At 48.9% G+C, this 72,089-nt stretch overlaps 1 protein-coding gene across 1 annotated transcript; it reads right to left on the bottom strand.

Annotated features, from left to right (window-relative positions):
• Window positions 1–45,164: 45,164 nt before the first annotated feature.
• Window positions 45,165–46,258, bottom strand: LOC136501038 (ethylene-responsive transcription factor 8-like). Its single transcript, XM_066496531.1, has one exon. It carries the CDS (start codon window positions 46,142–46,144, stop codon window positions 45,479–45,481), a length of 666 nt encoding a protein of 221 aa, XP_066352628.1. The 5' UTR covers window positions 46,145–46,258; the 3' UTR covers window positions 45,165–45,478.
• Window positions 46,259–72,089: the final 25,831 nt, after the last annotated feature.

The raw sequence follows: 72,089 nt of genomic DNA, 5'->3' as shown, positions 1-72,089 counted from the left end.
AGCCAGCTCAGGAGACTCAGGAGGGTCAGTAGGCTGAGGAGACCGAGTAGGCACCCCAGCTATGCCGCTCTAGTCGTACTAGTGCTATAGTTCTACCGAGGCCAGCTACACAGCGCAGGGGTTCATGCCCACTGCCCAGACCACAGGGTCCACCTCCAATGGTTCACCTTGACTTGAGGGCCGCCATAGCCAGACAGGTTCACCAGCTGAGGTTTGTTGAGTTCGATGTGTGGTTTCCTCCGAGGAGGGATGAGAGAGTAGCTAAGGGGTTCTACACGCCGCTCCAGGAGGATTTCTATAATGCCTATCTCAACAGTGGGGTAGTGTTCAGATCTTAGAGAGTCTACAGTTTAGAGTCTATTATGGCAGCAGCTAGAGAGCACATCCGCCCCTACTTGTCATATTTGCTAGGGCTCACAGATCTGATTGGCCAGACAGAAGTATATGTACCATCTTAGGTTCGGCAGTTTTATGCTTCACTCTATGTTGATCCGCATCACAACTTCATTCACTTTGCATTCAATGGTAGAGATTATAGGGTGATGAGTTTCAGGGCCTGGGAGATACTGAGGCTACAGGATCAGCCTATCAAATTGCATGAGGTATGTTATGGATAGCAGGAGCCTCCCAGGCGTCCTCATGGAGGGTTGGTGCCCCCTATAGATCTGGTGCAACATTGCTTCAAGGAGCCCTTTGGTGAGGGGTCGAGCAGGAACCCCAGTGACCTGACTCCTATAGCTCGTGTGCTAGAGGCCATCATCAGGAGGACACTACTTCCTAGGTTAGGATACAGAGAGGGTCTGACTCGCCTATAGCTCTGGCTCCTTAATGCACTAATGCAGCAGACCGTGTTCGACATTTGGGACCTCCTTCTATCAGAGATGGAGGATACTATTGCTGAGGGCTTCAAAGGTCATAGACAACTTCCTTATGCACATTGGGTCACTTTCTTGATGCTCAAGTGTGTGCAGGTCAGGACCCCTGAGATGGTTGGAGAGTACAAGGCTGCCACCACAGAGTTTCCTGCATATAACATGGCACAGAGGATCAGGCACAGCACTCCATAGGCACCCGCTCAGCCTAGTCGTCGACCAGATGTTCCAGAGTTAGCAGCTCAGCAGGACGAGATCATTAGAGGCATAGCTGCTACAGAGGAGGAGCAGCTTGAGGCACAGCAGGGGATGACCGAGTCCAGTGATAGTTCGGATGATGACTATTTGCCAATTCGTCAGATGCCTCCACATAGACATGATGTAGAGGCCGGCAATTCTAGCTCAGCTCCACCAGCACCATAGAAGGACCCCACAATGATTGCCATTCTTGAGTGGATGCAGTAGGATCAGGCACGACAGGCACAGGAGACTGCTGCTAACTTCGCACAGTTTCAGGCTCATCAGGACGAGTTCCAGCGGTAGCAGCAGCTCCTCTAGCAGCAGCAGTAGTAGGGATTTATACAGCATGTAGTGACAGCACTTGGGGCCCCACTGCCACAGCCTTCGCCCTAGCTTGCTCAGCCTGCCACCACTTCGACGACTCTAGCTATACAGCCCAGTGGGACTCAGAGTCAGGGATAGCCTCCAGCTCAGTTTGCTTCACCTACAGTTTAGGTGTCCCAGTGGTTGTCCTCACTGGTGGTTGCCCCACAGTTCACTCCCTATTACACGGGCTTCTCACCGGAGCAGTCACCCTCACTTTTTGTGCCTGACACGTCAGTCTCCAGGAGTCTTGGAGCATCTTTCAGTGAGTTGACCAGCATGCCTACACCGCCTCATATGCATATCGCTGGTCCTTCTACAGTAGCCCCAGTCGCTGTGACTACTCAGAGGCTCCCCTTGTCTGTCGCCTCTTTAGATCCTACGACAGACATACCAGCAGCTTCACAGGCAGCACCAGCCCCAGCTCAGACCCAGACCGCTTCAGCAACACTTCCTGCTACAGAGGGTCAGTCAGTATAGAGCTCAGGGTCAGATGATGATGGCGCCCAGTTCCAGCTTGCTCCTCATACCTCAGCGCCCGGCTCATCCGTTGCAGCCCCGCCAACCGACCCTTAGGTTTTGGTGTTTGACGCCAAAGGGGGAGATGTTTCAAGTATGTAGACTCAGGGGAGTGATATTTAGGGGGAGCTAGTTATCTAGTATTAGCTTATTATATACATTTGGAGTTTTATCTGTGTGGTACACTATTACTATTATGCATTCGTGTGTTACTTTCATGCATACTATTATATCTATGTGATAGTGCTATTTACGTGATTGTGATATATGACATGTGTGCTCGCAACTTTACATTATGTATATGTCATATCACTTGTGTTATGCTCATTTGCCTTTGCTTCTGCGTTTATACTCTGATGCAAATGAGCCTTGTTACTCGTACTCATGCCTAATTCATATCCTTTGAGTACATTGTGTTGGCTTGGGTCATATAAGCTTGACTAACACTTTTGTTCTTATCGACAAAAGCTTATCTGAACCAAGTCCGTCAAAAACCTCACTCTTTCACATACTCGAGGTGGTGTTGTCATCAATTACCAAAAAGGGGGAGATTGAAAGCATCTAGGCCCCTAGTTGGGTTTCGGTGATTAATGACAATACAAGGTTACTATGACTAATGTGTGTTTTACAGATGCAATTAAGTTAGGTCATGGTAATGGAGATCGATTGGGCAATCAAAGGTGTCGTGCCCCTACGATGGAAATCATTTCGGTTTTCAAAGGATGGACGACAAGGTTAAGGATGACTAGTTCTAAGTGTCAATTGGAGTTGGAGAGACACTTAGAGTAGTTTAAGACTTTGTTTTTCCTTTGGCCGTACTATTAAGGGGGGTATGGACGGGTAGCTTTACCTAGTTGAGTCTAGTGAGTTAGGTGTGGTGCACACTTGTTAAAACTAGCTCTAGGTAGCTCCTATGAATGCCTAAGATCCTTTGGAGCAAACTTCATTCACATATGATTGAGAGTTGGAAGTGAATGGAGGGTCAACTGCTGACTAGACGCTGGCCTTGGTGCGACCGGACGCTGGCCACGGGGTTCGATTAGTTCATTTGATCAGTAGTCTGCATTCGGTGCGACCGGACGCTGGAGAGGTCAAGTAACCGGGCACTGAAAGGCAGCATTCGGTCGACTCCAGTAAGGTTCCAGAGAAGGGAATCTGCGACCGGACGCGTCCAGTCAGTACTAACCGGACCCTGAGGGTTCAGCGTTCGATCGACTCCAGTAAGGTTCCAGAGAAGGGAATCTGCGACCGGACACGTCCGGTCAGTACTAACCGGACCCTGAGGGTTCAGCGTCCGGTCGAGTCCAGTAAGGTTCCAGTAAGGGTTTAATGCGGCCGGACGCGTCCGGTCAGTGGTGACCGGACCCTGCCAGCGTCCGGTCAACACATTTTCACTAGTTCATGGGTTGAACTGACCAGAGCGTCCGGTCAATACGACCGGAGCATCTGGTCACCCCGCAGAAGCTCATAACGGTTCATTTTTTAGGCTGCCTTATAAATAGAACCTCCACTCGTATGTGGAGTTACTTTAGCTCATTCCAACAGCTGAGAAACATGTTTGTGAGTGCCAAGAAGAGCAAGGTCCTAGTGAGGTGATTGAGATTTGAGAATCCAAGATAGTAGCCTCATTAGTGAATCAAGAGTAGTCAAGTGTGCATCCATCTTCTCATTAGGCTTCGTGTGGTCAAGTGAGAGTTCGTGCTTGTTACTCTTGGTGATCGCCATCACCTAGACGGCTTGGTGGTGATTGGGAGCTTGGTGATCACCCGGCGGAGCTTGTGGGTGACCCAACTCAAGTTGTGAGCAGCTTTGGGTGATTCGCCATGATGGAGTGTCGAAGAATCAACCCATAGAGAGCACTTGATCCTTGCGTGGATCGAGGGGGAGCTACACCCTTGCGTGGGTGCTCCAACGAGGACTAGTGGGGAGTGGTGACTCTCCGATACCTCAGCAAAACATCGCCGCATTCCTCTCTCTCTTTACTTTGAGCATTTACTTTGTGTATTTATTTTGAGCAATTCAATACTTGTCTTTACATTCATAGAATTGCCATGCTAGAGTAAGTTTGGAACATAGGTTACAATTCCTTTGTGCATTAGTTTGATAGAAACACTTTTCTAGGCACTAGGGGTTAATTGGGCTATCCGTAGGATTTGATTATTGCAAGAAAATTTAGAATTAGCCCAATTCACCCCCCTCTTGGGCATCTTGGTCCTTTTAGTCCGGTATACACGATTTCTGCAGAGCTGCCCCAAACTTGCTCCTTTCGATTTTTATCTTCAAGCCAAACTGCAGGCACCTACTAGAGATGACAATATACATAGAGAACCTGCATAAGAGCTGGAGCAACACAAATATCAAATGAAATGCGAATTGAGGCATGATATTTGTTTTACCGAAGTTTAGACTCGTTCGAGTCCTACTCTCCGTTGAGGGGGCTGCGGGTGACCCAGCGAAGGTTAGCCCTAGAGGGTACCACAAAGGTCACTCTAGCTAGAGTCTTTTCCAACTCCTTTTCCTCCTTCCACTAGTTGATTCCGAGGCGGCGGAATCGACCGTTACAAACTTTGTGAGGCACACCACAATCTCTCGGGTGCTCTCCGGTGACGCCTAGCCATCTAGGACCGAAGAGTCCAAGAGTAACAAATGCAAATCATGAGATTGACAATATGCACAAGTGCTCAAGTGTATGGATTGCTCTCTTTTTGAATTTCTCTCAACCCACTAATTGATTTGGCAATTTGGATCACACACTCACTAAGAGAGGGTTTGGGAGAGTTGACAAGGCTCAAAAACGTATATGTGTATCAACAGAATTAGCAGCCTCCAAAGGTGGAGGCTTGGGGGTATTTATAGCCCCCTTAGAAAAACTAGCCGTTTTATAGCCGTTGCCATACCGGACACGTTTGGTATGCATACCGGACACGTCCGATATGACTTACACTGCACCAACAGTAACTAAGTTATAATGGTGTTGTGAGGCGTCGGAACTCTTGATGAATGCCAGAACTCCCGACCGTCAGAACTCCTGACCCTCAGCATATTTGAAGACTAAGTAACTGAGTTGAAGTTTGTGAGGTGTCGGAACTCTCGACACATGCCGGAACTTCCAACCCTCAAGGCATTTGAAAACTAGCCGTTGGCCTCTGATCGTCCGTATGAATACCGAACACGTCCGGTATGACCAGGACAGTGAACCATCTAAGCCAGTTAAGCGCAAGACGTCAGAACTCCCAACCATTGCTGGAACTCCCGACCGTCAAAACTTCCAACTCACATCGGAACTCCTGTCGAACCAACCCGAGAACAACAAGAATTTTACCATGGCTGGGCACATACTGGACACGTCCGGTATCAATGCCAGACCAGCAAAACACAAGTTAGCTCTTTTGTCTCTCAAACACTCAAAACTCATATGGGTTGGCTTGAGCACTTATGAAACATTATCTATCAACATGATGCATCCCTCTTAATAGTACGACATTCCTATTAACTCAAATTTAAAAGTATAACGAATTTAAACCTTTTGAGTTGATCTCTTTCAACCGAAGTCATGTATTCCAATCTTCATTAAGTGAGGGTGCCAACATGTCAACTTTGATCTTTTTCACTTGAGCATAGCCATCTTGAGCACGTGACTAGATTCCATTCATCATATTTGAATAATCCCAAATGTATCAAGTCACTTCCATCAAATACTTTAATAGTGGATTGATCCTTCACATTAACATGACCATCATAGCTTGATTAATACCTCAACTAAATGCAAGTACTTCCTTCTTCACCCTAGCTAGGTTCTTCGGCCGCCAAGCCATCGCTTGCCCTTCACCTTTGCTTAGTACCTCGAAGCCTTTCCTTGCTATCTTCACCATCTCAAGCCATCAAGTCACATCTTGTGTTGAATCAACCATTCATTTGTATTGTTATCTTTTTCATTTAAATTTAGCAAGCTTCAAATATGAGACCATTCCATATGCAATCCCTCATGTCTCATTAATTAATTCTTACGAGCTTGCTTTCACATAGTACATGAAAATCCCACAACAAATAGGCCTTTGCATGAATTTCATTTGCATTGTTGTCTTATGCTTGAACTAGATTGTTTATACAACAACACATTATTTTGGCTTTCATTAAGTACCTGTGAGATAACCTATTACCTGTTCACACTTAGCAAATGGGTTAGACCTTTAATCACGTTGTCATTCAATCATCCAAAACCCACTAAAGGTCTAGATGCACTTTCAGACACTCTCGGGCATAGTGGCCATCTTTGCCGCACTTGAAGCAAGCACCAGGCTTGTTTCCAAATCCCTAGCGAGGTGGGACCTACTGTACCTGAGGCTGCTGGAGCTGCACCTGCTGAGTGGGTGCACGTCACTGTGTGGAAGAAGTCTGCTGGCGTTGCTGAAATGAAGGCCCACCTGATGATTGATAGGGCCCCGCCGAACAACCTGTACCTTTTGAGTATGAGGGTGGCTAGAAGACCCCGTAGCCACCCTCTTCCTCTTCCACTCTGCCTGGGAATCCCGCTATAAGCCCTCCATGGCGATGGCAGCGTTCATCAGTGCCCCAAAGGTTTGATAGTTCGCAGTGTACAGCTTCTCCTAAAGGATATAAGAGAGGCCGCAAAAGAAGCAATCCTTCTTCTTCTCGTCAGTGTCCACATGAATGCCAGCATACTAGGACAAGTGATTGAACTTATTAACATAATCCATCACTGTCATACTCCCCTGTCGCAGCTCCAGGAACTCAGTCAGCTTCCGGTTAATGACACCAGCAGGAATATAGAACTCTCTGAATGCAGTGGTGAACTCCTGCTAGGTTGCCGGACAATCTGGCTGCTGCATGGCATGGAAAGTATATCACCATGCACTCGCGGACCCCAATAGTTGCTGCGCTGCAAAGCGCACTTTCTACTCGTCGGCCACATTGAGCAACAGAAACTTCTGCTCCAGAATGTGAAGCTAGTGCTCCGCATCCAGGTGCTCATCTGTAGGTGTGAAAGTGGGTGGGTGGGTCTTGAGGAAATCCTAGTAAGAGGAGCATCCCTCAGGATGGCGGGCACCACCACCGTTCCCACCATTGCCCCCATGGCCCCCGCGGGCGAAGCCAGCGACAGCTTATGCCATTAGCTCCATGGCATGGGCTGTCTCTCGGCAAGCAGCCATCAGTTCCACCATCATCTCTGCGGGAGTCATCGGAGGCAGCGGTGGCGGTGGAGGAGGAGTTAGAAGTGGAGCCCCATGGCTCTCCCCATGCTCATTGGCCTGACCACTCTCGCCTTGGCCCTCGCCAAGACTGTGAGCCACCCCAGCACTGGTGCTCCCACGTCTAGACCTTAGATTCATCTATAAGAGATAGGAACCATCCATTTAGAACAACCTTTCCGATCAGAAACAAGGGATTAGAGAAATGATAGCATATTTAATTAAAGCATTCTTTTCATTAATCCTATCACTTTACTAATCCAATTATACGTGTAGGGGGGATTTTAGTTTAAGCAAAATGCTATTATCATGATGCATGTATCGTCCTATACGTTCACTCAAGCCAGAATATAGCGGCATTCACAAAAATTTTCAGCACATCGCACACTTACTTTCCGTATGCTAGACAATTTCTTACGCAACGTAAGTTAGTGTACCTGTAGAAAATCGATTAAATAAAACCAGTGCCGCTATCCTAGATATACCATATTGCTAGGGCTGATACTTATTTACATAATTTAATCGCATCCTATTTTTCGCAAAACTTTTGTTGGTCAAATTTTTAAGTTTTGAAAAAGAGTGATGAAACTCGTAACCATTATTGGCTCTGGTACCAACTGTGGCAGAACCGCCCGAAATAACGCACTTACGGAGGTGCTCGCCTTCCACGAGACACTAAGCACCCCGAAAGCAAGCTACAACGAGCGGTATCCGTCGGGCATACCCCAAGGGAGAACCCAAAAGATCCACATTTTCCCAATGATCCAATAATGAGAACGAGTTACAATCCTGGTCCATTTCATACATCAGAGTTTCTTAAAAAAGTACATTATTACATTACCAAATGTCAGAGTGCGGAATAATAAACAACAAAATTTAAAAATAACATCTAGCGATAAGGGACGAGGATCCGTCTGAGCCTACCAGAAGAATCCTCCACACAAAGGTACTTCTCATGCATTACCTGCAATAGGGGTAAATAAACCCTGAGTACACAATGTACTTGCAAGACTTATCCGTCTAGTGAGAATAATTTCCCAACTCAAAGAATATGATAAGCTTTATGGTTTGCTGGTTTCTTTTGGCAAAAAGCAATACTAATAGTGCGTCCTTATTGTTATTATTATCAGCCGTATTAAGTTATTACCTATCTAGTCTATATAAGCACATGTTCTACTTTCAAGCAAGAGTTGAGCAATCAGTTTCATTTCATCATCTTCCATCTTTCAGTTCTTACTACGATGGTAGAGTTAAGACGTGAGCGGCCCAGCGCGGCGACGCGGACGCAAGCTAACAGAGCAGTGGGCGTATTTCTAATACATTCACGGATTTATTTTCCTACAAGAAAGCGGCCCTATATTGGATGTGATGCAGGGATGATGCCAGGATGATGTCAACAAGCTAAGAGCAAAGGCATGCACCGCCGGCTGCTAGCTTGCTCTGCTTGCTTGCTCGAGTGCGGTGCGATGGTGGTTGCCGACGAATAGAGCACGCCGGAGTGCTGTTCATGGCGCTACTACTGGCTCGGCGTAGAAGGGCGCGAGGGTGCGGATGAGCCGGTTGACCTCATCGAGCCCGCGCTAGAGGTCGCTTGGAGCCGCAAGGAGAACGCCTTGCACAACCTCATTGCAGGACGACGCTCTTCGGGACGACTCTAAGAGGAAGCTAACTACCCGAGCTCGATGTGTGCATGGTTAATTGGAAAGATGTGGAGTGCGTAAGGCCAATTGCTTGGGCGACGCCGGTCGGAACTTATGGCGGCCGGTGATGGCGAAAACTTGAATCGACGCCCTGACATCGTACTACCGCAACAGTGGTGGGTTAGGCATGAAGCTTTACTCTCATCCGTCCTCCAAACATGCGTGGTAACCAGGATGGGCCAACTCAGTGGTTTGGCCTTGGCACGGCTCGGCCGGCCGGCAACCTTCCAGACGACGTGACGGAAAACTTGGCGTGGCCTCGCGTGCAAACGTGAAAACGAGGACAAGCCCACACGCGTGTGGCTGAAACATCAACGGAAGCAGTAGCCACGCGGCAGCGCCGGACGTAATCGCAACGCGACCGGGGTACAGCTCGATGCGACAGCGAGCAGCGGGCTTAGGCGAACACGATGGAGGCGGCAGAGCAGCTAGGCCCGCAGAACCACAGCGTGCACGCATGGGTGCGCGAGTCACACGCAAGGCGCGTCAACAACGGTGTGGTCTGGGCAGCGGTGCATGATGCTTGCGATGACGCCGATCTCAACCGCACGTATTTCATCGTCACCTACGAAGTTCATGCTACAAACTTTACTAAAGTTCCGCATATGCGTTCCATAATATTTCTGTTCAATAAAAATTCATTTAGAACCCTAAGTAATACAACGTGACATGCAATGTAACATCCATTTCGTGTTTCAAATGAACGTTTCAAGTTCCATATATTGATTTATACTCTATATTACACACATTTACACACAAGTATGATGCTCATGCAGTGTTTTAGCAAAAACTGTATAGTGTAGTACCGAGGGTGTTACAACTTCCATCCTCGGCGAGCTCCGCTCGCCTCCCTCCCCGCCTCGCCGTCGTCGTCGTCATCGTCGGGCCTGCCTCACCGGCGAGCTCCTCCCGCGGCAGCGAGGTGAGCGCTAGCGGGCACCCGGACTTCACCCTCCTCGTGGGCCGCTGGCACGCCGGGCTTCCCCGCGCGCGTCGCAGCAACGGGCACGCCTCCGCCTCCGCGTCGCGGTACTTGGCCCGGTGGACGGCCACCGCGTCAGCAGACCGAGCCCCAGCCCTGCACCACGGAGAGGAGTGCGTGGCGTCCGCGTCGTCGGCGCTGTCTTTCACGAAGGTGGTGCCCCCCGCGCTGACGCTCACCTCGCTGCCGCGGAAGAATTTGCGTCTTGGAGAAAGACGACGCAAATAAGCGTCCCGGTTGGCCTCGTACCAAAAATGCATGCTCTGTCTGCGTCGTCTATCGGAGCCGGCTAAAACAATGTGCATGATCGATTTTGGGTATGCGTCGCCATTTGTTTGAGTTGTTGGAGATAGTCTTATGGCCCTGTTCGCTTCGCTGAAAAAACAAGCCGAAACACTGTTTCGGCTGATTTATTGTGAGAAAAAAATACTGTTCCAACTGAAAAAAAACAAGGTGAAAAATACGGATTATAAGACAAACTAACGTGGGCATAGGCATATGACGTTGGACGGTCGCCGTGTCACCCCGCAGGTGCGTCACGCTCACACGGGCGCACGCGCGGCCGCGGGTCCAACAGCGCCGCCCTTAGAGGTGGAGCTGCCGCCCTGCCGCCTGCCGCCTGCCGCCTGCCGCTGCCACCAACTCTGCTCTGGCCTCTGGGAGTGGGGGTAGTTGCCCGAAAGCGACGCGCGCGTGCATCCCCAGACCCCAGCTGCAGCCGGGAGAGACGGGAGCGGGCAGCCGTATCGCCACGACGCGCCGCGCGTTGTCAGCTCTGGGCGGTGTCGTCTGCCGTGCGCGCACGCCTCCTCGCCAGTCGCCCACACCCACCATAATCATATTTTATTTATTCCTTCCTTGTATAGGCGCGCCTGCAGCGAAACCTCGAGGTACTTGCCCGGCGACGCATTCTGGGCGGTGCCGGCGCTCGCGATCTATCCATCCGTGCCGGCAACTCTATTCTCTTCCCGATTCCCGGAGCCGATGCCATACTGTGTGACACGTTACGGTTTCAGAAAGCGAAGGAAAATGAGAGCCGCTGTGGGCATAATTATCCTCGTTCTTTTTTCATTGTTGCGTGACTTGCAGCAAGATGGAACTCTGTCGGTACAAACAAAGAAAACAGAGTGCAACGCGCCTGCACGTACACAAATCTGCCTGCCCATCGATTAGCTATGAGTACTAAAAATTGACTAATTAATTAATTATAGGATTAAGTCCACTTTGGTCCCTCAACTATTGTGTTCGTTTGATTTTAACCCATAACTACGAAACCGTCTAGTGTTGGTACTCTAACTGGCAAAACCGTTCACTTTTAGCACCTGAGCAGGGAAGAGGCTGTTTTGTCTGGCGTGGAATGGGTTTGACCATGCCACGCTAGCGTTGACCGTGCCATGCTGGCCCATCTCTTTCCTCCTATCACCGGCGGCGAGCAGGCTATGGTGGCAACACGCAAGCAGCATGGCGGCACGCGAGCAGGCTGCGGCGGCGGCGCTCGAGCAGGCTACGGACACAGACGCCACCTCCCTGCGCCGTAGCCGAGCTCGCCACGGACACCGCCTCCATGTGCCACAACCGAGCTCGCCGGTTCACGAGGGCGGCGGCGCATGGCGTTTCCGTCGGGTAGCACCTCCTTAGTCCAAATTGCTCAAAGGGCATGTGCGTGGCAGAAGGACGGAGCCAAAATGTTGCAAGAAAAAAGGAAGGGAGTCAGCAGACAGGGTGCAGCCATCCGTGAGCTCGGTCACGGCAACAAATGGTGGCTGGGCACGGTCCTGGCGTTCATCTGTGGCTTTTGTAGCCGAACGGCGTTGAGGCGAGGTCGGGGCTAGCTAGGACTGGCGTGTAGGGCATGACGAGGACGTCCACCTGCGCGTGCAACGAGCTGTCGCGGACGCCCAGTCAAGTCACCTTGCCGGAGCCATTGACGCCGAAAACAGAGCTTCCTTCGTTCTTCAAATTCGTACAACCCAGATCATCTCAACCCATTTCCTTCCACCAATAAGCAGCCATGAGAGTTACCTAGTTGCCCTGCCCACATCGAGAGCCATCCGTGACCTAAAGATGACAAATTTGAAGTCCCACCATGCCAGTCTCAGAACGTCGTCCCGCCGGTTCGCATGTGGCCAGCCCTGCTCGGACTTCCTCTGCCTCAACCGATGCCTTGGCTATGTCCGTCTCAGAACGAAGCTACGCAGGGACAGGGGTTGCAGGCCACGAGCGCCTCCACGGGGGATAGCAGCACGGCGTCCTGCTCGCCCGCGCTCGTCGGCCATGGCGCGGTCGCCTACTCGTCTGGTGGCCCTATCGCGTGAGCCCGACGGCGGCTAAGCTAGCCCAACGTGGAGCCCGCGCACACGCTCGCTCGCTCAGCGGCGGCATGGCAGCCAGACGGCGACGAATGATTGCAAGGTCCAACATCCGGTCAATATGACCGGAGCGTCCGGTCACCCCGTGTTGTGCCCAGTGAAGGGGTACAACGGCTCTATTTTGTGGGGGCTTCTATTTAAGCCCTATGGCCGGCTCAAGCTCACTCTCTTGGCCATTTGCATTGACATAGCAACCTTGTAAGCTTAGCCAAAGCTCTCCCACTCATCTCCATCATTGATTCATCATCTTTGTGAGATTGGGAGAGAATCCAAGTGCATTGCTTGAGTGTTTACATCTAGAGACACTTGATGTTCGTGTTTCGCTGTGGGATTCGCTTGTTACTTTTGGTGGTTGCCGCCACCTAGATGGCTTGGAGTAGTGAGGATCATCGAGCGGAGGGTGGTGATTGTCTCCGGCTCCGATCATGGTGATTGTGAGGGATTCTTGATCTTTTCTTGGCGGAGAGCCAAAAGGTACTCTAGTGGATTGCTCGTGGCTTGTGTGATCCTCATCTTGTGTTGGTTGTGTGGCACCCTATTGAGGGTTTGGCGTGTGATGCCAATTAGCTCGTAAACCTCCAAGTGAGTGAATCATCACAACGAGGAGTAGCTTGCCGGCAAGCAAGTGAACCTCGGTAAAAATCATTGTGTTCATCATTTGATTCCGAGGTGATTGGTCTTCATTGGTATTCACTCTTGTGATTGATTGGCTCCTTTCTCGACACGGCGGTATAAACAAATTGCTCACTCTCTTTATATTACCGCAAACTAGTCAAGCTCTTTAGTGTAGCTAGTTGTGAGAGCTTGTTAGTTTGGTTAGTGTGGCTCTTTAGTTAGCCTTTGAGAGTACACTAACTTAGTGTAGTGACATAGCTATTGTGTGGATAGAAACTATATAAACTAGAATTGTGGTAGGATGGCTTGCTATTTTAGTAGGCTAGTGCAACACTTGCTTCGCCTCATAATTGTCTAACCGGTTTGTTAAGTGTTGTTGTAGAAATTTTATTAGGCTATTCACCCCCCTTTAGCCATTAGGACCTTTCAAGTGGTATCAAAGCCGAGGTCACCAGTGATTTAAGGCTTAACAACCTTCGGTGTAAACATGGCTCAAATCAACAACACCAAGAAGCCACCCCAATTTGATGGCTCAAATTATCCCTAATTGAAAAGCTAAGATGACAACTTATATCAAGTCAATCAATTGGAAGGTGGTAGAGACAAAGATTGAGATTGAAGATGAAGAGGCTCCCACCACCGTCGAAGAAATACTACTCCAAAATAATGACATTGCTCTTAGTGCCATCCATGATGCTTTGGATGAGAAAACATTTGAGCAAATCAAGAACATTGAGAGAGCTCATGAGGCATGGAAGAAATTGGAGGAATCATTTGAGGGCACTCAAGCTGTGAAGGGTGCAAAGGCATACATTCTCAAAGAGAAGTTTGCAAGCTTCAAGATGAAGGAGGATGAGAGTGTGCCAGAGATGTTCCATAGGCTTTAAGTGCTTGTCAATGATCTCAAAGCACTTGGAGAAGAGGTGAAGGACAAGGAGTTCTCCCACAAGTTCTTGAGATGCTTACCTTTAAGATTTGGCACATTGGTCACTATTCTAGTGAGGAGTGGTTTGGACACCATGACACCAAACCAAGTATTGGGAGATATAATGACCGATGATACATATAGAGATGATGATGAGAAGGAAGAAAAGAAGGAGAAGAAAGATGAGAAGAAGGATGAGAAGAAGAAGAGCGTGGCATTCAAAGCCACATCATCCAAGGGCAAGGCAAGGCAAGAAACATCAAGTGAAGATGATGGCTCATGGGATAATGATGATGATGATGAGAAGATGACTCTCTTTGTCAAGAAATCTGGCAAATTCATGATGAAGAAAGGGTACCATGCTAGAAGAAAGAAATCTTCATCCAAGAACAAGGAAGTGTCAAGAAGGTGCTTCAAATGTGGAAGCAAAGATCATCTTATTGCTCAATGTCGATACAATAGCGACAATGATGATGACAACAAGAAGAACAAGAAGAAGGACAAGAAGAAAAAGAAAGAGAAGAAGGACAAGATGACCTTCAAGAAGAAGAAGGGTGGTTCATATGTGGTCACTTGGGATAGTGATGCTTCCTCAAGTGATGACGATGATAGTGATGATGACAAGACCACGACGAAGAAGGCACTTGCAAGCATTGCTATCAACGAGAAGCCCTCTCTCTTCGACACTCCATCATGCTTCATGGCTAAGGCCACTAAGATACAAATTTGTGATGATGGAAGTGATGAGGAACATGATAATGAAAATGAAAATGATAGTGATAGTGATGATGATGAACCTACTAAGGAAGACTATTTGACATGCTAAAAGATGCTAAAGAACACTTTGACATTAAGAGAAGAGAATGCAAAAGCTTGCATAAGGAACTAAAAGCCCTTAAGCAAGGCCTTTGCTGAGCTCAATGCATCTCATGAGAGGCTAGGGGAAGCCCATGAGAAGCTTGGCAAGGCTCACGAAAAGCTTGAAAAGGCTCATTCCACTTTGCTTGATGAGCAAAATAAAAAGAAGCATGTTGAAACTTGCAATGTAGGCTTGACTTATGATATAATTGATGAATCATTATCTATGCCTATCATTGTTGCTCCCGCTAACCCTTCTTGTAGTACTTCTATTTCCACCTCATCTAGTAGTGATGGTTTCACTTGTGATGCCTCACTAATGGTTGACAATGAGAATCTCAAGAAGGAGGTTAATAAGCTCACTCACACCTTGGCTAAGGTCCTATGGTGGTGAGGACCGCTTGCTTATGTGCTTGGGTAGCCAAAGAGCTTCTCTCTACAAAGAGGGATTGGGCTATACCCTCAAGAAAGGCAAGGCGATCTTTGTTCCTCATAAGACTAGTTTTGTGAAGAACAATGGTCGGTTTTGCACTAGTTGCAAGCAAGTTGGTCATAAAGAGCATGAATGCAAGAATAAGAGCAAAAATGCTAATATATCCTCAATTAAGCTTGATTCTTTCTATATGCTTACCAAGGGTGCAAATGGTGTAAATGCTAAGTTCATTGGTAAACCATGGATGGGCTCAAAGAAGAAAGTCATTTGGGTACCAAAGAGCTTAGTGACTAACCTTCAAGGACCCAAGCAAGTTTGGGTACCTAAAAAGAATTGATCTTCTTTTGTAGGTAAATTACAAAGCCGGAGGAAGGCAATAGGTTCTTGATAGTGGGTGCACTCAACATATGACCGGTGATGCAAGAATGTTCAACTTAATCAACACCAATAGGCAATGATGGTTATGATAGTATTACATTTGGTGACAATGTCAAAGGCAAGATCAAAGGGCTTGGTAAGATTGCAATATCCAATGACATCAGCATATCTAATGTATTGCTAGTAGAGAGCTTGAACTTCAATTTGCTATCCGTGGCTCAATTGTGTGATCTTGGATTCAAATTCATATTTGGGGTAGATGATGTAGATATCATAAGTGTAGATGGCTCTAACTTGATCTTCAAAGGCTTTAGATATAAGAATCTATACTTGGTTGATTTCAATGCTAGTGAAGCTAAATTATCTACAGGCTTGTTCACTAAGTCTAGCATGGGTTGGTTATGACATAGAAGGCTTGGTCATGTTGGAATGAAACAATTGAATAGATTGGTTAAGCATGACTTAGTTAGAGGCTTGAAAGATGTGTTTGAAAAGGATAAGCTTTGTAGCTCTTGTCAAGCTGGAAAATAAGTTGAAAACACCCATCCTAAGAAAAGCATGATGAGCACTAGTAAAGCATTTGAGTTATTGCACATGGACTTGTTTGGGCCAACACATACACTAGCATTGGTGGTAACAAATATGGCTATGTGATAGTGGATGACTATACTAGATACACATGGGTATTCTTCTAGTGGACAAAAGTGATGTGTTTGCAACATTCGAATCATTTGTCAAAGGCATTCACAATGAGTTTGAAACAACCATCAAGAGAGTTAGAAGTGACAATGGTAGTGAGTTCAAGAACACTAGAATTGATGAGTTATGTGATAAATTTGGAATTAGACATCAATTCTCGGCCAAGTACACTCCACAATCAAATGACCTTGTTGAGAGGAAGAATAGGACACTTATTGATATGGCAAGGTCTATGCTTAGCTGAGTATAATGTGAGTCAATCCTTTTGGGCCGAAGCTATCAACACAGCTTGCTATTGTAGCAACTGCCTCTATTGTCACCCATTGAAAGAGAAGACACCATATGAGCTCTTGAATGGTAGAAAGCCCAATATTGCACATTTTTCGGGTCTTTGGTTGCAAATGCTATATTTTGAAGAAAGGCACTAGATTGGACAGGTTTGACAAGAAATGTGATGAAGGATTCCTACTTGGACAACCACTAGCAAAGCATATAGAGTTTAGAATTTGGATAGTGGTACTCTTGAGGAAGTTCATTGAAAGGATCAAGATGCCCAAGAGGGGGGGGGTGAATTGGGCTAATTCTAAATTTTCTTGCAATAATTAAATCCTACGGTTAGCCCAATTAACCCCTTGTGCCTAGAAAAGTGTTTCTATTACTCTAACGCACAAAGGACTTGCAACCTACATGTTCCAAACTTACTCTAGCATGGCAATTCTATGAATGTAAAGACAAGTATTGAATTGCTCAAAGTAAATAGAGAGAGAGGAACACGGCGATGTTTTACCGAGGTATCGGAGAGTCGCCACTCCCCACTAGTCCTCATTAGAGCACCCGCGCAAGGGTATAGCTCCCCCTTGATCCACGCAAGGATCAAGTGCTCTCTACGGGTTGATTCTTTGACACTCCGTCGTGGCGAATCACCCAAAGCCGCTCACAACTTGAGTTGGGTCACCCACAATCTCCGTCGGGTGATTACCAAGTTCCCAATCACCACCAAGCCATCTAGGTGATGGTGATCACCAAGAGTAACAAGCATGAACTCTCACTTGACCACGCAAAGCCTAATAAGAAGATGGATGCACACTTGGCTACTCTTGATTCACTAATGAGACTACTCTCTTGGATTCTCAAATCTCAATCACCTCACTAGGACCTTGCTCTTCTTGGCACTCACAAACGTGTTTCTCAGCTGTTGGAATGAGCAAAAGTAACTCCACACACGAGTGGAGCTTCTATTTATAAGGCAGCCTAAAAAATGAACTGTTATGAGCTTCTGCGGGGTGATCGGACGCTCCGGTCATGTTGACCGGATGCTCCGGTCAGTTCAACCCGCATTCCAGTGATAATGTGTTGACCGGACACTGGCAGGGTCCTGGTCACCACTGACTGGACGCGTCCGGTCGCATTAAACCCTTATTGGAACCTTACTGTACTCGACCGGACGCTGAACCCCCTAGGGTCTGGTCAGTACTGACCGGACGCGTCAGGTCACAGATTCCCTTCTCTAGAACCTTACTGGAGTCGACCAGATGCTGCCTCTCAGCGTCCGGTCACTTGACCTCTCCAGCGTCCGGTCGCACCGAACATAGTCTCTTGATCAAATGAACTGACCAGACCCTATGGCCAGCGTTCCGGTCACACCAGAGCCTAGCATCCGGTCAGCATTTGACCCTCCATTCACTTCCAACTCTCGAACATATGTGAATGAAGTTTGCTCCAATGGATCTTAGGCATTCGTAGGAGCTACCTGGAGCTAGTTTTAACATGTGTGCACCACACCTAACTCACTAGACTTATCTAGGTCAAGCTACCCAGTCCATACCCCCCTTAATAGTACTGGCCAAAGGAAAAACAAAGTCATAAAGTACTCTAAGTGTCACTCCAACTCCAATCGACACTTAGAACTAGTCATCCTTAACCTTAGTCGTCCATCCTTTGAAAACCGAAACGATTTCCATCGTAGGGGCATGACAACCTTGATTGCCCAATTGATCTCCTATTACCATGACCTAACTTAATTGCCTCTGCAAAACACACTGTTAGTCATAGTAATCTTGTATTGTCATTAATCACCGAAACCCAACTAGGGGCCTAGATGCTTTCAATCTCCCCCTTTTTGGTGAATTGATGACAATACCACCTCGAGTATGTGAAAGAGTGAGGTTTTTGACGGGCTTGGTTCATATAAGCTTTTGTCGATAAGAACAAAAGTGTTAGTCAAGCTTATATGACCCAAGCCAACACAATGTACTCAAAGGATATGAGATAAGCAAGAGTACAAGTAACAAAGCTCATTTGCATTGGAGTATAAACACGAAAGCAAAGGCAAATGAGTATAACACAAGTGATATGACATATAAATAATGTAAAGTAGAGAGCACACATGTCATATATCACAATCACGTAGATATCACTATCACATAGATATAATAATATGCATGAAAATAACACACAAATGCATAATAGTAATAGTGTATCACACAAATAAAACTCCAAATGTATATAATAAGCTAATAACTAACTAAGACTCCCCCTAAACGTCGCTCCCCCTGAGTCTACATACTCGAACCCTCTCCCCCTTTGGCGTCAAACACCAAAACCTAAGGGTCGGTCGGCGGGGCTACAGTGGACGAGTCGGGCGCTGAGGTACATGGAGCAAGATGAAACTGGGCGCCATCATCATCTGACCCTGAGCTCTGTATTGACTAACCCTCTGTGGCAGGAAGTGTCGCTGAAGCGGTCTGGGTCTGAGCTGGGGTAGGTGTGGCCTGTGATGCTGCTGGTACATCTGTCGTAGGATCTGAAGAGGCGACAGACAAAGGGAGCCTCTGAGTAGTCACGGTGACAGGGGCTGCTGTAGAAGGATCGGCGGTATGCATATGAGGCAGTGTAGGCATACCGGTCAACTCACTGAAGGATGCTGCAAGACTCCTGGAGACTGACGTGTCAGGCACAAATAGCAAGGAAGACTGATCCGATGAGAAGCCCGTATGATATGGAGTGAACTGCGGGGCTACCACTAGTGAGGACAACCACTGGGACACCTGAACTGTGGGTGAAGCAAATGGAGCTAGAGGCTATCACTGACTCTGAAGCCCACTAGGCTGTACTGCTGGAGTCCTTGTGGTGGTGGCAGGCTGAGCAAGCTAGGGCGAAGGCTGTGGCTAGTGGGGCCCCAAATGCTGTTACTACATGCTGCATAAATCCCATAAGCTGCTGCTGCATGAGTAACTGCTGCTAATGCATCTGCTGCTACTGCTGCTGAAGAAGCTGCTGCTGCCACTGAAACTCGTCCTAATGAGCCTGAAACTGTGCGAAGTTGGCAGCGGTCTCCTGTGTCTGTCGTGCCTGATCTTGCTGCATCCGCTCAAGAATAGCAATCAAAGCGAGGTCTATCTATGGTGTAGGTGGAGCTGAGCTGGAACTATTGGCCTCTGCATCATGTCTGCGTGGAGACATCTAAGGAATCGGCTGATAGTCATCATCCGAAGTGTCACTAGACTCGGTCATCTCCTGTTGTGCCTCAAGCTGCTCCTCAGTAGCGGCTATGCCTCTGATGATCTTGTCCTGCTGAGTTGCTGACTCTGAAACATTTGGACGACGACTAGGCTGAGTGGGTGCCTATGGTGTGCTCTGCCTGATCCTCTATGCCATGATATAAGCTAGAAACTCTGTGGTGGCACCTCTGTACTCGGCAACCATCTCTGGGGTCCTAACCTGCATAGACTAGAGCATCAGGAATGTAATCCAATGTGCATATGGAAGCTGTCTATGACCCTTGAAGCTCTTAGCTATAGTATCCTCCATCTCTGATAGAAGGAGGTCCCAAATGTCGAACACGGTCTGCTGCATCAGGGTGTTGAGGAGCCAGAGCTGTAAGCGAGTCAGACCCTCTCTATATCCCAACCTAGGAAGTAGTGTCCTCCTAATAATAGCCTCTAGTACTTGAGCTGTAGGAGTCAGGTCACTGGGGTTCCTCCTCGACCCCTCACCAAAGGGCTCCTTGAAGCAATATCGCACAAGATCAGTAGGGGGCACTAAACCTCCATGAGGATGCCTAGGAGGCTCCTGCTGTCCATAACATACCTCATGCAATCTAACAGGCTGATCCTGTAGCCTCAGTATCTCCCAGGCCCTAAAACTCATCACCCTGTAGTCTCTGCCATTGAATGCAAAATGTATGAAGTTATGATGTGGGTCAACATAGAGCGATGCATAGAACTACCGAACCCAAGATGGTACATACACTCCTGTCCAGTCAATCAGATCTGTCAGCCCCGGCAAATATAATAAGTAGGGGCGGATATGCTCTCTAGCTGCTGCCACAATAGACTATATACTGCATACCCACTGAGATCTGAACACCGCCCCACTGTTGAGATAAGCATTGTAGAAATCCTCCTGCAGTGGCATGTGGAAACCCTTTGCTGCTCTCTCATCCCTCCTTAGAGGGAACCACACGTCAAACTCAACAAACCTCAACTGTCGAACCTGTCTGGCCGTGGTGGCCCTCAAGTCAAGGTGTACCATTGGAGGCGAACCCTATGGTCTAGGCGGTGGGCGTGAACCCCTGCGCTATGTAGCTGGCCTCGATGGAACGGTAGCACTGGTATGACCAGAGCGGCGTAGCTGGGGTGCCGGCTCGGTCTCCTCGACCTATTGGCCCTCCTGAGTCTCCTGAGCTGGCTGAGGCTCTACTGGTGGGGGCTACTGCTGTGGCTCCTGCTAAGACTCCCCCTGACGCTGAGGCTCCTCAATAGCCAAATGATGTCCTACCATCATGACAGTCCCAGGTGGACTACCATGAAGTCGCTCAATCTCCCTAAGTCTACCCTGCGTGTCTGGTGCCAGGTGATCTGCTATGACAACTACACTACGAGCACCACCTCTCTCGGCACGCTCTACGGCCTCAGTGACTGCTGCTGCTCTCGCTGTCTCTGCGTTAGGGTACTTCCGCTTCTTAGATGTGACCTACTTCATCGCCTTGCCTTTCGGTCCTGTAGGCTGGTGAGGCGGGGGCCTTCGATCATCATGTCCTAGACCACCACGAACGTTCTTGGTGCGAGCCATCTGATCTGACAAGAAGATGAACTACCGCTGACAAAGATCAACTATCAAACTGACACTCTTGAGGCTTGGCCTCGATCCATACTCACGAGCTTGGCTCCGAGTTAACTGACAACTACCACAAGAACCTCAACGGCACTGACTTGCTGCACGATGGAATAGATGGATATACAAATAAATACAATATATCTAATAGATGCGAAAAACCTAGGAAGCAAGCAATGTAGGTACGAAATTGAAGCGACGGGCATGCTACATGATGATCTGCAAATCCGAGAAAAGAAGAGACGTCACGCGGGGAACCTCAGAACCGGCTAGGGTTAGGATTGCGAACCACTTCGATGAATCGACGATCCTAGATGATTTGAAATCAATGCTTGGAAATTGATCTAGGTCACAAGCGAAGCAAATTGAGAACAAGGATTTGGCCTTACTAACGAGGAGGCAGGGCTAGGGCATGAGAACTGTGGGCTTGGATGGCGCTCGGTGGCTGGGGAGCCGACGGTGGCGCGCATGGCGTGGCAAGGTGGCGCTAGGTTGCAGGAGGCACACGGAATCAAGGGCACAGGTGGTGGCGGCGCTTCAGTGCGGGACAGCGGCGGCGTGGTTACGGTGGCGCACAATCGCGCTTGGTTGGCGGCGCGTGGAGCTGGACGACGGCGTTGGCACGGGAGGCGCGTGGGAACGGTGGTATGAGGTGATTTGGGATTAGCGGCGGCTAGGGTTAAGTCAAACGGGGAGATTAAAATAGGTTATATGAGGGTCCCCTCGTGATAGAAACAGAAACAGAGTTAAGAGATCTGATGCCACACGAGATCCACTGATCGGACGCTCCGGTGGTAGCGACCGGACGCTACCACCCAGCGTCCGGTCGATTCCAGAGAGGTCCAATTCCTCTAGAATCGTGACCGAACGCGTCTGGTGGTCCATGACCGGACGCAGGCAGGGTCCAGTCAGCTCAGCCTATTTCTCCTCCAAACGACCGGACACTGGATCCCTTCCTGACCGGATGCACAAGCACAGCGTCCGGTCACTTCTTCAGCTTCTGTTCACCTCCTATGAACTGACCGGACGCTGGACAGTAGCGTTCGGTGCAGCATCCGGTGGTCCTTTTCTAGCAAATCTTTAAAGTTCCTTCGCGCTGCCTGTTCCCAATCAAGTCCCAACTTGAATAAGATCCAAATAAACACCAATTGGGACTGATGTGAGTGACCTCTCTCAAACCCTCATATTTTTCAAAATATTTTACCTTAGGCTATAATTCTTTTTAAGAAAAGAGGCAATAAGAGGGCAAATGGAACAAAATGACGAAAACAACATCTATGCATATGCAATACTTGTAAGTAAATCTAGTTGCTTGTCAAGTTTGATCCAAGTTTAAGCTTCTTCATACGCTTTTCGGCGGTTATCTTAACCATGTTAGACAAGCCCTATATGCATTGCCAAAAATTAAACATGTTGTATGTTACAATGAATGCAAGGGACAACACAAGCTCAATTTTTAGTGAAGTTGCTAAAGTCAAGCACATTGAGCTCATTCCGCAATCTACAAAATGTAGCCTCATCTAGTGGTTTAGTGAAGATATCCGCTAATTGATCTTCGGTTCTTACACCTTCTAGTGATATATCATTTTTAGCAACATGATCTCTTAGAAAGTGATGGCAGATATCTATGTGCTTAGTGCGAGAGTGTTGAACCGGATTATTTGCAAGTTTTACTGCACTTTCATTGTCGCACAAAAGAGGTACTTTTTCTAGAACTACACCATAGTCTGGCAAAGTTTGTTTCATGTATAAAATTTATGCACAACAAGCATCCACGGCAATGTATTCCACTTCGGCGGTGGACAAAGCCACACTATTTTATTTCTTGGAGGACCAAGACACAAGTGATCTACCAAGCAAATGGCACCCTCCGGATGTGCTCTTTCTATCCACTTTGCATCCGGCATAATCCGAATCGGAATAGCCAACTAATTCAAATATAGCTCCTTTGGGATAAGAAAGGCCAATGCTTGGTGTGTGCTTAAGATACCTAAGGATTCTTTTTACGGCAATTAAATATGTTTCCTTAGGATTAGCTTGAAATCTAGCACACATACACACACTAAACATGATGTCGGGCCTAGATACGGTTAAATATAACAAGCTACCAATCATAGAACGATAGAGAGTTTGATCAACCGGGTTACCTCCCTCATCTAGGTCGAGATGTCCATTGGTATGCATTGGTGTTTTGATTGGCTTACATTCATCCATCTTGAATCTCTTGAGAAGATCTTTTGTGTATTTCTCTTGAGAGATGAAGATGCCTTCTTTCATTTGCTTGACTTGAAAACCAAGAAAGAATGTAAGCTCACCAATCATGGACATCTCGAACTCCTTCGACATTCAATTCACCAAATTCTTTGCATGAGTCTTCATTTGATGATCCAAAGATGATATCATCAACATATACTTGACAAATGAAGATATACCCATCAAGCTTCTTGGTGAATAGTGTGGTGTCGACCTTCCCAATGGTGAAGCCCTTCTCAATGAGGAAGTCCCGAAGGCGCTCATACCAAGCTCTTGGGGCTTGCTTAAGCCCATATAGTGCCTTCGACAACCTATAAACATGATTAGGATATCTAGGGTCTTCAAACCTGGGAGGTTGATCAACATAGACTAGTTCATTAATAGAGCCATTTAAAAATTCACTTTTCACATCTATTTGATATAGTTTCATTTCATGATGTGATGCATATGCAAGAAGGATACGGATGTCTTCTAATCTTGCAACCGGTGCAAAGGTCTCTCCAAAATCCAAACCTTCAACTTAAGAGAACCCCTTTGCAACTAGTCTTGCCTTGCTCCTCACAACAACACCTTGATCATCTTGCTTGTTGCGGAATACCCACTTTGTTCCAATGACTCTTGCACCTTTTGGTCGCTCTTCAAGAGTCCAAACTTCATTGCGAGGAAGTTGTTCAACTCTTCATGCATGGCATTGATCTAATCTGGATCTTTAAGAGCTTCTTCTACCTTAGTAGACTCATAGCAAGAGACAAAAGAGTGATGAGCAATAAATGAAGCAAGTTTTTGAGATCGAGTCATTACACCCTTTGATGGACTCCCTATGATGAGATCTTGTGGATGATCTTGTAGGAGAGGTGTATTTCTTCTATTGACCACTTGAGGAGGAGATTGTGAAGCATCAACATCTTGTGCTTGTACCACCAATTGCTCATGGGAGATATGAGTATCTTCATTTTTTACTCTCCCATCTTTTTCACCATCTTGTGGCACACTTGATGAAGAAGGTTGATCACTGACTTGTATATCATCTTCATCATCTTTTGGCTTGATGTCTCTCACCAGAATGTTCTTCATAGCCTCCCTCAATGGTTCATCACCTACATCATCAAGATTCTCATGTGCTCCTTGGGAGCCGTTAGATTCATCAAATTCCACATCATATGTTTCTTCAACTAAGCCGGTGGCATGATTAAAAACTCTATATGCTTTGGACTTTGATGAGTAACCAACAAGAAAACTAATATCACAATGTCTTTGGAACTTCCCTAGGTGTTGCCGCTTCTTATAGATGTAGCATTTGCACCCAAACACCCTAAAGAAGGAGACGTCCGGCTTCTTCCCAATGAGCAACTTATAAGGTGTCTTGCCAAGGAACTTTTGAAGGAATAGGCGGTTGGATGCATAGCATGCGGTGTTGATTGCTTCCGCCCATAGAGCTTTGGGGGTGTTGTACTCATCTAGCATTGTCCTTGCAAGAGTGATCAAAGTTCGGTTCTTCCTCTCAACTACACCATTTTATTGAGGAGTATAAGTTGCGGAGACTTCATGCTTGATCCCAACTTCATCACAATAGGCTTCAATGTTTGTGTTGTCAAATTCTTTTCCATTGTCACTTCTTATCTTCTTGAGCTTCACTTCAAATTCATTTTGAGCTCTCTTGGCAAACTTCTTGAAGCAGGATGCAACTTCGGATTTGTAATGAAGGAAGAATACCTATGTATACCTTGAATAGTCATCAACAATCACAAGGCAATAGAGATTCCCTCCCAAACTCTTGTATGTTGTTGGTCCAAATAAATCCATGTGTAGGAGTTCTAGCACTCTTGTGGTTGACATGAAAGCTTTGGTTGGATGAGTATTTGCAACTTGCTTGTCGGCTTGACATGCACTACAAAGCTTGTCCTTTTCAAACTTCATATCCTTCAACCCTCTCACCAAATCATTCTTCATAAGCTTCTTGAGTGAACTCATACCAACATGAGCAAGTCTTCTATGCCATAGCCACCCAAGTATTGTTTTGGTGAATAGGCAAGTCTTTAAATTTGCATCTTTAGAGGTGAAGTCCACTAGATATAAGTTGTTGTATCTAAATCCATTGAATATCACTTGATTATCATCTACCTTGGATACAACAACCTCCTTCTCGGTGAACAAGCATTGGAAGCCAAGATCACACAATTGTCCAACGAATAGCAAGTTAAAGCTCAATGAAGCAACATATAGCACATTGGAGATGGAATGATCATTTGATATTGCCACTTTACCCAATCCTTTAACCTTGCCCTTTGAGTTATCTCCAAATGTTATTTTCTCTTGTCCATCTACCTCTTCATCTAGTGAGGTGAACATACGAGGATCACCGATCATATGTTGAGTGCAACCACTATCAATAACCCAATGACTTCCACCGGTCTTGTAGTTCACCTACACACAAGAGATTTAAGCTTTAGGAATCCAAACTTGTTGAGGGCCCTTCACCTTCTCAACAAGTGACTTAGCCACCCAAATCTTCTTAGGCCTACTCTTGTTGGGGAGTCCTAAGAACATGACTTTTATCTTTCCACTAGAATCTTTTCTAAGCATGTAGTGAGCACGAGGCTCCAATACCAATTGAAAGGATCAAGATGCCCAAGAGGGGGGTGAATTGGGCTAATTCTAAATTTTCTTACAATAATTAAATCCTACGGTTAGCCCAATTAACCCCTTGTACCTAGAAAAGTGTTTCTATTACTCTAACGCACAAAGGACTTGCAACCTATGTTCCAAACTTACTCTAGCATGGCAATTCTATGAATGTAAAGACAAGTATTGAATTGCTCAAAGTAAATGCTCAAAGTAAATGCTCAAAGTAAATAGAGAGAGAGGAACGCGACGATGTTTTGCCGAGGTATCGAAGAGTCGCCACTCCCCACTAGTCCTCGTTGGAGCACCCGCGCAAGGGTGTAGCTCCCCCTTGATCCGCGCAATGATCAAGTGCTCTCTATGGGTTGATTCTTCAACACTCCGTTGCGGCGAATCACCCAAAGCCGCTCACAACTTGAGTTGGGTCACCCACAATCTCCTGCTGGGTGATCACCAAGCTCCCAATCACTACAAAGCCGTCTAGGTGATGGCGATCACCAAGAGTAACAAGCATAAACTCTCACTTGACCACGCGAAGCCTAATGAGAAGATGGATGCACACTTGGCTACTCTTGATTCACTAATGAGGCTACTCTCTTGGATTCTCAAATCTCAATCACCTCACTAGGACCTTGCTCTTCTTGGCACTCACAAACATATTTCTCAGCTGTTGGAATGAGCAAAAGTAACTCCACACACTGAGTGGAGCTTCTATTTATAAGGCAGCCTGAAAAACGAACCGTTATGAGCTTCTGTGGGGTGACCGGACACTCTGATCATGTTGACCGGATGCTTTCGGTCAGTTCAACCCGCATTCCAGTGATAATGTGTTGACTGAACGCTGGTAGGGTCCGGTCACCACTGACCGAACACGTCCGGTCACATTAAACCCTTACTAGAACCTTACTGTACTCGACCGGATGCTGAACCCCCAGGGTCTGGTCAGTACTGATCGGACGCATCCGGTCATAGATTCCCTTCTCTGGAACCTTACTAGAGTCGATCGGACACTGCCTCAGCATCTGGTCACTTGACCTCTCCAGCGTCCGGTCGCACCGAACGCAGTCTCTTGATCAAATGAACTGACCAGACCCTGTGGCCAGCGTTCGGTCAGCATTTGACCCTCCATTCACTTCCAACTCTCGAACATATATGAATGAAGTTTGCTCCAATGGATCTTAGGCATTCGTAGGAGCTACCTAGAGCTAGTTTTAACAAGTGTGCACCACACCTAACTCACTAGACTTATCTAGGTCAAACTACCCGTCCATACCCCCCTTAATACTATGGCCAAAGGAAAAACAAAGTCCTAAACTACTCTAAGTGTCACTCCGACTCCAATCGACACTTAGAACTAGTCATCCTTAACTTTGTCATCCATCCTTTGAAAACCGAAACGATTTCCATAGTAGGGGCATGACAACCTTGATTGCCCAATTGATCTCCATTACCATGACCTAACTTAATTGCCTCTACAAAACACATGTTAGTCATAGTAATCTTGTATTGTCATTAATCATCGAAACCCAACTAGGGGCCTAGATGCTTTCAGTTCATGATGTTGAATTTGATGAAACCAAAGGTTCACAAGTAGAGAATGAGAACTTGGAAGATGTTAGAGGCATTCAACTTTCAAATGCCATGAAGAACATGGATGTTGGTGAATTAAGGCCTAGGCAAGTGAATGATGATGAAGATGATCAAGTACAAGTGCTCTCTAACTCAAATGTGCAAGATAATACAACTCAAGCTAGTACAAGTGGCTCTCATGACAATGCACAAGATCAAGTCGGCTAGTACATCATCTCAACCCAATGATCAAGTAAATACAAGAAATCAAGTTCCAATGCTCCAACCAACAAATATTACAAGGGATCATCCATTAGACACTATAATTGGTGATATTTCTAGAGGTGTACAAACAAGATCAAGATTGGCTTCATTTTGTGAGCATTTCTCATTTGTGTCATCCATTGAACCAAAGAAGATAGATGAAGCATTGAAGGATATTGATTGGGTGAATGCTATGCATGAAGAATTGAATAACTTCACAAGAAATCAAGTATGGGAATTAGTAGAGAGACCAAAGGGACACAATGTGATTGGAACCAAATGGGTCTTTAGAAACAAGCAAGATCAAGATGGGATAGTAGTAAGGAATAAAGCAAGAAGGTAGCACAAGGCTATACACAAGTTGAAGGTCTTGACTTTGGAGAAACATATGCCCTGGTTGCTTGATTGGAAGCAATTAGAATCTTGTTAGCCTATGCTTGTGCCCACAACATCAAACTCTATCAAATGGATGCCAAGAGTGCATTTCTCAATGGTTACATCAATGAAGAAGTATATGTTGAGCACCATGTGAGCCAGGTCCGATAGCTGTGCCAACCGAACAATCGCCTGTTCTCGCATGCGAAGGGCCTAGCTGAGGGTGGGAGTGTAAGTGCATCTAGCCCTTTAGTGGGTTTTTGTGAATTGAATGACAACACATTAAAGGTCTAACAAGTTTGTTAAGTGTTGAACAGGAAATTGAGTTTATTGCATACACTTGTGGATTGTGGAATGAGAAGTGTATATAGGTTTAACAAGAAGGCAAACTTGATAATATTCCACATAGTGTTCAAATCAAGGCCAAATTGTGTATTGTTGTGTTGAAAGATCATGGAAACAATATAGTTAAAAAAAGACAACAATGCAAATAGAATCAATGAAATGGCTTCTATGTTGTGGGATATCACAATATCATTAGAAAGCAAGCATATTTGGTAAATGGTAAATGAGACATGAGTTGATGATTTTGGATTGGTCTCAATAATGGCTTGTTTTGCATGAATAAGAAGAGTTTGACAGTGGATTAGCTTTGATCAAGGATTGAAGAATGAATCAAGAGTGTATAAATGAGGAAATGTCAGGCAAAGGTGAAATGACAAAGGAGACAATGTATAATGGATATAAGATCTTCTCGACATTGGTTTGCTTGTATGGATAAAGATTTGAAAAATCACTTTGCATTTATATGATCAACCTAGAAGTATGAAGATAAAGATTGAAGTGAGTGTTAGGAATGTCAAGCCAAAATGAAGAGGATATAAGGAATCATGAATTGGCTTGACTATATTGATGTTGATCCATATATGTCTCTATGTGAGTCTAACTAAAGCTTGATTGATCTGAACTTTCATATCTAGAAGATATTCAAGCAAAGATCACAATATTGAAGAAATGATTTTTCAATGAATGCTTAGTATGATATGACTTGAGTATGGCTTGATAAGGTGAAGATAGCAAGGAAAGGGCTTCAAAGGGACTAAGCGGAGGTGAAAGGCAAGCGATGGCTTGAGGACCAAGGTACCATGGCTAAGGTGAAGAATAGAGTACTTGCATTAAGCCGAGGAACTAATCAAGCTATGAGGAGTCATATTGTGTTAAGGATTAAATCATTAGTAGAAGTGATTTGAAGCCATGAGGTGAACTCATATATATGGAAATGGTTCAAGTCACACGCTCAAGGTATGTTTGCTCGAAGAGATGAGACAAAGATGATTGCAACCTCTTATGAAGTGATATTGAAAAGAAGTGGCATATGAAGATATTGAAGACTCAAGTGGTTGAAATGTTCATATTCTCTTGATCTTGAGTATAGGTATGCCGTATTATCAAGAAGAATGCAATACGAATCATAGACAAGTCTCAAGTGCTCAAACTAACCGAACCCAAGTGCTAACATGAGAGAAACACATTAGCACAACACTTGCACTTGTTGATCTTAGGACTTGGTCTCTGCTGGGTTGGATAGCCCTCGAAACAAGCTTTCCGAAAAGTCCAAGACCGTTGAAAACAGGAGTTCGGAGTAAAAAATTATGGCATTTTCCGTGAGGTGACCTGTGCTGTTTTGTAGAGCTACGGTAGTGCCGTGAATTTTCCCAGCAGTGCCACGCCACGGCAGTGCCACGGGTCGGCGCGGCAGTGCTGCACCTATATAGATCACAACGGCTAGTTTTGGGATTGGGTCCATAAATACCCATCCCACGGCTCCTGGTGAGGCTTCTGATGATCTGAACATTCCAAACCCTTCCCAAGCTTTGTTTGAGCTCTCTTTGACCCCTCTTTGTGAGAGAGTGATTAGTGTATGATTAATTGTTAGAGAGTTGATTAGAGCAAGCAAAACCTTGAGCACTTGTCGGGGATCAGTCGATCTTCGTTGCGCATTTGTTACTCTTGAAGGTGAAGCCTCCTAGACAGCTAGGCATCGCCCGACGAGCTCCCGTGCTTATAGTCAGCCACGGGAAAGTCTATAATCACTCCGTTGATCTAGTGGATACCCCTCATCTCAAGAGTTCACTCTCTTGACTTGAGAACGAAGATAAGGGTTGCAGAGCCCAAGCCTTAGTGGCTTCCTCAACATCGTGGATATAGGCAAGCCTTGGTGGCGAGCTGAACTACGGGATAAATCGTGTATCTTCTCTCTTGTGTTGATTTGCATTTTTTGTGTTCCACTCAATCTACTTGGTTGTGTGTGTTTGTGAGTGTAGTTACTTAGTGGAATTGCTACTTGGACATCTCTAAGCACATCTCCAAGTTTGAGTTATAGGCGCAGCTTGTGTTGTGCTGTCTGCAAGGGCAGCAGCAGTGCTGCAGCATTAGAGCAGCAGTGCCGCGTACTCTACTAATCCGATGCAAGTTTTATTTGTTCGTAATTTTTAGAAGTATCTATTCACCCCCCCCCTCTAAGCGTTATCAAGGTCCTTTCAAGGAGCAGGCATCAACCACACTCTTATTTTCTTCTTCCTCTTCAATAGATTTCTTGCCACACCGATAAAGCGTTTATATAACAAGGTAACTAATGCACATAGAAACTATTCTGTTTTCTTTATTGAGAGTGTCTTTATTTGCTCTATATTGAGAGTGCCTTTATCCGATAGCTACGCCAACCAAATAATCGTCTGACTGAGGGCAGGAGCAGGCAACCAACCACACCCTTATTTCCTTCTTTCATTGTTCATGCCACATCGATAAAGCTTTTATATAACAAGGTAATTAATGCACATTGAAATTATTCTGTTTTTTTGGTCTTTATTTGCTCTATATAGATAGAAGAACATTAATAGTAGGTTTGCTTGCTTTAGCCACAACAAGCTCTTCCATGATCAGGCTGAATATAACACCGTTCTAAATTATAGGATATTTTGGTTTTTCTAGGTATATTATTTTTGCTATATATACTTAGACATAGTGTGTATTTAAGCACGTGATGTCGGGTACCATAAAACGGGGTACCCTGAGCGTACACCAAAAGAGTCACTTAAACCCCATAAAAAACAAAGCCAGAAAGTAAGCCGTTGGTTAACCACCGGCCCCGTCCGAGCCCACTAGCTCTCCACCTCGCCTTCGGCCTCGCACAGGGAGGTCTCGACGCCCTGACGAATCTCCGCCTCGCGCGAGGCCTCTCGCGGGAGGCCTCAACAAGGAACCCATTCTCCGTCTCACTCGAGGCCCCGTGCGTACAGCCTCGAACGAGACAGCGACTCTCTGCATCGCTCGAGGCAGGCTTGGTAATAACCCGTCATGCCCGCCTCGACCAATCTTCCCAACAGCGCGTCACATCCCATTAATGCGTCAACCACTCCCGCAATCTCAGCCGGACGACGGCTCAACACCACGGAGTGGCCGATGGGACAAGGAGTCGCATCAACGCCATACCGACTAGGACAAGGCGCGGCGGGAATTACCAGCCACTATGTTCTGGTGTTGTGCCCACGATCAGCGCCTGCACTACACTGTGCCTCGTAACCCTCGCCCCAAAGACAACACGGCTTGGGGAGTCTAGTCTGGGTCATCATAGCCTTAGAATCAGTGCACAAGATCAACCGTTCCCTCCGAGCCTCGGCACTCTACGTCGGGGCCTCGGCTACCTCGAGATTCACGTCTACCGAGACCCCCACGATGGTTCGGCCTAGGCACCAACCGAGTCTCGGCTTTGCGCGCGGTCAACCTACAGTGACCCGCACACCGACCGTCACGCCCGCTTTGAGGTAGCCCTGGAGCTCCCATGACGCACAAGATCGGATGTGACCAGCGCATCGCCCTAGTACTTCAAGGACGGACCACTCCATCAGCCACGCCGCCACAGGAATAGGCTACAGGGCTCGGACACGCCACCTCCGTTCGCATGACATCGTGTAGTTAGCACACGTATTACCCTTGTCCCCCCCTTCAACTATAAAAGGAAAGGACCTGGGCCATTTCTAGGGGACGAACACACGTGCACACAAGCAACACTCTATAACACGCACGCTTCCCCGCTGCTTGAGAGCAACATCTCAAGCAGCCCGCACTGCTCCACGCCAAGACCTGGGACTAGCTCCCTCTCTCACCCAGCTTGTAACCCCCTACTACAAGCACTTCGGTGTAAGGAATACAAGATTGATCTCTCAGACTGGACGTAGGGCACCGATTGCCTAAACCAGTATAAGCCTTGTGTCTCTTTACATCACCATCCAAGATCAGGAACACGCAGTATAAATTTACTAGTTGGTTGAGGACCCCCCGGTCTGAAACACCGACAGTTGGCGCGCCAGGTAGGGGCCTCTGCGTGTCAGTTCTGTTATCCCCACAAGTCCCGGATGGCAGACCCCGTACGACCACTGCGTCTCAGCACGGTGATCTGGTTTGGGAGCCTAGACTTCATGTCTCTGAGGCATGAGTACGACATGGTGCTCCTCACACCCCGAGCCCCATGGGCCGATGACGACGTCATGCACCGGCAGCCTAGGCGCAGGCGGCGCCCGAGCGGCCGCACTTGTCGTGCTTGCCGATCGTGACACGGGCGGGACCACCTTGACATCGCACAAGCTCAGGGCAGCGCGCCGCACTCCACCGGTATCCCACGCCCAGCTGTCGGCATAGGGTCCCTAGTCAGGGACCTGTCTAGCCTGAGCTTGTACAAGGGAGAAATGCCGGTGGTGTGCGGCGACGCCCCATCATCAAGCTTCGCTCCGCCATGTCCTGAGGAGCCAACTCCGGCGAAGTAGGGTCCGGTAATGGCACCATCTCCATACCCCTTCGGGTTGAGAAATGCCGCCACCTCCTACGCTTACACCTACGCTTCCGCTCACACGGATCCCTCAGGACGCTGCCAGTGTTTCACCCTTGACTTCGACACCACCACGTCGACCCACACCCATGTTGACGCCTCAGAGGAGGACGAGGCATGGGCCAGAGTGGATTTCTCTGACCTCCACGACCGTGAAACCATGCGTCGTTTCTTGGCTGTGAGCGACTACTGCTTTGGCTACTCTGACTCCGACAACAAGGGTACTTACGACCCCACTCGCGAGTGCTTCCACATCGAGCTCGGGATGCCGAGGACGGGCGAGGAAGATGAGGGGGCAGGAAGCCATTCCCTGCTTCACCTGGGTGCAGGCGCCGCCACACCTCCGCGTGTTGTCCTGCCGGTAGCGCGGAACGAGAACCTCGCCCCCACACGACCTCAATGCCCGGACCTAGAACAGCTCCATGAGCTCTAGGCCAAAGTCAAACAAGATCGACTCCTCCTGTAGCAGCTTCGAGACACTCTTGAGTAGGAGCAGCGAGGACGCGGCGAGGGTGGAGGAGCCCAATAGAGGGCCCGCGACATGCACCACTGCATCAACGATGACGAAGGGAGTGAGCAACCCCCAATCTTCAATCGCGCTAGCCAGAACATCATGGGTGCGGCGATGCTAGTCCGCACGATGCCCACACCCTCCACCACGGAGGGGCGACGGGTCCGCGGCGAACTCTGGGATCTCCTTGAAACCGCTGTGGTGCAACAGGCCGAGAGTTCCGCCTCTTGGCGGCGCGGGGGCACCTCAGACCTTCCCATGGCACCGCCTCGGTAGAATAGGGAGGCCCCGATATGTCCTGAGCCCACTCGGGCGCCAACAGCCAACGGGGTCCCCTTGCGGCTCGACCACCTCGGCAACCAACGCGAGGTGCAGGGAGACCACGAGGTGGTCAGCAGGCGACAATGCCACGACAATGAGGGGCCCGCCTAGGGCTACCATCCACACCGAGGTGGCCGTTATGACAGTGAGGAGGACCACAGTCCTTCTCCTGAACCCCCTGGCCCTCGGGTCTTCAGTAGGGCCATCCGCACTGCTCATTTCCTAGCCCGGTTTCGACAACCAGCCAACCTCACGAAGTATAGCGGCGAGACCAATCTCGAACTCTGGCTTGCCGATTATCGTCTGGCTTGTCAGCTAGGTGGCGTGGATGATGACCTGCTCATCATCCACAACCTCCCCTTACTCTTGTCAGACTCAGCGCGAGCCTAGCTCAAGCACCTTCCTCACGCACAGATCCACGACTGGCGCGACTTGGTTAGGATCTTCGTCGAGAATTTCCAGGGCACATACGTGTGCCCTGGAAACTCCTGGGACCTTAAGAGCTGTCGCTAGAAACTGGACGAGTCTCTCCGAGACTTCATCCGGCGCTTCTCTAAACAAGCACCGAGTTGCCCAGCGTCGGCGACTCAGAAATCGTCTAGGCTTTCCTCTCTGGCACCACCTGCCGAGACTTGGTCCGAGAGTTAGGCCAGAATGTGCCACGCTCGGCTACCGCACTCCTCGACATCGCCACCAACTTCGCCTCGGTGCGAAGAGGCTGTTGGGGCCATCTTCCCCGAGAACGACGCCAAGGGGAAGCAGAGGGATGAGGCCCCCGAGGCCTCGGTTCCCCACCTCCCCAAGAGAAAGAAAAAGGGTTGCCAGGGGAAGCAGGCTGTCCTCGAGGCCGACCTAGTCGCGGTCCGCAGAACGCAAGAATCCCCGAGGCCCTAGTGGCCCCAGGCCCTTTGACAACATGCTTAAGAAACCCTGCCCTTTCCACCAGGGCCCGGTAAAGCACGCCCTCGAGGATTGCTCCATGCTGCGGTGTTACTACGCCAGGCTCGAGCTCCCCGACAATGATGCCAAGTAGAAAGGCGCCGGCGACCGAGACGATGACAAGGACGATGGGTTCCCTAAGGTGCACAACACCTTCATGACCTTTGGTGGACCCTCGGTGTGCCTTATGGCGCGCCAACGAAAGAGGGAACGCCGAGAGGTCTTCTTGGTCAAGGTGGCCACTCCCCGATACCTCGACTGGTCTCGGGAGGCGATCACCTTTGATCGAGATGACCACCCCAACCATGTCCTAAATCCCGGGCAGTACCCGCTCGTCGTCGACCCGATCATGGGCAACACCCGACTCACCAAGGTGTTGATGGGCGGAGGCAGCGGCCTCAACATCCTCTACGCCAGCACCCTAGGAGCTCCTGGAGATCGACCTGGTCGAGGCTCTTGGGTGACGCCGCACCTTTCCATGGCATCATGCTAGGGAAACGCACACGACCCCTCGGAACGCATCGACCTTCCCGTTTGCTTCAGCACCCCCTCCAACTACCGCAAGGAGGTCCTTACCTTCGAGGTGGTCGGATTCAGGGGAACCTACCACGCCATCCTGGGGCGGCCATGCTACGCCAAGTTCATGGCAGTCCCCAACTACACCTACCTCAAGCTCAAGATGCCAGGTCCCAACGGCGTCATCACGATTGAGTCCACGTACGAACATGCATACAACTGCGACGTCAAGTGCATCGAGTACGCCGAGGCTCTCATGGAGGCCGAGACCCTCATCACCAACCTAGACCGACTCGGTGGCGAGGCGCCTGACTCCAAGCATCGTGCGGGGGCGTTCGAGCCCACGGAGGCCATCAAGCTCATCCCAGTCGACCCCACCTGCCCTGACGACCGAGCGCTGAGGATCAGCGCCACCCTCGACATCAAATAGGAGGCCGTGCTCATCGACTTTCTCCGCGCGAATGCTGACATGTTCGCATGGAGTCCCTAGGACATGCCAAGCATATCGAGGGAGGTCGCCGAGCATGCCTTGGACATTCGGGCCGGCTCCAGACCGGTGAAGCAACGCCTACGCCGATTCGACGAGGAAAAGCATAGGGCCATCGATGAGGAGGTGCAGAAACTCTTGGCGGCCGGGTTCATCAAGGAAGTATCCCACCCAGAGTGGTTGGCTAACCTTGTGTTAGTCAAGAAGAAAAATGGGAAATAGAGGATGTGTGTAGACTACACCAGTTTGAATAAAGCCTGTCCAAAAGTCCCCTTCCCATTACGTCGAATCGATCAGATCGTTGACTCCACTGCGGGGTGCGAGACTCTGTCTTTCCTTGATGCGTATTCTGGCTACCATCAAATCAAGATGAAAGAGTCCAACCAGCTCGCGACTTCTTTCATCACCCCATTCAGCATGTACTGCTACGTGACTATGCCTTTCGGCCTCAGAAACGCAGGGGCCACATACCAGCGGTGCATGACCCAGGTCTTTGGTGACCACATTAGGAGAATAGTCGAGGCCTATGTGGACGACATCATGGTCAACTCTAGAAAGGCCGAGGATCTTGTCAATGACCTGAAGATAGCCTTCAAATGCCTTAGAGGGAAGGGCATCAAGCTCAATCCCGAGAAGTGTGTGTTCGGAGTCCCCTGAGGCATGCTCTTGGGATTCGTAGTCTCAAAACGCGGCATCGAGGCCAACCCGAAGAAGGTCTCGGCCGTGACCAGCATGGGACCAGTCCGAGACCTCAAGGGAGTGCAGAGGGTCATGGGATGCCTTGCGGCCCTGAGCCGCTTCATCTCATGCCTCGGTGAAAAAGGCTTGCCTCTGTACCACCTCTTAAGAAAATCCGAACACTTTTCTTGGACCCCCGAGGTCGAAGAAGCCCTCGCCAAGCTCAAAGCACTGCTCACCAATCCTCCCGTCCTAGTACCGCCGGCCAGGGACGAGGCCCTCTTACTCTATGTCGCCGCAATGACCCAAGTGGTCAGTGCTGCCGTAGTAGTAGAGAGACAGGAAGAGGGGCATGCCCTACCCATCCAACGACCTATCTACTTCATCAGCGAAGTGCTCTCTGAGACCAAAACACAATACCCCCACATCCAGAAGTTGATCTACGCCATAGTCTTGGCCTGGCGCAAGCTGCGTCACTACTTCGAGTCTCACCCAGTGACCATGGTGTCATCTTTTCCCTTGGGAGAGATAATCCATAACCGGGAGGCTTCGGGTAGGATAGCCAAGTGGGCCATCGAGCTCATGGGGGAAGCCCTGATCTTTGCACCTCAAAAAGCAATAAAGTCTCAGGTCTTGGCTGATTTTGTAGCAGAGTGGACCGACACCCAGCTGCCACCAGCTCAAATTCAGACGGAGTGCTGGACCGTGTACTTCGACGGGTCCCTGATGAAGACCGAGGTAGGCACGGGTCTGCTCTTCATCTCGCCCCTCGGAGTACACATGCGCTACTTGGTTCGGCTCCATTTCGCCGCCTCCAACAACGCAGCCGAGTATGAGGCCCTCGTCAATGGCTTGTAGATCGCCATCGAACTTGGAGTATGGCGTCTGACATCCGGGGCGACTCGTAGCTCATTGTCGATCAAGTCATGATGGAGTCAAACTGCCTCGACCCCAAAATGGAGGCATATTACAGGTTGATACATCGCCTGGAAGACAAGTTCGACGGTCTCAAGCTCAACCACATCGCGCGAAAATACAACGAGGCCACGGATGAACTGGCAAAGATGGCCTCGGCACGGGCTCCGGTCCCCCGAACGTCTTTGCCAGGGACCTCCATAAGCCTTCCATTGACTATGCCTCGGCAGCAAAAGAGGGCCCACCGACCGAAACCACCACGGGGCTCGACGCTCCTCTGCTACCGAGACTCTTTCGACTGAGCCCAAGGTCATGGAAGTCAACACCGGGCCTCCCCAGACCGACCAGGACACGGACTGGTGAATTTCGTTCCTTGATTGGCTTGCTCGGGGAGAGCTTCCTAGTGATAGGACCAAAGCCTGATGACTTGCGCGATAAGCCAAAACTTACGCCCTCTGCAATGGTGAATTATACAGGCGAAGTCCCTCCGGCGTCCTCCAACGATGCATCACTACCGAGGCAGGTCAAGCCATACTTTGGGACTTGCACGCAGGGCCCTGCGGGCACCATGCGGCGCCTCGAACGCTTGTCGGAAATGCCTTCCACCAAGGGTTCTACTGGCCGATGGCAGTTGCCGACGCCACCCAGTTAGTACGCTCCTGCGAGGGATGCCAGTACTTTGCGCGGCAGACACATCTCCTAGCCTAGGCCCTCCAAACCATTCCCATTACATGGTCGTTTGCCGTATGGGGGCTCGACATGGTTGGGCCTCTATAAAAGGCCCCCGGGGGCTACACCCATCTACTGGTAGCAATCGATAAGTCCTCCAAATGGATTGAGGCTCGTCCAATCAATCGAATCAAATCTGAGGAAGCAGTGATGTTCTTCACTGACATTATCCACAGATTCGGGGTCCCTAACACCATCATCACCGACAACGGGACACAGTTCACTGGCAAAAAATTCTTGATGTTCTGCGACGACCACCACATCCATGTGGCCTGGTCGGCCGTAGGACACCCAAGGACCAACGGCCAAGTAGAGCGTGCCAACGGCATGATCCTACAAGGCCTCAAGCCAAGAATTTACAACCGGTTGAAGAAGTTTGGCAAGAAATGGCTCGCCGAACTCCCATCGGTCATCTGGAGCCTAAGGAACACTCCAAGATGAGCCATGGGGTTCACGCCTTTCTTCCTAGTCTATGGAGCCGAGGCCATCCTCCTCACTAACTTGGAATATGGTTCCCCGAGGCTACAGGCCTACAACGAGCAAAGCAACCGCACCACCCGCGAGGACGCCCTCGACCAACTAGAGGAAGCCCGAGACATCGCGCTGCTGCACTCGGCCAAATACCAGCAAGCCCTACGGCGCTATCAAGCCTAGCGCATTCAAAGCTAAGACTTGAAGGTAGGCGACCTGGTGTTGAGGCTGGCACAGAGCAACAAGGGCCGCCACAAGCTGACCCCACCATGGGAAGGGCCGTACATCATTGCCCAAGTGCTGAAGCCCAGGACCTACAAGCTAACCAATGAGAGGGGTGAAATCTTCACCAACGCTTGGAACATAGAACAGCTACATCGCTTTTACCCTTAAGTTTCCAAGCATTGTATATATTGTTTCTCGGAATACAATTGAGAAGCGTTCTTTAGTTGTTCTAATTTTTTAGGAAACCCCTAGACGCGAGGTGTCGGCCTCGGTCCCGAGGCGGGCGGCTGCCGACCTCGGGGCAACTCCTCCTCCTCCTAGGAGTGCCGGGCTACCTACCGACGCCCCGGGCACCGTCTCCCCAATGTTAGGGAGATGGTCTAGGGGACCCCACCCCACCTCGCCCTCATCATCTCTGGCCAAGGCATCCGTCGATAGCGACAGCGACAGGGACTCCTCCAATGGGAGACCGTCCTTCCTTTGCTACCGGCGGCGCTTATCTAGTTCCTCGCGCGCGAGGATCTCCTTCTTACGCTTCGCCACCTTGGCGTCCTTCCGCTTTTTCTGTGCCTCGGCGTGCGCTCGGTTGATCGCCCGCCGCCTCGTGTCCTCGGGAACGGGCAGCGGGGAGGCTCGCACGTCCCTCATCCCCTGCAGGAACAGCGAACGCGCATAAGGAAACGAGAAATAATGAGAAACGGAGAAGGCTCGGGCGCTGCAGCGGCGCGTGACTTACCAGCGAAAGGAACCCCTGTGACGGACGCATCGCAAGGGTGGATAGACCACCGCTCCTCAGCTTCGCATCCACCGTCTCCCTCACCTGGCGAAGAATTTCTTCGTCAGAGAGGGCGGAAGCGGACATCCGGATGCCCGCAATCAGCTCATCCGACCTCATCTCGAACAGGTGCCGCCGCCGAGCCATCAGCGGCAGCACCCTCCGGTGGTGAAAGGCAGCCATGACCACAGCCGTAGTAAGGCCGCGGTCCCACAGCCTCTCTAGCCCCTCTAGGAGCGGCTGCAGCTTGGGCTGATCCTCCCTCGGGACGCCATACTTCCACTACTTCGGGCTGCTCCCCACAATCCGCCTGGTGTAGGGGGGAAGTCCACCATCATCGTTGCGAAGATAGAACTAGCTCGTATACCATCGGCGATTGGATGACACGAGCTGGGCTAGGATGTAGAGGTGCTGATGGTCCTGGCGCACTTGGAGAGTACAGCCGCCGGCCCTCACCGCCTTCCTTGTGCCCAACGTACCCGTCGGCTTGGTGTTGTGGCCCGCCTGAAAGAAATGGAGCCACAGCTCCCAGTGGGGAGCAATCCCTAGATACCCCTCGCAGACAGCGACGAAGATGGCCGCCTACGCGATGGAATTGGGGTTGAAGTTATGGAGCTCCACGCCATAGTAGTGCAGGAGCGCCCGCAAGAACCAGTCCGCCGGGACACCGAGACCATGCTTGTGAAAGGACACGAAGCTCACGACATAACCGTCATGAGGCCTCGGCTCTAGCTCGCCCGACGGAGCGATCCACTCTGGCCTGTTGGGGTCAGTCACCGGATGAAGGAGTCCGTCGTCGATGAGTGACTAAAGCATCTCCATGGTGATGTTAGATGGATCCCAAGGGTCCACCTCGATGACAACGATGTCGCCGGCATGAGTGCGGTGGAGGGTTCGAATGCGGCGGTGAGTCTGTCTCTCTGTCTCTCTCTCTCTCTGGCTTGCCCTTCTCCCTTCTTCTTCCCAGTGCCCACTGCTCTAGCGATGGCTCAATGGGGGCAGAGCTAACGTAGGCAAGGTAAGGTGGGGAGGGGCAAGGCTCGTTGCGTATTTATGTAGGGTGAAGGCGAAACGGATGGGCGATGAAATCGGGGAAGTTTCCCCCAAATCCGGTGCGGTTAATCCCGATCTGATTTTACCACCCATGTACCCACCTCTTCCTCATTAATCGTGGGAATAGTTACGTCCCATCCACTGACACCACGTCGCGTCCAACCGCTGCAGCGGCAGGCGTCGTTCCGCCTCCCCGAGAAAATCGCCTCAAAAGGCGCGCCAGCCGTTGTCAAGCCGATGCGGGAGATATTCTCCCACCCTATTCCTTTCAAACAAAGGAACGAGGCATCGAGCCCACTATGGTCTAGGGGTTCAAAGGCTGACCCCTGGGGGTTTCGACAGCCGCTCCAGGGCAAAAGAGTTAGGGACGACCACGGGCGAGCCCATACGGGGCCGAGACCCAAGCAAGCGAAACGCTTGGGACGCCCAAAGTCGTGTCCGAGACCAGCAGGGAGGTCTTCAAATGGGATCCCACCGTAGGGAGGCACCGAGCCACCGGGGCCCAACGAATGGCCCCGACACCCACTAGAGAAACCCTCTGGTACTCTTGGAGTGCGTCTCTGGACCACTAGCTGACCCCCAGCGAACGGGGCATGGGCCTCCACTCGGACTTACCCGATAATAGATCACCGGAAGTGCTGCCGCTCGTGCCCACCGAGGGTAGCTTGGCACATTCCACCCCTCCTTCCGAGCGAAAAGGAAGCGCGAGGTTCGTATAAAAAGCCAGGGGAACCCTTGACGGCCCTCTTGCTCCATGCAGAGGCTAAGGGGCTCTTCCTGCAAACTTGCTGAGACCTAACGACCCTGGCTCGCACTCGAGGGGGCTCAGCAAAACAACCCCTCCTTTCGAGCGAAAAGAAAGCGCGAGGGTCGTACAAAAAGCCAGGGAAGCTCCTGACGGCCCTCTCGCTCCGTGCAGAGGCTAGGGGGCTCTTCCTGTAGATATGCCGAGACCCCACAACCTAGGCTCGCACCCGAGGGGGGGCTCGGCAAACAAACCCTCACGCGCGAGGGGCGTACAAAAAGCCAGGGGAACTCCCGACGGCCCTCTCGCTCCATGCAGAGGCTAGGGGGCTCTTCCTGCAACCTTGCCAAGACCCAGTGACCCAGGCTCGCACCCGAATGGGCTCAGCAAACAACCCCTCTGTCCGAACGAAAAGGATGTGTGAGGGTCGAACAAAAAGTTAGGGGGAGCCCTGACCACCCTCTCGCTTCGTGCGGAGGCTCGGGGGCTCCTCCTGCGCCCAAGACAAAGACAAGCGACCTAAGCCCACGCTAGAAGTTTTGTTACAAACGTGATAAAGGGCATCGAGCCCGTTACGGTCCAGGGGTTCGAAGGCTGGGCCCCTAGGGTTTCGACAGCTGCCCCAGGGCAACAGAGTCAGGAACGACTATGGGCGAGCCCACGTATGGCCAAGGCCCGAGCAAACGATCGCTCGGGACATCCTAAGTCGTGTCCGAGACCGGCAAGGAGGTCTCCGAATGGGATCCCACCGTAGGGAGGCACCGAGCCACTGGGGCCCAGCGAACGGCCCCGACACCCACTAGAGAAACCCTCTGGTACTCTTAGAGTGCATCTCTAGACCACTAGCCGACCCCCAGCGAACGGGGCACGGGCCTCCACTCGGACTTACCCGATAACAGCTCACCGGAAGTGCCGCCGCTCGTGCCCACCGAGGGTAGCCTGGCACATTCCATCCCTCCTTCCGAGCGAAAAGGAAGCATGAGGGTCACACAAAAAGTCAAGAGAACCCCTGATCGCCCTCTTGCTTCGTGCAGAGGCTCGAGGGCTCTTCCTGCGACCTTGTCGAAACCCCGCGACCCAAACTCGCACTTGCGGGCTCGGCAAATACGATAAAAACTTCTCACTTAATAGGGAAAAAGCCCCTGGAGGAGTAAATCCACTCCTCCAGGGCCTCGGGGGCTACACCCGGCGGGTGCGCTCGCGCGCACCCATCGAAACCTCAAAGAACAGAACACAATCCCTACAAGAGCAGTTGCAAGCCAAGTCTCGACAAACCCTCAGGGAGAGTGCTCGCACTCCCCCTAAGGCTCGGGGGCTACTGTCGGATACCATAAAATGGGGTACCCCAAGCGTACACCAAAAGAGTCACTTAAACCCCATCAAAAACAAAGCCAGAAGGTAAGCCGTTGGTTAACCACCGGCCCCGTCCGAGCCCACTGGCTCTCCGCCTCGCCTTCGGCCTCGCACGGGAGGTCTCGACGCCCTGACGAATCTCCGCCTCGCGCGAGGCCTCTCGCGGGAGGCCTCGACAAGGAACCCATTCTCCGTCTCACCCGAGGCCCCGTGCGTACAGCCTCGAACGAGACAGCGACTCTCCGCATCGCTCGAGGCCGGCTTGGCAATAACCCATCGCGCCCGCCTCGACCAGTCTTCCCAACAGCGTGTCACGTCCCATTAATGTGTAACCACTCCCGCAATCTCTGCCGAACGACGGCTCGACACCATGGAGTGGCCGATGGGACAAGGAGTCACATCAACGCCATACCGGCTAGGACAAGGCGCGGTGGGAATTACCGGCCACTGTATTCTGGTGTTGTGCTCACGATCAGCGCCTGCACTACACTGTGCCCCGTAACCCCCGCCCCGAAGACAACGTGGCATGGGGAGTCTAGTTCGGGTCATCATAGCCTCAGAATCAGCGCACAAGATCAACCGTTCCCTCCGAGCCTCGGCACTCTACGTCGGGGCCTCAGCTACCTCGAGATTCACGTCTGCCGAGACCCCCACGACGGTTCGGCCTAGGCACCAACCGAGTCTTGGCTTCGCGCGCTGTCAACCTACAGTGACCCGCACACCATCCGCCACGCCCGCTTCGAGGTAGCCCTGGAGCTCTCATGACGCACAGGATCGGATGTGACCAGCGCATCGCCCCAGTACTTCAAGGACGGACCACTCCGTCGGCCACGCCGCCACAGGAACAGGCTACAGGGCTCGGACACGCCGCCTCCGTTCGCACGACGCCGTGTAGTTAGTACACGTATTACCCTTTTCCCCTTCAACTATAAAAGGAAAGGACCTGGGCCGTTTCTAGGGGACGAACACACACGCACACAAGCAACACTCTGTAACACGCACGCTTCCCCGCTGCCTGAGAGCAACGTCTCAAGCAGCCCGCACCGCTCCACGCCGAGACCTAGGACTAGCTCCCTCTCTCACCCAGCTTGTAACCCCCTAATACAAGCACTTCGGTGTAACGAATACAAGATCGATCTCTCAGACTAGACGTAGGGCACCGATTGTCTGAACCAGTATAAGCCTTGTGTCTCTTTGTATCACTATCCGGGATCGGAAACACGCAATACAAATTTATTAGTTGGTTGAGGACCCCCGATCCGAAACACCGACACGTGATATCTAGAAAAATTAAAACATTTTATAATTTAAAATAGAGAGAGTATTTTCTTAGGACAGTGCATGCTCAAACTACCAATGCCTAGATCGGCAAGTCAGCAGGTGGTTTTGCTCTTCCAAACAGCTGGAAAAAATCTGCCCAAGGTTCAAGAGAAAGGCACCGGTACTCAAAGCGGCGTCGTGATTTTTTTCCTTAAAAAAAGCGACGTCGTGATTTGAGAAGAAAAAAGAGACGCATCGCGAGGGAATATGTGCAGGTGGGCAGCCAGGCAGTAGCGTCGTAGCGTGGCGAGGGCGGCGGCTGCGGCTGCGGCTGCGGCTGCGAGTGCCCCCACCCGCACGCGCACGGACGGAACGGCGCCGGTCAACAGCCGCGCCGCCGGGTCGTGTGGACTTGGGCCGGTTGGTGGAGACGTTCGTCGTCGGCGCAGCAGGCGCCGCTGTCAGGGGGTTGGACGGTGCACACACACGTCGCTTTCCTTTTTTTTTTTTTAAATTCCCGCCGTCCGGACCGGGTCCCGGCGCGGCTGCCGACACGAAACGAGTGCGTTGCCTCGAAGTCGTGTAACTGCGGGGGTTCAAAAGTGACGGAAATAAAAATGAGAGCCGCTTGGGTGACTTGGGCCGCGTTTAGCTGCCTGTGGAATCGGCGCCGGTGATTCACTGAAGCACCGTAGCGCATTGTAGCATTCCGTTCGTTTGTATTTAATAATAATTGTCCAAATATTGACTAATTAGGCTCAAAACGTTCGTCTCGCAAAGTACAATTAAATTGTGCAATTAGTTTTTAATTTCGTCAACATTTAGTTTTTAATTTCGTCAACATTTAGTACTCCATGCATGTACCGTAAGTTTGATAGGATAGAAAATCTTCTTTTTACATAGTGCTAAAATTTGTATTTTAATGGAACTAAACACAGCCTTGCAGCAAAGATGCAAAGATGCTCAGCAAAGATGCAAATCTGTCAGTACAAACAAAGAAAACAGGGCTACGCGCATGCACAAATCTGCATCCTATTTACACCTGAACGACTGCCTCGATCGATTAGCTACTACTAACAATGACTAACGCCCTGTTGGCATAGCTAAAAAGACATGACTTAAAGTAGGTTTTTTGTTGATTTAGTCTGAGAAAAAAAACAATGTACGTTCACTGAAACAGTGACTTAAAACAAGCGAACATTGCCTAATTAATTAAGCGATCGATTAGAGTCTCCTGGACGGCGGCAATCACATTCACATGACCATCTCGGCCGGCGGCAGCAGCGCCAGGTTGAGGTCCAGCCCGAGGCCCACGGGCGGCGCCACGTCGAACACCACAGACGACGACGACAAACCAGAGCAGCTCCGCTCCTCGCTCTTCGGCGGCAGCAACTGCAGCAGCGCCGGCGTCACGGCCGCCGTCGGGTCCATGAACAGCTGGTACGTGTTTGCGGCCGCCGCCAAAGCCGGCAGCGCGAGGCTGAGGTCCAGCGACGGGGTCGGCGGCGCCGCAACCGCCACCGTCACCGCCGCCAGCGACTCCTGCGGCGGCAGCAGGGAGCACGAGGACGACGACGACGACGACTCGTACACCACGGCGCTCCCGCTCGCGCTTCTGCTCGCCGCTGGAGCCTCCGGCAGCGCCATCGGCTCCGGGGCCTGGGGGTAGTTGGTGGTGGCGCCGGGCCCGCGGAGCCTGCGCGCGGCGGCGTCGTAGGCCCGCGCCGCCTGCTCGGGCGTGTCAAAGGTGCCCAGCCACACGCGCGCCTTCCGCACGGGGTCCCGGATCTCCGCCGCGTACCGGCCCCACGGCCGCTTCCGCACGCCGCGCAGCCTCGGCTGCTCCGCCGCCGCCGCCGCCGCCGCGCACACGCCGCTGCTGCTGCTTCCGGACGGCGACGTCGATCTCTTGGGCGCCATGGATGGAGCAGTAACCCAACTGGTGTCGCCTCGCGCACTCGCTGCTCGCAGGCTTCTTCTCGCCTTGCCTTCTCTCCTGCTTGTCTGCCGACTGCCGTGGAGCTACGGAAGAGGGATGGGAATGCCGCTGGCGAGGCGCGGGAATATTATATACACACGGGAGGGGAGGTGGGGTGGGGGGGGGGGGGGGGGGGGGGGGGGGGCGGGGGGACGGTGACGGGGTGAGATGGAGTGTGGGGGGCCCACGCGGGAGAGCAGACGCACGGAAGGTGAGGTCTCGACTGACTGTGGACCGGGCTTGGGGCCCAGGCCGCCGCCCCCAGCGCGTTTCGGCGGCTCCTGCCGTCGGCCCGTCGCGTTCCCGGGGCCCGTGTCGTGTGCGTCGGCGCGTCATGCTCATGCGCGTCAGCTACCGTGTCCGCTCTGCCGCTGGCTCGCTCGGATCCGCCTCGTGGCTCACGTTGGATGTCGCGGCCGCGTAGGTTGGCCCGCACAGCCGTCGGATCCATGTTTGGCGCTTCATGATATGTGTGAATAGAGCATGAGGTCGCTGCAGGTTCGTCTCCAAGTGTAGTTGCTCTCTACTCAACTCTGTCCTTTTCCTTCCATCTTAGAGGATGATATCGTTGTATTGATAGCGTTAGACCATTCCGTACGCCATTTTGCAAACTATATACTCGATTTATAGCGATAACAAGTGCCGGGTTGGCACGATTTTGTTGTGGTTCCCATTGTTTTTATACACCAGTAACTATAGTAGCACCGTTCATAGGAACTATTTATTTCTCTCCACGCGAAATGGATGTGAGATCCGAAGAAATCACGATTTGTGGCTCAAACTCTTTCCATGCAGAAGCGCGGAGGTATATATAGCCCCAAAAAGTGTGACTAAATGGAGCCTAAATAGGGATGGAAATATGCTTGTCCACGAACGTATAAACATGCTTGTCCACGAAACATGATGGCCAAGATTAATGAAGAAGAACAAGTCCAATTGAACTCCTTTTAAGCTATGACGCATGATTGAGGTGCACTTTGTTCTATTCTTCCACAGCTGTCCGAGGACTAAGGCCCTGTTTGGAACGGCGATCGCCAAAATCGCGATTTCGGACTCCATAGTTCATTTTCCTGCTTATTTAGGGGGTGTTTGGTTTCATGGACTAAATTTTAGTCCATATCACATCGGACGTTCGGATGCTATTTAGGAGAACTAAATATGAGTTAATTATAAAACTAATTACATAGATGGAGACTAATTTACGAGACGAATTTATTAAGCCTAATTAATCCGCCATTAGCACATATTTACTGTAGCACCACATTGTCAAATCATGGATTAATTAGGCTTAAAAAATTCGTCTCGCAAATTAGCCACAATCTGTGTAATTAGTTATTTTTTTATCTATATTTAATATTTCATGTATGTGTCAAACATCCGATAAGACAGGGACTAAAATTTTTCTGTAGTAACCAAACATGGCGTTAGCTACGCGAGGATGACCAACACGCAAAAAAAACATGGCGTTCGGCGGGATTTTCTCCGGCCTTCTCACGTATACCAGGCCGTGCATGTGAAGCGTAAAGACCGTGTCTTTATGGCACAGTTGGTTTCCTTCCTAATGCAGCCTGTCTCATGCCTGCCATGTAGGCCCACGGTTGCCAGGTTGCCCAGATGCAATGGTGTCGACAGAATATCATCGATAATCCTCCGAGGGGTATTCTACAAAGATAGATTGATCGGCAGAGGTGCGCGTAATCAAGAACAAGAAGGCAACAGAGACACAAGAGTTAGATAGGTTCGAACCATCTGCACAACGTAATACCTTACTCTTGTGGTCTGTTGGTTTGTATTGGCTGTTGTATGATATTGCGTGTGTTTTGATGGGGTCCCTTACCCACCTTATATATCCGGGGGTAGGGTTACAAGTCGGTTAGATCTAGGAGATAACCGGTAAGTAATAACAGATTACATGAATTACGAGATCGAGCATATCCTAACAGATCTCGTAGCATCTTCAGGATATCGCCCTTGATGTCCTGCGGTACACGTCGAGCAGTACCGTGCACCGTAAGTCTTCGTCTTGTGGGCTAGACCGCCCCTGACGGCGCGGCCCATGTAGTCCGCCGTGGGTATACGGTGTCGTACCCCCCAAGCTAGTCCCCGAGCACCTTGTATTCGTTGTGCAACGCCGTCTTGAGCTTGTACGAACAGGTGTAAACAAAGCCGAGCAGTCAGACTCATAGTCCGACCACCCTAATGAGTCGTTGAACTGTTGTGGACCATAACCGACCAGCTTAACTGTCCAGCCGAGCCCGGGCTTACCCAAGTAAGGCTTGCCAGAAGGATGTAAGGAACTCAAGTTTAAAATCAAAAATTTCCTCGCTGTGAACCAAGTGTGCCCATTTAGAGTCCGACCACGAGAAAGGGAGATAATCTTCTTCAACTTCAGGAGGCACGGAGTCTTCCAATGAACAGATTAAAGAAAACACACTCACCGCATGGTGAAATGTGCCCACTTAGTCCCCGAGCCTGACAGTAGGTGACGTGGTCACGTGGTGCTAGGGTCCAGAAAGTAGAAGATAGACAGAAGACTAGCCGAGCAGGCAACCAGTCCACGGACTGAGCCCTGAAATGAAAAGCGCACATTCACCGCAAGGTGTAGTGTGCCTACTTAGTCCCCAAGCCTGACAGTAGGTGATGTAGTCACGTGGTGCTAGGGTCCAAAGTAGTAGTCTTCAGGTGCTGGCCCAGTCCCTAATGTCACTGGAAATTAGTGTAGAAATAAATACAGTCATCGCGAGATGACGTGTACACACATAGTCCCTGAGCCTGCTGGAAGATTTTGAAGATATCTTATAGCAGGGTCAAGGAATTTTTAATGAAAGCTTGCCGACGTCATCTTCCATGTACTTCATAAGACCCCGGATATGCTACCCAAAATCAGCACACTGATCCGAATATCATGGAGAAACTTGATAGCACACCGATGAGACATAGCAAGATCCAACCACCAAGGGAGTCCCTAGCTTAGCTGGTGACTCTTGTATGAAGAATCCAAACACCGAGGAGTCCCCAGCGTAGCTGGCAAGCCCCCAGCGTTGCTGACGATGAAGCACATGCGATGAGCAGTCCAACCAACTGGTCGGCGATGAAGTGAACGCCGAGCAAGAGTGAGTGCCGAGCAGTCCGACTAGTTGGTTGGCGATGAAGTCCGTCCGATAGGTGGTCCGACCACCCAGACGATGATCATCTTGTCCAGTCCCTGAGCGTAAGCTCGTTGACCGAACCGTGCCCCTGCGAAACAAATGTGTAGAATGGGTAGTACATGATGTAAAAATAAAATATATGAACTCTAAAGAAGAATCGGTAATGGTGATGAAATAGCGTATGCAGCTCGGCAATTAGTTGGTGTGAATACTTAGTGTTATTCTGAAGATGTGTTTATATTTAATATAAAATGTCCGACCAGTTAGTGTGTAGCTGAGTCTCCAGCCCTAGCTAGCCTGTTAACCATAACGCGGAGCACGGAGCCCATATGCGTGTAGGGAGAGCAGGGCATCGCTAAGGAGGCGCTGCCGACCACCCCTAACGTAGAGGGCAGGCTCTCGTGCACATGTAGGGAGAAGCCAAAGACAGGGCCATCTCTAGGAACATCCAAGCATCAACATGATTGTTCGGGGATTTGCCTTAGGCTTAGCTGTATGTCATCTTTAAGATGGTATACATGAAAGAAAATCGTTTGGAGAACAAACATAGAGAAAACAGCTCAGAGAAACATTATGGAGATATATGAAGGTTGGGGAATATTTAGAAAAATATTAAAGCGTGACTTAGCTTTAGACAGAATGCCTGGTCCACGGTGTATGGCATTATCTGGTCGACGAATTTATCCCTTAGGGTATCTGAAAGCTCTAGTTTGGTTTTGGTTAATTGATGAAACCCTAAGTGCTAACCTAGTTTATCAAGATGATTATGAGATAGGTAGCACTACTCTAAGTGATGAAGCAATGGCGAAGATCATGACAATGGTGATGGCATGGTGATGGTCAAATGCTTAAACATGGAAAAGAAGAAACAGAAAAAAAAAACAAAAGGCTCAAGGCAAAGGTATAAAATATAGGAGCCATTTTGTTTTAGTGATCAAGACACTTAATGAGTGTGATCACATTTAGGATAGATAGCCGTACTATTAAGAGGAGTAAAACTCGTATCGGAATGTGGTTATCAAAGTGCCACTAGATGCTCTAACTCATTGCATATGCATTTAGGATCTAGTGGAGTGCTAACACCCTTGAAAATGTTTGTGAAAATATGCTAACACTTGTGCACAAGGTGATACACTTGGTGGTGTTGGCACATCTACAAAGGAGGTGGTGTTTGCAGGGTTGAGATGGGTTTGGGTCCCTCTCTCGAGAAAATGGAATGCCTATTTTCTATTGCGCCGGATGCAAATTCTTGTGGTTGGCACATTGGAGCAAGGGTGAAGAAATTAGAAGTGAAAACGAGTTGATCGCGAAGACGCTGGCGTCGGTCAATTGACCGGACGTTGGATCTGAAAGCACCGGACCCTGGCAGCGTGCGTCCGGTCAAACTGACGGGTCTGCACAGTACCGAGGGTATTGCACCGGACGCTGGTCTGTGTCCGGTCAAGGTGGACCGGACGCGTCCGGTCGAAGAAATATGCCTCGGGGAGCTTACTGGAAACGACCGGACACTGAGGCTTCTGTGTCCGGTTAGTTTTGCCGGAGCGTCCGGTCAGCTTCGTAGCCGTTGAAATCTGACGAACAGCGTTTGAAGCCGATGACATGTGGCGCACATCGCACGACCGGACGCTGAGGTCCAGCGTCCGGTCAATATGACCGGAGCATGCGGTCGGCCCGTGTTTAGTGCAGTGAAGGGGTACAACGGCTCTATTTCGTGGGGGCTTCTATTTAAGCCCCATGGCCGGCTCAAGCTCACGCTCTTACACATTTTCATTGACATAGCAACCTTGTGAGCTTAGCAAAAGACCTCCCACTTATCTCCATCATTGATTCATTATTTTTGTGCGATTGGGAGAGAATCTAAGTGCATTGCTTGAGTGATTGCATCTAGAGGCACTTGGTATTCGTGTTGCACTGCGGATTTCGCTTGTTACTCTTGGTGGTTGCCACCACCTAGACGGCTCGGTGCAGCGGTGGAGGATCGGCACGAGTTGGTGATTATTCGTGACCGTCTCCATTGATTGTGCAGGGAGTTGTACCTTCCCCGGCGGAGCACCGAAAGGTAACTCTAGTAAATTGCTCGTGTCATTGAGTTACCTCACTTGTGGGTTGGTTCTTACGGTGTCCAATTGTGTGGACGAGGTTTGTGAAACACCTCTTAGCCGCCGAACCACCAAGTGTTGGTCGACACAACGGGGACATAGCGTGTTGGCAAGCACGTGAACCTCGAGAGAAAATCAATTGTCTCTTGTCTTTGGTATTCTCCCGATGATTGGCTATATATTCTTCTTGTGATTGGTTCATGCCCTACACGTCGGTATAATCACCCTACTCACTTATTTACATTCTTGCAAACTAGTTGATACAAGCTCTTTAGTGTAATTAGAATTGAGAGCTTGCTTTATTATTTACATTCATCTAGTTGAGCTCTTTAGAGTAGCAAGATTGAGAGCTCTTAGTGAGTAATTACTTTGGAAGTTGTGTGCCTAAGTAATCATTGCAACTAGAATTGTTGGATAGGTGGCTTGCAACCCTTGTAGAGCTAGAGCAAGTTTGCATTACGCTATTTGTCATACTAATCAAATTGCTATAGTTGATTTGTAGATTTTTAAATAGGCTATTCACCCCCCTCTAGCCATATTAGGACCTTTCAGCATCCTGATGGATGGTGGCCGTATCCCCTAGAGTTTCCTGATCTGCTTCTGATAGATCAGAACTGGAAGGTGGTCGACGCCAAACCGGAGTGGTAAGAGCCGATTCTGTGAGGGAGAGGTAGTCGGCGAGCTTCTGGCCGACCTAATCGTTGGATGCGATCAGATCATCGTTGCGGACCTACTTCCTCAAGCAGCATGGCAGCAGGCGGTGACTTGTTGGTGAAAATGACTTTAGAGGTTGTTCCGAGATCGGATCTACTGTTACGGGCATTGGTGTGGTCGGCGCAAAATCGATCTACACCGGCTTGAAGATCTCTCCGTCTCTATCAGCATTGATGACCTAGGAGATCGATCTGACCGTAAAGATCTGTCTAGGCTTTGGAGAGGACGAAGAGCCTGAAAAGTGTACCATCTTATTCGTCATGGAAACAGCATGCACACCCCTATCTGGCGCACCAACTATCGATAGAATATCATCGGTAGTCCTCTGAGGGATATCCCATGAAGGTAGATTGATCGACAGAGGTGCGTGTAATCAAGAACAAAAAGGCAACAGAGACACAAGAGTTAAACAGGTTCGGGCCGTCTAGCATCGCCTTGACAAATGGCCTTGTGTTTAGTTGTATCCATGGAGCCAGGCCTAGAAAGAAATCGTTTGGTTTGCTCCTGTTCCGCACCGCTCCTTTCTGGTTGGTTCTGGTTGGTGTAGGCGCATGTGCGTGGATGCATGCAACGAGCTTGGCCCATGAAAAATGAAGGAAGAATCCGTATCCCGGGAGGCAAGCTGGCGTGCTCCTTTTGCACCGCGTGAGCCAAATACGATAGCTGCGCCAACCAAACAATCACCTGTTCTCACATGTGGGGTGCCTGGCTGAGGGCAGCAGCAAGAATCCATATCCCAGGAGGTAGGCTGACGTGCTCCTTTTGCACCACGTGAGCCAGATACGACAGCTGTACCAACCAAACAATTGTCTTTTCTCGCATGTGGAGGGCCTGGTCGAGGGTAGGAGTAAGAATTCGTATATCGGGAGGCCGGCTGGCGTGCTCCTTTTTCACCGCTGAGTTAGATACGACAGCTGTGCTGTAAGACCCTCGGTGTTACACCCTAAATCATTTACTAAAACATGTCATGAGCATCATGTTTATGTGTTAGTGTATGTGATAAAGTGTGTAGATGAATTTCTTGTAACCCTAAAATGACTAATAAAAATGTTAAATGAAAGTTGATTCAATGGCTCATGTATATCAAGTAGGGTTTAAAACTAATTTTTATTGAACAAAAATGCTATAGAATATATATGTGGCGCTTAAATAAAGATTGGAATATGAACTTTGTAGATGGCAGTGAAATACTTGCTGTTGAAAAATGATATTACTAACTAATATTTCTACTAGCCTAGAAATTACAAATTGAAATCAACTTCAGCTCAAAAACTTGGAAAATTTCCAAGCTTGTCAACAGCTAGACATTGCTATGTTTAGCAAATTATTTTGAGAGATTGGGTTAAGGGGTGGTGTAGTGTTATAGCTCAATTTGGTAGTCTCATATGCCATCTTGAGTATGGTGAAGATGGTTAAGGTCCATAAGCAACCATTTAGTTTTTATAGGCGCTTTAAAATTCATGCATGACATAGTTTCGGGCTGGTTGGCCACGTGGGCGCGGTCACCACACTCGGGCGTTCGGTGTCGCCATGCTGGCTATCCCACGGGCACGCACGCTGCACTGCGTGGCTAGCCATAGCTGTTGTGGCCTGGCCACTGCTGGCTCCTGGCGCGCGGAGCCGCTGCTGTTGCTTGCGTAGCCAGGCGGTGCTGCCGATGCCCCCCCATGCTGCAGCATTGCCGACCCTCCCTATGTCGCGCCGCTGCCGCTGCCAGTGCCATCGCCTCACCGTCATGTTCATGCCTCCCTATGCATCTCTGCGTCACTGCCAACCCAATGCGATGCCGCCTCTGCCGCGCGCACATGGCTAGGCTCATCGTCACCTTGTCATTGATGGCATTGCGGCGCGCAGGCCACACCGGTCACAAACACATGTGCCTATCTACTAGCGCCTGCGCATGGGCCTCCACGATCAAGCCGATCATGTCTCGCTAAGGTGAGGCCGAGCCGAGCCCACCTGTCGCACCCGTCTCTCTCTTTTTCTCTCTTTCTCCCTCTGCTGTCGCCGTCGAGCCACGCCATCAAATTACCCAGTGAACGATCACCTCCATTAAATTCAGTGCATCCATGGGTTCAACATCACTTCCTCTCGCTGTCCGACCCTACCCAACCTTGAACCATGCAAGGCCAAGCTCTAATTTGGAGTTTTTCCCATCGCCGTGCCATTAAGGCCGCGCTCGGCCATGGTCGAGGGCAGCCCTCCAACCACCCATCCCGAACCAATTCACCTACACCACTAGCATTGCCTTAACTCTCTCTTCACCCTGTGCGCCTTAACCAAACTGCTACCGCCTCCCCGTCGTTGCTAACACGATCGTGCCACCACGGTGCGCCGCCACATGGCTCGGCCGCACGTGGCTAGCCTTCCTCCGTCATCCTCCACCTCAATCGTCACCTTGGTCTAGTCCATGGTAGCCTCCTGATGTTCACGCGCTAACCAATTGGGCCTGTAGCTACCCTAGTTCATTGGAATAGTGGTGCTGTCGTCGCAGATGGCCACGCACCGCTGTAGCCTTCCCCAGCCAGTCGTGTCACCCCACACCACCGGTTAGCGTAGCTGCTCGAGTTAGAGATGGTGACTGGCCCATTAGGTGGTCTGTCGCCGGTCCCTGGTGACCGACGCAGCCATGCTGTGTCACCGAGCATCGCGCCGCCATGCGCTGGGTCGTCGGGGGGTGTGCATGAGGAAATTCTAGGAAAGCCAGGGGATTAAGTGAGAAGGTTTGGGAGAGGGGGAAATAGTGTTAGCACTTAGTTGTAATTCAGGAGAAGTTTGAGGTCTCTTTTGCTAAATCGCCAGCGCGCGTGGGCTTTCCTCGGCGCGGGCCATCTCCACGTGGGCCGGCCTCGCATCGGCCGTGCCTGCGGGCCGCTACGCGTGCGTTGTGTCGCGTGGGCCGCGCAGGAGAATTTGTTTTTTCTTTTTCATAAGGAATTAGAAATAGTTTTGTAATTTAATTTATGAGCTCATCTTTGGCAATTAATATAAAATCGTGTAGGTGTCCAAAAATTATGAAACAAATTTTGTTAGGTTCTTGAAATTGTGCTCTATCTGTTAGTGTATTTAGTTCATATATATACATGTTGATACCAGGAGCTATTAAATCATTTGAGAGTGCTCAATATTATTAGGTTAAATATTGTAGAAAATTTTGTAATAAATTGGTGATAGCTTTAGTCCTGAAATCTTTATGGTAGCTCCATTGCATTATTATGTGCTCACTGTAATTTTTGTAGCCTTAGAATAGACTAAGCATTAGGGTAGTTAAATGCTCTTTGTTTCAATATACATTAAATCACTAGTACCAATAAAGATATATTCTTAATTTGCCAAGCTAAGGGTTTGTTAGTTGAATTCAACACCTTGCTTGATGAAGATGATAGTTAGCTTAGTACCTTAGTTATTAGAGCTAGCTTAGTAGCTTAATATGTGTATTATTAGATTAAGAGTTGTTGCCTAAATGCTAAGTGTTGCATCATCATCGCACACATGTAGAGAACGAGTTGGCGAAGATCGTGACCACCGGCGATCATGAGTTCAGAGAGATCGTTGAGAAGTAAGAGGAGGAAATTCTCATGCAGGAGGAGCTCCCAGAGCTGCCACTACCTGACTCAGCTAACACCGCGCCTGCTCAAGGCAAGCCCCGATGCATAACCCTTTATTTTTTATAATCACTGTTTATATATATTATGTGCATTTACGTTACAGAAATTTTATGGAAACCACATGCAAAGATATACCTATCCTAAGAGACCTACTAGTGCAGGTTCAAGTAGATGCTATGCTTAGGACATCGATAGCGTGAATAACCTGTCGTTGCTCACAATTGGGGATTAATATTACTCTCATAATAAAATGATGAAAGAAAAAATGGAGACACGACAGGGATATGGTATGGGTATTGGTGGGTGTAACAGGTTGTGTCCCATAGCCAACGGAGCTTAGCTTGGTTACACTGTTTTCCCTATTCATGTCAATTAAGGATCGTCTCTTGTTGTGGCTAGTAGTCAGGTCATAGACTTATTATCCTGAGCACATACTTGCTTATGGGAGTGGGAAGGCCCGTGTCGGTGTTTCGAACAAACACCAACTAGTAAATTTATATTTGTTGCACATTAGGCCCGGATGGTGTACTAAAGGACATAAGGTTTATACTAGTTCAGGTAGAATGTCCCTTCGTCTAGTTTGCTGCTACTCGTGTTATTAGTACTAAAAAAGGTTCGTAGTAGGGGGTACAAACTGTCGAGAGAGGGACAGGTCCCAAGTCTCTGATGGAAAGGTCGAAAGGATGCCAAGAGCTCGGTTGCTGCTTGGTTGTGTGTTGTGTGTGGAATTGATCCATCCCTTTAGTGGGGCGGCCTGCCCTCCCTTTTATAGACCAAGGGAGAGCAAGGATTACAGATGGGAGAAAGAGGAAAAACCAGAGGTAGAGAGGGTCCTTCAAAGGTGTCGGGTCTTCGTTTTCCCTCGAGCCTGCCCTGCTGTCATGGCAGACCATGCCAGGGATAGCACGTTCGCTGATTCTGATAGGGCCATGCCCTGGCTTCGGTTAGCTAGTGGTCGCATCCCATCCTACTTCGGCGGACGATGCCGCACGTTAGGGTACCGAGCCATGACCCTATGGGGAGTAGACAGAGAAGTGACCATATGCTCGTTACTATTGATGCTGTGAGTTCCCTCTAGACTATAGTGGTTGTCGTATGCCTATGTTAGGATCCACGCCCGAGGGCTGATGGCGGCGCCCACAACACTGTAGGACAAAAGTCGGCGCCTACAACACTATTCAGGCTTTGCCATGCCTGGGAGGGCTTAAAGCACCCGTCCCATCGTATCCTGATGGTACCTTCTTGCAGGTGTGTAGGGCATGGTCTTCGGTACTGCTGTTGACCTAAGTGTCCTGTCTTACCCTATGCTCGTCATTATGAAGGGGTAGGGTGTAGACATCGGGCGAGGCGATGCTAGCCCCAGAACATCGGGCGAGGCGGAGCTTGCCCTTAGCCATCGAGCGAGGCGGAGCTAGCCCTCAGCCCCCTCAGTCGTCGGGCAAGGCGGAGCACTCCCTCAACCGTCGGGCGAGGCGGAGCAAGCCCTCAGCCGTCAGGTGAGGTGGAGCTAGTCCCTAGTCATCGAGCGAGGCGGAGTCTACCCCTAGACGTCGGGTTAGGCGAAGTCCAGCCCTCGGGGGTCAAGCGAGGCGGAACCAACCCTTCAAGGCAGGGCGAGGTGCAGCCAACCTTCGGTTGTATGGACAAGGAGTGTAGTTGCATTCCTACTAGTTCAGAAGCATCAGCGTTTGATGGTTATTAGTCCCACCCCTTTGGGTACCCCCATAATCGGTCCACGACAGTAGCCCTCGAGCCCTCGGGTGATTCGGATAGAATCGCCCGGGGGATGATTTGACTTGCTAGAGGGTGCGCGCGAGCGCACCCGATGGATGTAGCCCCCGAGCCCCTGGGTGAGTCAAATATAATCACCTGGGGGTATTTTGATTCACTAGAGGGTGCGCACGAGCGCACCCATCGGGTGTAGCCCCCGAGCCCCTGGGTGATTCAGATAGAATCGCTCGGGGGTTAATTCGGACCCTTCATGGGTATGGCTATGAGATTTGGTGTTTTGATAACTAGATAGCTTAAAGGGAACCCTGGTATCCTGTTTGTGGGGATTCATCCAGGGTCAGCCTGGTTGAGACTCGATCGCGGATCGAGACTCCCTTGAGGCTCGTGAGCCTGAGTTTTAGCCGCTCACGGGCCCATCCCTCATTGGGACGGCCGACAAAACTATTGGGCCAGCCCTCGAACTCTAGGGCCTAGGTGGGCTAGAGAAATGCTTCTTGACCCATATCCCCTCTACGGGAAAAGAGTCCTAGTCCGCCCGGGAAGGTGAAATGTCCAGCACGACTTTGGTGGGAAAGGATAGGAATTGCGGGCGCATATCCCGCGACGTGACATGGTGGTGTATCGTGGCAGGCACGGATATCAGGAGAACGGTTGGCCTTCTCACATACGTCGCTCCTATAAAACCAAGGGGTTCACCCCTAGGGTTCCATACTTTGCCTCCTCGCCTTTGCATCTACAACCTCCGCCGCCAATCGCCTGAGTCCTCCCGCACTCGCATCGTAGCTGCCGTTGAGCTCGCATCCACCCCCCTCCCAATCGTTCAATGGAGCCGTGGTGTAGATCCAACATCACCCTTCAGCGCCTGGAGGGCCTTGTTAGCTGTGGCCTCCTTTGCCCGCTGATCGCCGCTAATGAGTGGTGGCTGCCCGGCAATGAGGACGCGTTGTCGCTGTCCGAACGCTATGTGGTGTCCTTCACTCGCTTTCATGAGCGGGGATACATCATCCCCACCCACAAGTTCCTTCGAGGGCTATTGCATTACTATAAGGTGGAGCTGAGCACCTCACTCCCAATGGGGTTCAACACATTGCGGCGTTCGTTGCCCTGTGTGAGGGGTTCTTGGGGATTAGTCCCCACTTCGACCTATGGCGATATTTCTTTGCTGTCAACCTCTTGAAGAAGCAGGAGAAGAGGCAAGAGCTGAGCATGCCAGTGGGATGTGTCGGCATTCATCTCGGCAACAACCGGGTAAATGTGTACCCGTCGATGCGTCTGTCGACCTTCAACAAGGGGTGGCATTCGCATTTGTTTACACCAAAATTTGGAAGAAGTGTCACAGGGACTTAAAAGCTTCCAAGGTCATGTCATCAAGGAATCAATCACGTGCAGATCAATATTAGCTAATTCGAATGCAGAACTAGAATCAGATTTCTTTAGATAGCGCCAGTAGATAATGACAAAGGCTACGATCGGCGCTAGGACAAGACATGTTGGACTCGATAAAAAGGAAAGATTAGAGTCCAAGTTATCTTAAATTAGGAATGTTTTCTCTAGGGTCAAAGATTGTGATGAGTCATGCTTAGATAGGAGTCATGCTTAGTTCCCGGGTATAAATATCAAACCCTAGCTATTGTAAAAACCACACAATCAATGAAATACCAGTTATTTACTTTTTTTGGATCTGACCACCCCTTAGGAGTAGGAGTATAGTAGATCTCAGTGAGTTCTTCAGCAAGTATGGTTGCATCGATCTGGTCGACCTCCTCTGCTTGTCTGTAAGTACCGTCATGGCTTATACCTCTATTCGTACGGCTGTATCGATCCGGTCAACCTCCACTGTGACTCTGGTATAAGTTAGTTATCGACTCTTGTCTTGTTCAAGTACGGCTGCATCGATCTGGTCAACCTCCACTGCTCGAACTAGATTAAGGTCAAGTTATCAACTCTATATAAGGGTGGCGTTCCTTCGGATAGATTCATTAAGTTACCGATATTGCTTATTGCTTTCATTATTTATTTAATTACAGCAATATCACTTTGCCCGATTGGGATTGATCTAGATCGGCCTTATATCTTTTTTAACCCATCGTTTGTTAATCTAAACTAATCTAATCTACACTTTAAATAATGAGTTATGTTTTATCGGCTGTTTTACATCAATCTTGATCGTGCATAGCGTGCGGTTAAGGCATGTTTGATCTTGAGTAGATCTATTGGCTAGCGAAAACTATTCCATGGCCCATTATCACAGCCTATGTGATTTTGCCTCACACCCCACTGTTAGCACCATGGAGTGGGGATCGTTATTTGGTAGATATATTCCTGAAAGGGAATGACCTTAACTGTGTGCTATGCCTGAATCAGCTGTTTTAGCCGATATCGAGCGCTTTCATGAACAGTTCGCATCACGAGATCATTGAAGTAGGGATAGGTTGAAAGATGTATTAGCCCCATGATCTTATTATTGTATTATGGCCTACATGATTCTGTCTCATGCCCCACTAATATTAGTAATAAGTTAGGGTCGTCGAGTCTATTGTTGTTTCTACGACCTGCATAATTCTGCCTCATGCCCCACTGGTCATAGTGATAGATGAGATCTAATATGTTCATTAGATTTATCTATATTAAATGGTTGAATGATGATGAACTATTTCCTACATAAAAAGGGGTTCGGTTACTTGTAGTCATTGGCTTAGCATGAACTAATTACTGTTGATATCTTTTTACCAGTGACCAATATTTGTCTAAACAATGATATTCATCCAGAATGATAACTGATTCTTCTTATACAACCCCATGAGTTTTAATCGATTTATTCTTATGAATATGCTGGAATTGACTATTTAGTCAATCTCCTTTCATATCAGCTCTCAGAGCCACATTCAGGACTGTCTGGCAATACCGGCATGTTCCGCCCTTAATTACTGATAAACTTTCTCTCCTTGTCAATTGTAGGGTCAAATTGACTGGCACGTCTCGGGAGGAGTGCGCAGGATCGACCACCCCTACGCTAAAGCTAGGCAGATCTCCAGCTCCATCGAGCGGACCCTTTTGGCTTGCTCGTGTGTCCTCAGCACAGGACGAAATTCCGTGTCGACACACATTTCTGACACACTTAGTGGGACCCCACAATCGTCATGGTGGCTCACAATAACAACGACATCCTTATAGTACATTATGAAGATCTACCTGATGGAGATAAATGTGTCATCAACAAAGCTACAGAAGAGTTTTAGAACAAGTGTTTGTTGTCCTACACCAAAACACGTGACAACACAATTGTTCAGAAATTTTCACTACCAAGAGTTCTATTACACGGGCAGACAGATACAACTGAAGCTGAAGATAGGCATTTCTTTACAAAAGTTGTAGACAAGTCTGTTCGTGATGCCATATCAAGCCAAAATGAAGCTTTCTTGGACACATTCGAAGTGATTCATGGGTTTCTAGTTGGTCAAGTTGGGTCGGCTTATTACAACATTCTAGATCCATCGACCCAAGGGACTAATCAAGTTGGTACCAGCTATCAAGAAGCAGCACCAGCTGGTAATAATGATGTCCAGGTAGTTCAAGGTTCATCTGAATAGACTCAAGGAACTACTACGAATCAGATACAGTATAATCCTAGACCGCCAGTACAGCATGTGTAACAGCCAACAGGGCAAGGTCAGAACCAGGTGATCAATTTTGGCACATCAGGGCACATACTATCGTTGGCACAAAAAATAGCACCATCAATTCAAAGGATCCATAGAGATATAGATCCTTTTATCTATAATTAGAGACTTCAAGCAGCAAGCCAGCAAAGCACCCAGTAGACGGAAATTCCATAGGGTTATCACTATGGCATAGATTATAACACCCTTCACATGATTCCAAATCTAGGGTATCAAGACACACAGGATTTCAATCCACAGATGGGTCAGCAGGTGCAGAGAAATCCAAATTCAAATACTGATAAGTTGCTGCTGAAGGTGACCGAGATGATGAAGAATCAGTTCGGTCTAAAGCCAAAAGGACTGACCTTCTTGTATAAACGCCCATATCTAGAATTTTATAATTTGGTCGCTCTTCCCACAAATTATAGGCTCACAGAGTTCGCTAAGTTCACTAGCCAAGACAGTACAAGCACGATAGAATATGTTAGTCGGTATCTTACATAATTGGGCGAAGCATCGGTTGAGGATGCCCATCGAGTTCATTTCATCTCCTTGTCCCTATCAGGGCCAGCCTTCACTTGGTTTTCATCATTGCCAGTCAATTTCATTGTCAATTGGGTTGACCTAGAGAAGAAGTTTCATACATATTTTTACACTAGGACTGGGGAAAAGAAGATAACTGATTTGACAACTATAAGGCAGAAGACTAATGAATAGGGCACCAAGTTTCTTCAGAGGTTCCAAGAGACTAGGAACTTGTGATTCTCATTAAACTTGGCTGATGATCAACTAGCTGCTTTAGTTGTTCAAGGAATGCTGCCAATATGGAAAGAAAAGCTGTTGGGACAAGAATTTGATAACTTGGGTCAATTGGCTCAACAAGTGGCTGAGATCAATAGCCAATTCCAGACTATGCGCAGAGATGCCCGATTTCAGAAAAGTACCATAGTGGCCGAGGCTTACAATCCATACTTAGTCGATGACGGCTATGAAGATGAAGAAGAAGAGGTTGCTATGGCTGAATAGAATTAGCGGAAGAAAACAATAATAGTGTCAAATCCTTCGGGAAGAGGAGTCGAGGAGAGCTATGACTTTGATGTCACCAAATTAGACAAGCTCTTCGATTTCTTGCTTGAGAAGGGGCAGATCAAGCTGCCCGATGGTCATGTTATGTTGCCCCTTGATCAGTTGAAGAATAAGAAGTTCTGCAAGTTCCATAACGCTACTTCTCATTCCACTAATGAATGCAGAATCTTCCGGCAACATATACAGAGGGCTATTCAGCAAGGAAGGCTCAAATTTGATATGCCTCAAAAAATGAAAGTTGATGATAATCCTTTCCCAGGAGATCAAAACATGGTTGATGCTAGGCTACTCAAAGGAAAGACTAAGGTCCTAACATCAGCCAAATCAAGAGAAGCTAGAACAGTCGATCCCAAGATGCAAATATCGATTGACGAGTACAGAGAAATTAAAAGACGTCGCGCTAAGCAAAAGAGCCGATATGAGCAGGGAAAACATCAAGAGATGGGGTCACAAAGCAGTGAGTTACATCTTGAATCCTGTTGAATAAGTGGCAGCGGCAGAAGGAAAATGATTATCAGCATTGGTCAAAGGATCAAGAATACCAGTGTCAACTAGAAAGAGAGAGGTATGAAAGGAAACAACCCGAATTACATTAGAATTGTCCTTTCTTCAGACATTGCTGGAATGAAGGTTTGAAGTTGCCTACCAGATATGACTGTCCAAAATGCAGCAATCAATATTAGGAGTTTAGGCAATCTCAAACCAACTATTAGTCTATCCATGCTTCAGATGTATACCATCATAATAACATGGATCGACGCTTAAAAAATAAAAGTGTTCATGATCGGCTTGGAAAATGAGTTGTTGACCATGACTGGGCTAGTTACGAAGAAGGCAACGAAAGAAAATATGTTTGGCAGGAAGGCCAATGGTGTCCATGAGGTTTAACAAGATGCCAGAAGAGAAGGGTGCAACGCCTAAGGAATAAAGAGATGGAATTGGCTCAGGCATCCGGTAAACCTCAAGTATGGCATACTAAGCAAACAGCCGATAGAAAGCAACCATCGGCTAATATCCAAATGACTTTTATGTTGCCATTAGAATTCAGAGCTCAGGCAGATCAAGAAGTTTATTCGAATTTCGATGAATCAGAGTATGAGGAGACAATTGCTAAGTTGACGGTTATACAACAAGTAATATTTGATAAACTAGTCAAGCATCGGCACTTAAAGGCTTTGTATATGAAAGGTTTTGTTGATGGGAGGCCAATGAACAAGATGTTGATAGACAGAGGTGCTTCTATCAATCTTATGTCTTACACTACTTTTCGTAAACTTGGCAAAGGACTAGGAGATCTAATGGAGATTGACATGATGCTTAAGGATTTTGGAGGTAATGCATCTAAGATCCGGGGGCAATAAACGTTGAACTAACAATCGGGAGTAAGTCTCTACTCACCACATTCTTATCGATGGAAAAGGATTGTATAGTTTGCTCCTTGGTCGTGATTGGATTCATGCGAACTATTGTGTACCATCGACCATGCATCAATGTTTGATTCAGTGGCATGGAGATGATGTCAAGGTGGTTCGCACTGATGAATCTGTGAGCATCGCAATAGTCGATCCCATCTTTTAGGAACTAGGAGACTTCAAGTGCTTTTCTAGCAAGTTATGGGAAGGAGGCTTCATTAAGATCAGCAATGAAAGCCAATAGCCGATGCAAGTGATCAGCTCTGAGAGTTTGTTTTAGTAAAAAGTCATGGCTTCATGTCGGCCATTGGAATAAAAAATAAGCATTAGTTCTGAGTATGGGTTTAGGTCGACGTATGAATGCTAAATGGAATCCTAAGTGCGGATCAGAATTGATGGATTTCTTAAATGAAGTTGTGTAGCACTTGATGAGATGCTTCTCTTGATCGATCGATCATTTAACCTTTGGTATGAAAAGTTCTGTGGGACATTATCCTAGTATTTAATCAATACTCGATAGCCGATTCGTTTAGTCGTCGGCTCTAATAGCCGGTACTAGAAGGGTACCGCCTCTAGTTCAAAAAATGAGATCTGAGATGAAAATCTTCAAAGACATAAAAGCCGACACGATACGTATTGCCTCTAGAGCGAGAAATAAAAACAAAAAATTGTCATACACAAGGGTATTGCACTAAGACACATTCATGAAAGAATAGGAGTCTTTGTTCATCGGTTTACCCTAAGTACAAACTAATCAAAGACCTTGTTCACTACAGCCTGAGCAGATGTGATGTCCACGAGGGCCTCCGCCGCTACGATGAATTCTTCTATCAAGTCCTCATGTCCCTTAGGGCCGTCGCCAATTGGGAAGCCAACCTCCATGGCGTGGAGGTCATGCTCGGTCCAGACCTGCGCCATGGTTAGCACCATCGATGCGCCGTAACGAACGCCGTGGAGGGCAATCTCCTAAATGCGGGCCAAGATGTCTTGGAGATGAGCGTCAATGAGGGAACCCCGAGCATTGACGGCATCCACGACCGCGTTTGCCGCCAGTTGGAGAGACTCCAACTACACCGTTTGGGCTGGTGATTACAGAAGACTATCAAGACAAAGGCAGTGGAAACCAGAATAGAAGCATTCATGGAACTCATCTTACCTGCCACAGCAGCGTCAGACTCAGCCAGCCGCGCTTGAATGGCACTGGCCTCCTGCTCAGCCACATTAAGGGCCACTTGAAAGACCCCTAGACGGATCTCAAGCTGGCCATTTTTCCGAATCACTTCGGAATAGCAGTCCTCCACCGCCCTCCATTCTTGGAAGAAGCGTCGGGCATCATCACCAGCATACGAGTTGGAAGAGTCTGATGACGAAGCCAGCGTGGAAGATGCTGCGTTAGAGGGCTTGCTGGCCATGGGGAGGGGACAAAGACTGTCATTCACAATGGACCTATAGGTGAGTCAGAAAAGATCATCATCATAAACAAAGGATATCAATCTCACCTCATGCATCGGAGGTGCTGGTTCATTGGCATGTTCTCCTCTGGGACCTCCTCTACCGCGTGCTTGCTGCGGTTCTCCTCACCGGCCATGAAGTTGATTGAATCTACAGGAAGAGAGAAAGGCCGCTATAGAGTTCTATGAGGGTGGAGAAAGGCAAAGAAATAGGAACAGTTGCAAGTGCGGATGTGTTCAAGGCCAGAGCCCTCGCCTGGTATTTGAAGCCACGGGACGAAGGGGTGAACACGTCAGGTCGTGTAAAAGGCAACTACAATTAATAGGAGGCGAAGCGTCTCCTCACTAATACCGAAGAGAATACAGCACTGGATGACTAAGGATAGAAGATCGAAGGGCTCTCTTAATAAAGGTCATGTTTTCAGACCTAGATAGGATTAAGACCAAGAGTCTAGAATTGGCTATTTTCAAAATCAGCTCTTTAGCCCGAACAAAGGTGATCAATCGACTATGACAATCCTTTAGCCTCATGCCTATTCGAGTTCCCCTTGGCCAAAAGAATTTCACGATCAAAAGACTCCCCTAAGCCTGTGTCACCTTCAGGACCTGATCTTCAAAAATGGAGAAGGGAGACAAGACTCTGGAGAGGGCTAGGGATGGATTACCCTTGATGGCCAAGAGCAACAGAGCTGATAGGGTCACCTTATGAACTCATGTATAGCCATAATACAGTCCCTCCTTAGGAAGTTCAAACTAGATCGAGGCACGTTATGTTGCAGAGTGATTTATCAACCGAAGTCTACAAGGATTTTGTGATGAATGACTTAGAAGACTTGGGTTGCCTTTGGCTATGTGCTCTTGAAAAACATTGAAGCCCATAAACTAAGGATTGCAAAATATTACAATTAAAAGGTCAAGAATGAGCAATTTTCTGAAAGAGATTTGGTCAGGAGAGTAAAATTGTCGATCGGGTCAAAGGATAGCAAATCTGACAAAGTGGTCTCCTAATTAGGAAGGACCTTATCAGATCAAGCGTTGTGCGCCTGGTAATGCTTATATTTTGGAAACACTGAAAGGAGAAGAAGAATTCGGTAGAGCAATCAAATGGGGAATATTTAGAGGAATATCGTCCTAACATTTGGATTAATACTTGACAACCAATTTGCTCGGTTGTTAGCTCTAATAGCCGATACCAGAAGGATATCGCTTCTAGTGCGAAAATAAACCTAGAGGGGTAAAAGCCGGTACAATGTGTATTGCCCACAGGAGCAAAGCAAACACGGACAAAGTGATGCATATAGTATGAGGTACAAGACAAAAGGAAAAATCACTCAGGACGGAGAAATTGTTTGCTAATATCACCTATTACAAACTATGGGCCAGAAAACACTTTGGCTACTATATCATCAGCCTAGGAGATAAAGACTATGGAGTTAGCAGCACTGATAAAATCCTCAATCAGGCGTTCATAATCCCCTAGGTGCGCCGTGACTGGAAAACCATCAGGAAGGAACCAAATCTCGTGGCCAGAATGGACTTACACAGAAGCCAACGCCATGGCGGCACCATGGTGAACGCCATGCAAAGCAACCTCCCTAACATGGTTCAGGATGTCATGCAAGCGAACCATCGGGATGACGCCTCTAGCATTGACGAATCCCGCCGCGTGCTCTGCAGCCAATCGGAGGCTCTCTAGTTGGGCAGACAAATCTAAAAAGGTTCAAAGGGGAGATGGTCAGAGTCTTGAAGATGAAATTGAAAGAAAGCAAAGGTTATGATAGATATCTCACCCATAATTCTAGCCTTGGCCTTGGCCAACCTATCCTCCCCTGAATCAACCTCAGGAGGTGATCGACATCGAACCATGGCTAGAGCCGATTCTGCGAGGGAGAGACATTCAGTGAGACTCTGGCCATGCCGATCAATGGAGGCAAGCAGATCATCATTGTCAATCCACCTCCTTTGATAACAAGGGAGCTAGCAATGAGCTATTAACAAAGAGGACCCTAAAGGCCAAACAAAGTCAGTCCTATCCCTGAGGCAGTAGGGGCACCATGAGGTGTACCCTCCTGATGATGAAGGAGCTGACGTGATGATGTAGGTCCGTTGAGGGCATGCTCAACAAACTTCTTGCTATTCTCCATGATCTCAAACCTACGAAAAAGCAGGAACTATACTAAGGATGCAGAAGGTTTGAGGCGAAGCGAGTTGTTTTTTGATCCCTAGCCATGGCCCGTATATATAGCCTGGGAAGGCGAAGAGATACATTTCGCCAGCGGTGTGAAATTGAAAAATCAGATACGGAAAAGGATCGACGCTCAGGGAACTCAGGGAACAGATAACGAAGAGATAACAGATTCGGACTTATTGCTTTCCCAAGTTACAGAATGTCATGGGATAGATATAAAAGATTTACATTGACCAGCAATCAGCCCACCAAGGTTTCTTTGGATTGAAGGGAGTTCGAATCCCCACAGGGTCGAAAGTCATCATAAACCAAGTCACATGGGCCCATTAATAAAATTGTGACAGAGAAGGGAAAAAGCCGCCTGTCTAACAGATGCCCAGTTGATTTCTCGGTGACTAAGAAGCCACTGGAAAGAAGCTTGTTGCTTTCTTTATAGGCATTTGATTGAGCAAACTAGGGGAAAGTGTCCACGCATTTTAGCCCTTGCAAACACTAGAACAGCTCTACAAGCATGGAGAGAAGACCCAGGCAATATCACAAGCATTCTTCTAACTGCAGTAGTAGATTCTCTTGCTCAACAAGGTGCTAAGATGGGAGACACAATCACTCTATGCACAAGAATTCTTCTAACCGCTCAAGGTCTTTGTAGCAAAAGGATAGATTATGGAGGGTCCAGCGGAGTCGAGAGCACTCAAGGAGGCAGATAGAGGAGAAACATGGCTAAATTGTTGAGTTGCTCTCGCTAGGGTCGGATAAGCATTTTATAGCCGGCCTAGAAGGATAAATCCAAGTGCCAGAGAAGCAGTGGTGCTCTCATAAAAGTTTTGAAGCATGGGCTCATGACCTAACATAGACGGCGACAAATAGTAGACCCTAGATCAAGATTCTCTATCCGTGACTACGGACCAATTGGGAATACAGACGTGATAATTTTTGAATAAAATTACTTTTATCTCAAAATTGGGGGCAGGTGTTTACACCAAAATTTAGAAGAAGAGTTGCAGGGACTTAAAAGCTCCCAAGGTCATGTTATCAAGGAATCAATTATGTGCAGATCGGTATTAGCTGATTCGAATGCAGAACTAGAATCGGCTTTCTTCAGATAGCATCAGCAGATAACGACAAAGGCTACGATCAGCGCTGGGACAAGACATGTTGGACTCTACAAAAAGGAAAGATTAGAGTCCAAGTTATCTTAAATTAGGAATGTTTTCTCTAGGGTCAAAGATTGTGATGAGTCATGCTTAGATAGGAGTCATGCGTAGGTCCCAAGTATAAATATCAAACCCCGGCTATTATAAAAAAACACACAATCAATCAAATACCAGTTATTTACTTTTTTTTGCTCTAGCCACCCTTTAGGAGTAGGAGTAGAGTAGATCTTGGCGAGTTCTTTAGAAAGTATAGTTGCATCGATCCGGTCGACCGCCACTGCTTGTCTGTAAGTATCGTCATGGCTTATACCTCTATTTGCATGGCTACATCGATCCGGTCGACCTCCACTGTGACTCTGGTATAAGTTAGTTATCGACTATTGTCTAGTTCAAGTATGGCTGCATCGATCCGGTCGACCTCCACTGCTCGAACTAGATTAAGGTCAAGTTATTGGCTCTATCTAAGGGTGGCGTTCCTTTGGATAGATTCATTAAGTTACCGATATTGCTTATTGCTTCCATTATTTATTTAATTACAGCAATATCACTTTGCCCGATTGGGATTGATCTAGATCGGCCTTATATCTTTTTAACGCATCGTTTGTTAATCTAAACTGATCTAATCTGCACTTTAAACGATGAGTTATGTTTTATTGGCTGTTTTACATCAATCTTGATTGTGCTTAGCATGCGGTTAAGGCATGTTTGATCTTGAGTAGATCTATTGGCTAGTGAAAACTGTTCTATGGCCCGTTATCATGGCCTGTGTGATTCTGCCTTATACCCCACTGTTAGCACCGTGGAGTGGGGATCGTTATTTGGTAGATCTATTCCTGAGAGGGCTTGACCTTAACTGTGCGCTATGCCCGAATCAGCTGTTGTAGCCGATATCGAGCACTTTCACGAACAGTTCGCACCATGAGATCGTTGAAGTAGGGATAGGTTGAAAGATGTATTAGCCTCATGATCTTATTATTGTATTACGGCCTACATGATTCTGCCTCATGCCCCACTGATATTAGTAATAAGTTAGGGTCGTCGAGTCTATTGTTGTTTCTACGGCCTGCATGATTCTGCCTCGTGCCCCACTGGTCATAGCGATAGATGAGATCTAATATGTTCATTAGATTTATCTCTATTAAATGGTTGAATGATGATGAACTGTTTCTTTCATAAAAAGGGGTTCGGTTACTTGCAGTCATTGGCTTGACATGAACTAATTACTGTTGATATCTTTTTGCCAGTGACCAATATTTGTCTAAACAATAATATTCATCCAGAATGATAACCGATTCTTCTTACACAACTCCATGAGCTTTAATTGATTTATTCTTATAAATATGCTAGAATCAACTATTTAGTCAATCTCCTTTCATATCGGCTCTCAGAGCCGCACATTCGGGACTATCTGGCAACACTAGCATATTTCGCCCTTAATTATAGATAAACTTTCTCTCCTTGTCAATTGTAGGGTCAAATTGACTGGCACGTCTCGGGAGGAGTATGCAGGATCGACCACCTCCACGCTGAAGCTAGGCGGATCTCTAGCGCCATCGAGCGGACCCTTTCGGCTTGCTCGTGTGTCCTTGGCACGGGATGAAATTCTATGTCAACGGCATTGGTTTTACGTCAAGGACGACGCAGCCACCCCCTTGCCAGTGTTCTCTGGGCGTATTATCGAAGAGGTCCTGGAGCTATGGAAGTGGGGTGTACCAAAAGTGGGACGCACTATTCTAGCTCTAATGTCGCTCCCATTTTGGGCGGGGGTGGATCCAACGTCACTACCTTGTCAGCCGGTCCGGTGCCGCCAGCGGTGCCGCCCATGCCCTCAGCGGGTTAAGTTGTCGGTGAGGCTGAGGAGGCATCCGCGGAGGTTGCCACTCAACTGGTGATGGAAGTGATGTCGCCACCAAAGTTGGGCCGAGCGGAGCTGTCGGACGCACCCGTTGCATCGACCACGGTGGGCGTGGCATAGCCGGACGAGGTCCCGCCGACAGAGGCAGTGGTGATGGTGGCTCTAATGGCTGGGTCATAGCTAGAAGCCATAGTGGCGACGCCCGAGGCAGCGGTGAGTACCGTGCCACCGATGGTCCCAGAGACGATGCCCGCCGAGATGGAGGAGGTCATGGTCGAGGGACCCTCGAACGCCATGGTGGTAGCCGAGGAGATCGGTAGGGAGTTGTCCCTGGCCCTGCCATTAGAGGGCCACCACCTACCCACGTGGGAGGAGCCCCTGTTCTAGTAGGTGAGTCCATGGGACCCATCGCCAGAACTCTTCACCCTCGATGATGCCGCCGAGGGCATGGAGCGGGAGAAGCTCCGCGAGGGGTTCATGGCCATGTTGGAGGCTCTAAACCAAGCCAGCAGTGTCCTTCGAGACATCATCATTCCCATCGGCTAGGTATTCACTTGGTCGTGCCTCCCGATTTCTTCTTTCTTCATCTATTTTTGTTTTTTGACCACTGTCTTCTTTCAGTCACTTATTGCCCGCAGCCGAGAGAAAACCTGGTTCCTCCATGAGAACAAGGAGGATTAGGACCACCTCGTCGATGAGGCATGGCTACATAGGGATGCGACCGCCCAGCTCCACCAGAGGGTGGCCAAGCTGACTCCCCTTGCCGCAGAGGTGGACAATCTTCGACGGCAGGAGGCCAAGGCCTGCCGGGATGCGGATCTTGCTGAGAAGTCTTTTGATGAACTATTAGAGAGGGCACGGTGGGATCAGGAGGAGGCCGCCGAAGTGCGGAAGGAGCAGGACGAGCTACTCCAGTGGGATGTCGAGGCCCACCAGTGGATCATCGACCTCCTAGATGAGGCCAAGAAGGAGCGGGATCTCAAGCTGGTAGCCGAGGAGAGTTTTGTGGCCCTAGAGCAGAGGGCGAAACTGGACATCGAGATGGTCGCTCGGCTACGCTCGAAGCGAGACGAGCTATGCCATACTACGGAGAGGCTTTGCTCGGAGCGCGGCGCGGCCTACAGGGAGCGTGACCTGGCCATCTGAGAGTGTGATGAGGCGCAATAGAGGATCTACTCCCTCCAGGCTGAGCTAGAGACCACGAGAGCCTAGAAGCTGGAGGCTGAGGGTGCCGCTGTCAGAACAGCCACAGATCTCACCAACACGAGGAGTCTCCTTTAGGCGGAGAGCGACGAGCTCGACATCCTGAAGGTTGCCCTTGGCATGGTCTACAATGACCTATAGGTGGAGCAGGTGGAGGGGACCAGCTCGCTCACGGCCCGTGTGGTAGATATCACGACGCGGGTGCGCCAGCTAGAGAAGGAAGCTCTTCGCACAGGGATCACCCAAACCTTCACCATCTCCTGCTCGCATTATGATGACAACATTGATTTCGAGGCGATGAGCCTTGGCTTCGTGCCTAGTTATGATAACTCCAAGCGGGATGCCATAGAAGCAACGGTGACTCCTTTTGTGGAAACCCTGGCGAGCAGAATTGAAGATATGGTTCTCTCCGATAGGGGGTAGTTAGTCGAATGAGTCTGATAAACATTTATCTGTAATATGTGGACAAGTGTCAGTTCTTTTGAAAACAGATTCACAACTTCATTTTGTTAAACAAATTCGCAATTTTGTTTTGTTTGTTTGAACTTGCTTTCTTCTTTTTGCATTCAAAAAAT

This window comes from Miscanthus floridulus, chromosome 13, assembly GCF_019320115.1.
Source record: "Miscanthus floridulus cultivar M001 chromosome 13, ASM1932011v1, whole genome shotgun sequence".
Classification (NCBI taxonomy): Eukaryota; Viridiplantae; Streptophyta; class Magnoliopsida; order Poales; family Poaceae; genus Miscanthus; species Miscanthus floridulus.
The sequence above is the reverse complement of the archived record's forward strand: the minus strand, read 5'-3'. Positions and strand labels throughout refer to the sequence as shown.

Coding starts and splice junctions, on each gene's coding strand:
- LOC136501038 (XM_066496531.1), bottom strand. CDS start 46,144: ATGGCGCCCAAGAGATCGACGTCGCCGTCCGGAAGCAGCAGCAGCGGC.